The sequence below is a fragment of the Sarcophilus harrisii genome, chromosome 5 (assembly GCF_902635505.1).
Source record: "Sarcophilus harrisii chromosome 5, mSarHar1.11, whole genome shotgun sequence".
Taxonomy (NCBI): Eukaryota; Metazoa; Chordata; class Mammalia; order Dasyuromorphia; family Dasyuridae; genus Sarcophilus; species Sarcophilus harrisii.
The window spans coordinates 279,874,567-279,946,655 of NC_045430.1; the positions used below are offsets into that span (position 1 = coordinate 279,874,567).

The 72,089-nt window shown below is 40.2% G+C and overlaps 1 long non-coding RNA gene across 1 annotated transcript; it reads left to right on the forward strand.

The window, feature by feature from the left end:
* The first annotated feature begins 14,996 nt into the window (after positions 1-14,996).
* On the forward strand, positions 14,997-50,788 carry LOC116419626. Its single transcript, XR_004229883.1, has 4 exons — positions 14,997-15,322; positions 41,067-41,153; positions 45,098-45,167; positions 49,835-50,788. It is a non-coding gene; the product is annotated as an uncharacterized LOC116419626 (long non-coding RNA).
* The last annotated feature ends 21,301 nt before the right edge of the window (positions 50,789-72,089 follow it).

Here is a 72,089-nt window from a genome sequence, read left to right on the forward strand (position 1 = left end):
GGTCACATGCACATTCATTTCTCTCATATTTTCTATATCTGCTAGAATTAGCAATTCTCAACATCTCCATCTAACGCTTATAAGGAGGGGGCTTTCACAGGACAGACGTTACACTATGCTTCATTCTTTACCAGGAGACATTTCCTTCTGGACCAATCAGGTGGACTCATTGTTGACTAAAACACCCGCTCTTAGATGTGTTGTCTACTGGGATTAAAGGGAAAAAGAGATAGCTGTGTGATTTATTCATTTTTGTTTTTGTAAACTCTAAAGATGAACCTCAAACTTCCTAGTTCTAGAAAAAATTGATATTTTGAAAGGAAACTATGTACTTGTACTCACACATCATACTCAAGAAGATCCTGTAATTGACTGGGCACATCTGTGCACAGGGAGCTTCTCTGACTTTGGGATTGTTTATTCACTTTTTTCCTGAGGATTTCAGAATATTTAATGTATTTTAAAACTTGCATACACATAGGCACACATGAAAATGCATGCAATCTGTCCTAGGAACAAAATTGTACAAATGTAACATGATTCATCAGAGGCCTTGAAAGTTGTCTGTATCTGAATTGGGCAAATATGGACCGAAATGGAAGCCTGAAACCAAGGTATGGAGTCACCACCTTGCTTCTCGTCACTAGTGTGATGGATCATTAGTGTGAGGAACTCCTCACTAGGATTATAGAAGCTATCAATTAAATAAAAATATCCCTCACAGGCTAGAGGGCATGTGTATGTATAGATATAACAAATTTCAGGTATACTTCAAGTGCAAATTATTTTATCACATACACACACATATACACATAAGAATATATGCAATCTATCTTAGGAACAAGATTGTACAAATGTAACACAATTCATCAGTTCTTCACACTATGCCTGTAGAAACTACTCAATTAAATAAAAAATATTCCCCATAGTCTAGAGGGCATGTATATGTATAGATATAACAAATCTCAGGTATACAATTATTTTACTGTATACACACATATACACACGAGAATATATGTAATCTGTCTTAGGAACAAAATTGAACAAATATAACATGATTCATCATTTCCTCACACTAGGGTTGTAGAAGCTATCAATTAAATAAAAATATTCCCCATAGTCTAGAGGAAATGTATATGTATAGATATAACAAGTTTCAGGTATATTTCAAGTGCAAATTATTTTACCATATACACACACATACACACATGAGAATACATGCAATCTATCTTAGGAACAAAATTGTAACACAATTCATCAGTTCTTCACACTATGCCTGTAGAAACTATCAATTAAATAAAAAATATTCCCCATAGTCTAGAGGGCATGTATATGTATAGATATAACAAATCTCAGGTATACAATTATTTTACTGTATACACACATATACACACGAGAATATATGTAATCTGTCATAGGAACAAAATTGTACAAATGTAACACGATTATCAGTTCTTCACACTATGGCTGTAGAAGCAATCAATTAAATAAAAATATTCCCCATAGTCTAGAGGGCACGTATATGTATAGATATAACAAATTTCAGGTATACTTCAAGTGCAAATTATTTTACTGTACTGAAGTAATTCATCCTTTCCCAGAACTTGCATATATTAATTTATTAAGAGGGGAAATATGGGGTAGATCTCCTTAGATAGATTTAGATTAAATTTTTTCTTCTTATACTTACTATATGTGATTCTTGGAAAGGCACTTAACTTTATTCATCCATAAAATAAAGCTAAGAATATTAATGAGATATATGTGTGAAGAGGCTAACTTTATGATTCTAGATAACTATATTAATAAAACTGGATAAATTTATTCTATCAATTTTTAATTAGATCAGTAGAATATATATATGTATATGTATATATGTATCACAGATATGTATGTATGTATGTTTATATGTATATGTGAATAATTTTCTATCTTGAGTTTTTTTCTTCTCTCCCTAATCTATCTTCTCCAAAGCTGCCAAAGTATATGCATGTACATGTATGTGGGTGAATTTGGTATGTATGTATCTGTATGTGTATATATTTGAATTGTGTATGTGAAGAAGGGAGACACCCAGAAAGGCAGAGACACAGAGAGTACGCCGGATTGAAGAGTTTCTATTTTATCTTAAGGTCACATGGAAAATGTTTATATTATGGGGGACATGATTAAATGTGCTTTTCTGATATGAGCTTAGCAGCTTTCCAGTGGATTGAATGAGGGAAGGGAAAGTCCCAAGATAGAGAAAGTGATTAAGAAGCTCTTATAATATTTCAGGCAAGTGTCTGGAATAGGATTGGGTCTCAGACTCAATAGAAGGAAGGACATGAAGATGAAAGATTAAAGACCTATTGGAGGAGAGGAGTGGAGAGAAGAAGAGGGGAGCAAATAGAAATTGTTTCTGTTTAGCCAGAAACTCTGAAGCTCTTCCCCTCCTATATCGATTTTTTAAAAACTAGCTAAAAGAGGCCAATCAATGAGAGCCAGAATGATTAGGGTTTAAGGTTTGGTCCTACTCCCAAGATTGGGATGAAAGAATGCTGGGTCAAGTGAATAGGACTACCATCTGTAAAGGAAAACCCTCTGAAGGACTTCCTTGGTCTGCCTACCCTACACTATGATTCACCATGTCCTTGGGCACTGGAGAGTAAAGCAGGCAGAGAAGTGAGGGACCAGGATGGGACTGGGGAGGTCAGAGAGCCTATGAGAAACTGTGCTCATTTGTCACAAGGGAAGGCTTTTCATTTTGCCAGGAGGAGTCCTGGGGGAAGAGAAGGTGGGCAGAGACAACATGGAAAAAAGAAAAAAAAGGAGTTGTGATGGAAGACATAAAAAAGTAGAGCAAAGGATGTGCAGATAAAGGGAGGGTCCTGCTGGCATTGTCATGCTAAAGTGAATCTACATAATCAAGATTCATGGTTTCATAGACTTCCCCCCTTTTTACATATTAAAAAATTCATGTTTAATGAAATGTTTGAGGTTCATAATTTTTAAAATCATTTAAAAAAGTATTTTTGGCATTTAATTAGACTATAAAAAGTGAAGAAATATAAAGAGTGTGAAAGTCAGTTAGACTGGAAAAGATGAAACTAGAAACCTTAGGTTTAGCTCATTCAGGAAGATCTGGAAGACTGGATCTGACTGGTCAGAACTGTGTCCATCCTGCTCTTTCATCCCCTTTAGAAATGAGAGGAACTGGGTTCTTCCCCTTTACCTGTCTTCTGGAGAAGGAGGTCTCATTCTCTGATATTTATGCAGTTTATATCATGTCAAAGTTTTTTAATAAAAATCAGAATAGTTCAAAGCCATCCATTTGAAAGGAATGAATGCTTAGTTTAAAGAGAAATGTATGTAACATGCTTGTTTCTAAATGGAGACTGGACAATGAGCAGAATTTCCCTCCTACCTTGAAGGCTTAAAGTCAGCAGCTTTGGTAAGGATCCTTTGTTCCAGATGCCCACAGGGACCATCATGATGATCTGCCTCAATCTCCCATTTTCTACTTTGCTTGAAGCTCTCCATGAAAGGGGAGCTCATTGCTACCATAGGAAGCTCAGGCTTCCTTGTACAGCTCTCCTTGTTAGGAAAGTTTTGGAATGGAGCCTAAAGACACCCATCTACCATCTATCCGTCACGTCTGGTTCTGCCCAGTGGGGCCAAATAAACACAATCCACTTTCCATGTAATTGCCCTTTAAATATATGAAGATAATAATGGTTCCTTCCCTGGGCTTTTCCCAAACTGAACAGTTCTCCTTTCTGTACTGATCTCCAAGTGCCTTTACCTTGGCTCTCCCTTGAATATGAAGAGAAGGGAAAGGGAAAAGAACCCAAAAAGCTTCGTAGAGGTTCTTTTTGTGGTGCCAAAGAATTGGAAAATGAGGAGATGTCCATCAGTTGGGGAATGGCTGAATAAGTCATGGTATACAAGAGCAATGGAATGCTACTGTTCTATAAAAAGGAGTAACAAGCTGATTTTAAAAAGGCCTGGAAAGCTTTACACAAACTGACACACAGCGAAACAAGCAGAACCAGGAAAACATCAGACACAGTTACTGCAAGAACAGTAAGATCCAGTTCTTCTCAGTGGTTCAGTGATTCAAGGCAATCCCTATGGACTTTGGGTGGAAAGAGAACCATGGAGATTGACTATAAATCAGCATGTTATGTTTACTTTTTATTGTTTTGTTTTTCTTGTTTTTTCTCTTTCATGGTTTTTCCCTTTTGTTCCAATTTTTCTCTCCCAACAAGATTCATGAATAAATGTATATTTAAAAAGTTAATATAAATGTATAACCAGAAAAATGAAATAATTAATTTAAAAAAGAAGAGATGGGAAAATCTAGGAGTGTAAGTGAGGAAAAGAAAGCCCCTGCTGGATGTGCCGCAGGCTTCGGGCAAGGAGGTGAGATTTCATCTGAGATGTGACACGGATCTGAAGAGATGAAGAGGGGAGATAATCAGTGAGTTCTCACCAACACTGATTTTCATCTAAACAGAGCAATGAGGTATGGACTGAGCCCTGGGCAACGACATCTTCAGCCTGGCGCTATTTAAGCACTGAAATGGAGGCACCAGGAAAGAGAGAGGAGAGACATAACATTTGATCAATTTTCTTGAATAGAAGGTCTTTGAGGGAAGGTCTCCTTGAAGCATTTGGCCTGAGTCGTACAATGGACAGGGGGCTGGACCTGGAATCCAATCCAGCTCAGACACTGATGGGCAATGTAACTCTAGGAAAGTCACTCAATCTGTGTTATAATTACAATATCAATGATAATATCTTAGGGTTGTTGTAAGGATCAAATGAGATAAAATCTGTAAAGCGCTTAGCATGGTACATAGTACACCTACTATGTGCTATGTAACTAATTATTATTTCCTGTTTATCCCCAGCACCTACCACAGGGCATTGCATATAGCAGGTGCATAATAAATGTTGGTTGAATTGACTTGTTTTGATTGGAATATAATTGGATTTTTGAAGCCCACAACCTTGAACAATGATTGGAAAATACCTGCAATTTACAGGAGATCATGTTGATGACAGTTTTGGTTCCTCCTTCCCACCGTCTTGCAACCCCTAGTTCTAATTTCCTTTACAGTTCATTGCCAATGCCATCTTTTGCATGAGCCCACCTCCATCTGCTCATACCTCACCTCCAAGTTTATCTCTCTTTATTCTAACCTGACATGTATTTTATATGCCTTTGGTAAATTTTCTTGTTGTGTCCCTCTGCTGCATGTAAACTCCTTAAAAGGAATGAATTTGTTTCTGTCTTCGTATTCCCAGTCCTAAGTTCAGTGCCTGGCACATAGTAGGTGCTTGTTGACTTACTGTTAATTGACCGTTTGAGCAAACACTTAGGACGATGAGCCAAGGGTTTGGGCTCCTTTGTGAATAAGATCTGCAAGCAGTCACCCAAGGGAAACCTTGCCACGGAAGAAGAGAAGGCACTGCCGCCATCACTTTGTCTTTTTGGTCATCGCTCAGTAGTTCCATGACGATGATCGCCGAAGTCCCAGCAGCTCCAAAATGAATCTTAGCAACAGAATTAACACAGACAAGAAAACAGAGCTGCTCTCAAGCTAGTCGTTCCTCGTAGACGGAATTTCCATCCATCACGAGAACATGTGGTGCTGACCACTTTCATTTTCTAAAGGGCTGTCTGGTGCACACTGGGACGCGGCTACCTCCGGAGTTCTCCTAAGAAACAGAGTGAAGACAGGGGTCAGCAAAAAAAAAAAAAAAAAAAGGCTGAAGTATTGTGTAATGGAAGAGGTTGGGTGGGAGAAATCATCTAAACATTAGATGAGCAAGAGAGAAAAATATGAGGAAGTGTCCAAGTGAAGGAAGTCATGGACATATTAACTCCCAGCCAGTCATTTCCTGAGATGCTACAACAATTTCTCCCTCCAGGTTTTGCTGACCGTGACAACAGGAGGCAAGGATGGCAATGATCTTTTATACGGACTTGCCCTGACCATGACCTTCCACCTGAACAGTGGGTCAGCTGGGCTTTGACAGTGACCGAGTGATGGAGGAAATCATATTTTAATTTTGACCTTCAGCTGCACCTTGCTTGTCTCTCCTGTAATTTAAGGAAGCAAAAACATGTTTTTGCATAACAGAAATCAGTTCTTTGAGTTCTTAGAGAATCAGATTTCCCAATGGACCACTTCCCCTCCTCCATCCGCTGGGGAGGATACTTTTCTGCTAACAAAGAAAAGGCAGATATAATCATGCTCATCTGCTCAGATTTAGCTTATCGCCTCCTAAGAATGTTCATTTTGGACGGGCTGTGTTCCATCCCTGCTTTGTATCAATGGGATGTCAGTCACTTTAGAAACTTTCACCTTCCATTAAAATTCCTTTTTTTGTGTATTTTTGCTGAGGCAGTTGGGTTAAGTGACTTGCCCAGGGTCACACAACCTGGAAGTGTTAAGTGTCTGAGACCAGATTTGAACTCAGGTCCTCCTGACTTCAGGGCTGGTGCTCTACCCACTGCACTACCTAGCTGCCCCTAAAATTCCTTTTGAAAACACTTATTTGTTGTCATTTTTTCCTTCTAATCATTAAGTGTTTTGGAATATATTATTTTCTGAGATCGTTTTTTAAAAGCTAACCCACAACTTGCAAAGCAGAATATCTATAGAACATGGAGCCATTATCAATCAGCCTGCCGTTATGGGAGCCAGCCAGCCGTAAATAATTCCCATGGTGACTTATGTTCTGAACTTCCAGCAGAAGGTGTCAACTGGGCCACCCACAAGACTCCCCAGGCTGAACCAGATTTAACAAAATAAATAAAAATACAATAAAACACAGAGAACGTTAAGATTTTAAGTCAATATATGTGGCTCCTGGTTTCTATTTGAGTTTGACACTGGCTGCTAAAGGGAATGCACCAGGAAGATCTGTCTCCTCTGCAACAAGAAGGTGTCCAGGCTGAGGGAAAGAGAGTGGCCAGCCCGCGGGGATCCCACCATGTGGAAAATAACCGGGACATTTGGGTTCCACGAGGAACGCTGAAGGGAAGGGAAGGCCGACTCTAATGAGAAAGCAAAAGCTCCAGATCTTCTCCAACCTTTGAATCCCATGCTGCTTGGCCAAATTTAGTTAAATTTTAATTAAAGTGTAAATATTATTTCTCTTCAGTTGAAAAGGAGAATTAATCTAAACCTTTTAAAGCTGCCCCAGAGCTTTCTGAGCAATGTTTTTGTTAGATAGATATCTGTCGGGAACGTAAGGGAAGCCCTGCCAAATCACTTTCTATAATTCCTGCCTCTCGGTTGAAGTTCGCCTTCCTCAGGCAATGCTCAGATCTGCCATTTTTAAGGGAAGGTGAGGGCGAGGTCACCAGAGTAAGAAGCTTAGAAGGAGCTGAAGCCAAATGGTCTCCATAATCACAGGCTAAAAATGGAAGCAGCAGCTTTCTGGGGCCTGCCCTGAGAAACCAGCAGCCTTTGGCCCCCGGGAAGCCGTTCGGCCAGAGATGGGTTGGTGGGAGCGTGACCCTCACCAGACGTGGTCTGTGAACGGGACCCGAGCTGGGGAGCTGGGGTGAGAAAGGGTGGGAGCTTCCACTCACAAAGGCACCAAGTTACCAGGAAAAGCGGAAGGAGGAGGAGGAGGCTAAAAAGCAGAGACAGAATGCCATGGAATGTATTAATAGGACTCTCGTCTGTAGGATTCGGCAGCCCCTCGGGCAAGGCAGGTTTGATCTCTTTTGTGCAATAAAAGAAAATTAAGATGTACAATCATTGAGAAGAAGCTGGGATTTCATCAGGACTGTGAGTTTTCATCTGTGACTTAGGAGATAATACTAGGGACTTACTTGGGGCACTCAGAAACAGTGATTTCTCCAGTTAATAAGAAGTAAAGGCAGGAACTGAACCCAGTCTTTCTTCCTCAGAGTTCATCACTCTTTTCACTAGGCTATAAGTACCTAGACTTAGAATTGAAAGGAACTTCAGAGATCATCTAGATTATTTTACACTTAGGTAAACAAACTGAGGCTGGAAGAGTTTGGAGGTTTGCCCCAAGGTCACTCAAAGAAGTGGAAGAGTTGGTTTATGACCTAAATCTGCTGACTCCAAATCAAGGGCATAATGCATCATCCATAGAGGAAGAAGAAAAGGGGAAAATGACTAAACTTGACATTTGCAGTCCCTAGGAATGGGGAGAAGGAGGAGGATTTATAGGAATTAAAAGATGGGCCGGCTATTGATGATTCCTGTTAAAAGGATGAACAAAACCCAAAGATGCTGGGTAATTAAGACACAAGATCTTGTTTCCTTGTTTTTCACATATGCCTTCTTAATGAGGAGTACAGGTGAGAAGGATGGGAGAGAATCTAGAACTCAAAGTTTTAAAAACCAATGTCTTGACAAGTAAATGGGGGAAAATATTAAATGTCAAAGACACAAGCTCCTTTTCACAATTCAATTTTTAGCCCATAGTTGTAAGACAATTTTTCTCACTCTGTTTTTCAGTCAAATGAAAAATTAAAATGAAATCGGAAACATCACCCATGCTGAAGGGTAACTGTGTTTCAGAATATTTAAAATGAAACAGACAGACTGTGTTTGTCACATTGAGTTGTTAAAACCACAGATTCTCAAGCTTATGGTGTGACTCAGATTCCTCCCCATCATGCTCAGCATTGAGAGGAAAGGAGGCCAGAATCTGGCTACCCATTGTTCAAAGTCCCTGATGCCGATGATTTAACAGTGAACAAAACCCATAAGATCATCAGCCTCGGTTTGAAGTGTCACGTTCCTCGGTGTGGCTGCATAAATCATGGACACTAATCCGTTGGCTGCTTGTGTTATTTAAGTGTATCCGAGCCAAATTTGTTTCTAGGAATCTCCGAGAGGAGCATCCCTACTAGGTCACTGGAGTTAGCCCCTTTGGGGAATAGGTTTGAGAAAACAGCCTTCCCCAAAGTAAATATACAAACAAACCCACTTGGTGAGCATTTTTAGATCTACCATGAAGTTGTTTTTAACTCTGGTTTGACCTTCCATTTCCAATCTTGGCTTTGCTAAGAATCGGCCCATTAATGACCAATGTTCATGGCCTTCAAAAGCATATGACATGCTTGGTAATTGCTCTGAAAAGCCCACTCTTGACTTTTGACTTTTCCGTGGCGTTTCTCTGCTCTCTCTTTCCTCATGACGTATCAGAGTCCAAGCCAGAATCTTTTATATCCAGAAATTGCATCTGAAGCAAATGGGGCGGTCGGAAGCAGAAACAGTCTCATGAGAAAGAGACAGAGGATGGAGACCCCGGGGCCTCGGGGCAAGACCACCAATGGGGAGACGCCGCACAGTTGTGCTGAGAGAAGGCACAGTAGAGTAAGAGAGGAGCTGGGGCGCCTATTGCCGCTCAGAGCCAAAGTCCCAAGGTCCCCTTATGGCTTTGCACAGTTTCACACTTGACAGGATCACGGGACTTCTGAGCTGTGAGGAACCTCAGAGGCCATCTGGTACAACTCATCTTTGACAAAGAGCCTCTTCTGTAGAATTCCTAACAATTAGTCATTAATCATTTGTCAGAAAACCTCCTTTTAAATGCCTCAATAGTCAGCACTGTCCACTTTGGGATAATTCTAATTCTGAAAAAAATTGTCTCCTCTTGAACTTAATTCTGCCATTCTGAAACTTCTCACACTCTTGTTTTTACCTCCTGGGGTCAACATGTACAAAGAGATGTGATCCAGCCTTCTGTGACCTTTAAAGATCACATAGATCTACTAATACAAGTGCATTCCGTAAGTATCCCTGAACACAGACAGCATTTATTTTGATCTCATTATAGACATTCCACCTCTCCTGTGGAAGGGCAGGCTTTAGGGATGCTTTGGCTCTCCCCTAGGATTATGTCCATTAAACGTGGCCGTTTCATGAACAACCTTTGAAATTAGAAAATGACTATCAGCCTGAACTTTCACCCATATCTTGACCTGAACAGACTCTGAAAATGAAAAAAATATTTTTTTTCCCTAAAAGATTTGAATCATCTTGTTTTCACAACATTTAAAAATTTTGCATACAAATGCATTTCTGACTGCGACTGACATGGAAGTGAAAGTATTGAAATCCGGTGGGAAAGGATATTCTTGCCCAGTTTCCAAGCGAATTCTGCCAACTAAAGAGGTCTGGGGAGTTTGTGTGAAAATAGGAGAGCACTTTCAGGGCTAAAGTAATGGACGGCCTAAAACTGTCTCACACAGGAGAAATTCTTCTGGGAGACACTTTCTGAAGCTTCCCAGGTGTCCCCAAGTAAGCAGGGATGTAGGCTATGTTAATGCTATGTAAGTGTAGATCCTGAGTCTCCAGAAAGGGACCTCTACTAGCAATCAGACAAAATTAGAAACTCCCATCGATGTGTTTACTTTGACAGAGTCCATCAGAAAATACAGGTCGGTACGAAGCACACGACGCTCATCAGAGAGCGTCAAACCTAAGTGATAAGGAAAGCATTCCTCCCAATCATACACATATAAGACAGACCTCTCTATGGAAGAGGGGGTAGAGAAACACGAGAGAAGTTATCTGGCCTGGGCCCAGAAGGAGAGGATGTGAACACATGGGGCTAGTGGACAGACATGCAATTTGAGGTGATGGGGACCTTCGGTCCCTAACACTGATGGCTTTGATGATGATGAAAACCAACATTTATATGGCACTTTAATAACTAATATGTCTATAGTACTTTGACATTTGTAAAATATATGTCATGATCACTACTTTACAAATGAGAAAATTTAAGTCTGATGTTAATATAATCCTATCTCCTTCTTTAGTTCTATCTGGGGAGCAGCCGGGTAGTGCAGTGGATAGAGGGCCAAGCCTGGAGTCAGGAGGATTCCTCTTCATGAGTTCAAATGGCCTCAGACACTTATTGTGTCACCCTGGACAAGTCACTTAACCCTATTTAACTTGGTTTCCTCAATTGTATCATGAGCTGGAGAAGGAAATGGCAAATCCTTCCTGTATCTTTGCCAAGAAAACCTTAGATGGGATCACAAAGAGTTGGACACACCGAAATAACCGAACAACACAATGACAAGCTCTCTCACGGAATCACAGCTTTGTGGCATGTCTCTACTGGTCTCTGGCTGTGGTGTCCTTTGAACAGGGCTTTGCTAGCACATGTTGCTTTCACCTGTTGAGACTTTTGAGTAATTTGCCTTTTCATTTCCACTATTTGTCAGGGTGCAATGACTAGTAAGCCTCTCCCTTGCCAAGGAGGGCTACCTATCTTTTAGCCAGCTTGTCATAATTGCACCTAGCCATTAACTGGGAAAAGTACTTTTGACTAATTTGGCCAAGCTTATTTAAAGTCCCAGACTTAATCAATGATGTGACTTGGACTAGAAAAGTCCTTCTTAACTCTTGACAGATCCATGCTTATTAGTTTCTATTCCCTTGAGCCATTTCAAGGATTCCATCCCAATCAGATCACAAAAAAGCATAAGATCATGAGGCTTTCTACTATTCCTTGTAATGCCCTTGGTTTCCATGCAAGTAAAATTGGAAAAAGAACAGAATGACTGGGATTAGTGAGCAGGACTAACCACCTCTCATTTCTATATCCTTTCTTTTAAATCCCTGAGCTTTGTTAATATTTCTTGCCAAGAATAAATTGCTGATCTTTAGGTAGCTTCCCTGTAAATTAAAATTATCCTATTCTTCTTGGAGAAGAAATGACCAATATATTTGTGATGCTTGAGAATTGTTGGTCTGATGGTAGATCCTATGTTACCAGAAGATTCAATAATGATTTGCCATGAATCATTTTCACAGAGGCATGAGTAGCACTTTTCTCCCTTCCTTCCTCTCTTCCTCCTTGCCTCCCTCCTTACCTTCCCCTCTCTCCTCTCCCTTCTCTCTCTCTCCCTTCTCTCTCTCCCTCCCTCCTTACCTTCCTTCCTTCCTTCCTTTCTTCCTTCCTTTTTTCCTTCCCCTTTTCTCTCTCATTCTCTCATATTTTGCATAACTTCACATAGTATGATCAATATCAAATCATTTGGGGAAGGGAGGGAGACAGGAGAGAGAAGGGGGATTTGGAGCTCAAAATTTAAAAAAAAATAGTTGTTAATTTTTATACAGATAATTGGGAAATATTTAATGAGATAAAAATCATTTACATTTCTTTTGAAGATCTTGACTCATAAACATGAGACAAAGTGCTCAAGGGTTCAGAATTAGAAATTCCCCAACCTTTCTCCTCCCTTACAATTTTGATTAATTGTACAATTAATAATAATAATAATAAAACAATGAGAGTAAACTCCTGACTTTCCTGACTGTATTTGTCTTCCTGGCAGTTTGGGACTTTGTCCTCGATTGGGAATGCCAAGGTAGCAGAAATGAGAATTGGATCAGGAGTTCTCATACTACAGGGAGAATCTCTGGGTGGTAGGGGGAATCTGGAGGAGAGAGGGAAGATGTCAGGGAGAAAAGATGCTTGCCATGTGTAATCTTGAACTCAGTGATGGAAACTGAGAAGTGTTAAGATCAGATTTTTCCTAAGATCTTGCTTTACTGTTTTTCCAAATCCCTTTTGTAAAATTGTCTCTTTCTTCCTCAATATCTGGGAGTGAAAAGGAACCCCCTTCTCTATATGTTCTTAGGACTGTATAATTCATGATAATTATCAAAGATTTTTCCTCTCAATCCCTTTAGTCTTTAAAAAAAATTTATTAAAAAAACGGAATAAGAAAAAAGAAAAACAAAAGAAATACAAAACGAAATAAAACAACCATTATCATGTGCCCAGCAGAACATTAGGGAGGATTCAAAATATATAACAAGAAATTAGGATCATGAAAGTATATGTAAATATTAGTAGAAGATATAATATTCAGGAGTGTCTATCTTTTCTTTACTTCCTTGTAAATTGTTCTTTTGTTCTCTGTTGTGTATCTTATTTACTTTATTCTTTTCCCCTTTTATCCCTCCCATCCCCAAGCAGTTAAGAAAAGATATGTTTATGCATACATATGTATATATATATATGTGTATATGTACGTACATATATACACACACATGCGTACACAAGCACACATACACATCTTTCCTATCCCCGCTGACTCTGCTTTAATTCTGCTCCATAACTTGCCTTGCTATTTAACCTCCCCCCACCCATGGATCCCTCCCTTGTCTTCTTTCCCTGCCCTTTGCTTCCTCCTGCCCATCCCTCCCCCCTTATTTCTTTTTATAGGTTTTGGAGGGTGCTAGAGCCTTCATGGTGTAGATGAAGTGTTGCCTATTGAACCCATTCCTGATGTGGGCAGGTATTCAGAACTATGAGGCCTCCTTCCACCTCTAATGCCTCTGTGGCTATTCTCTCTGTACCTCATTTTGTAAAACACAATTACTGTCTTTACCTTAACTCTGCCCCAATCTTTCTTTTGAGCTGCCCTATTGTTGATTTCAATCTTAAACATATGGAATACATTTCCCATGTTAAAAAAAACCATAAATAATCCATGCTGAGCTCCTTGAAATTGATCTTTGATATTGACTCTTATTTGTTAAATATTCTATTAAGTTAGGGCTTGATGGGTAGAAAGTCCTGAAAATCTACAAGTTCTTTGAATATCCATTTTTTCTCATTCAACATTATAGATAATTTTGATGGATGTGATATTTTTGGCCACAGGCCTAGTTCTTTTGATTGTTGGTAGATATGATTCCAGGACCTGTGGTCTTTTACTGTGGCTGCTGATAAGTCCTGTACAATTCTAATTTTAGCTCCAGCATATCTGAATTTTTTTTCTTGTTTTTAGCAAAATTTTCTCATTGATCTGAGGGTTTCAAAATTTGATGATAATATTCTTACATATTTTACATAAAAGATATCATTGAAATGGTGATTGGTGAATTTTTTTCTATTTCTACTTTCTCTTCATGCTCTGTCACTCCAGGACAATTGTTTTTGGATTATTTCCTGCATTATTGTGTCAACGTTCTCTTTTTGGTCACAGTGTTCAGGCAGTCCCATTACATTTTCTCTTCTTGATCTGTTTCACAGATCTGTTGTTTTTCTTGCATTTCACATTCTGTTCCATTTTTTCATTCTTTGTCATCTGTTTTGTTATTTCTTGGACTCTCATAGATTCACTGACTTCCCCTTGCCCAATTCTAGTTTTCAAAGAATAATTTTCATTTTGAGATTCTATCTCCTTTTTTATAATCTTGTTTTTCTTGGATGGTTTTAATTTAATTTTTAGTTTTTCCTCATAGTCTCTCATTGGATTTTAAAATTCTTTTTTGAGTTCTTCTATAAATTCTCTTTGGGCAGGAGCCATTTTCCATTATTCTTTGAGTTAGAAGCTTTTTTTTTTTTTACTTCACTGCCCTCTTCTGAAGATGAACCCTGATCTTCCCTGTTCCAAGTTTCTATGTTGGGGTTCTTTCTTTACTGGATTATTTTTTAAAAATAAGGGCTATTAGTGCAAGCATCTTTAATGGTGGGGAGGGAGGGTGCCTCAAGCTTCACTTCAGCTCTGTCTTCTGACCCAGAACAACAATTTTTTGAGAGGCAAAGTGCATGAGGGAAAGGAAAAGTGCCTCAGAGTTGGGAAGAAAGACCGGGTTTCATGAGGCGATGGGCCCAGAGGGACCTGTGACCCTAAAAACGTCACTGAGACTTCTGTGCCCCGGCAGCTAAAGCTCGCATTGCAGAGAGGGGCTGGGAGTCTTCTTGGAGGGTTTCTCATGGAGGGCCACTGCTACCAGGTACAGAATTAGTCTAGTTTAAAGAACCAAACCAAACTGTACTTGCAGTGTGGAGCTTTCTGCTGAGAGAGACCCAGAAGCAGCACAAGAGGCAGACGCCGGCTCCGGGCGCTTTGTGCCCAATCAAGGAGCCCAAGAAAATGCATGGGAGTCACCATGGGAACAAAGGAAAGATGCACTGGACCAGGTGGGACCTGCTCCTGCTGGGGCCCCGGGGTCTATGGGACCAGGGAAGCAGAGGCGTCTTAAGTAAGGTCCTGGAGATGAAAAGGGCTCAAACAGGGGAGGCCGTTACCAAGGAAACCACAGCTCTGACAGCAAGAGTCCGTTGAGAGCCGTCCCATAACTAGGCTTGGCCTTGGGCTGGCCACATGGCCTTGATTCTTTAATAAAAAGAGGCTGTTTCACTCAGTATTTTCTGGGCCCCTTCACTTCTCATGTCCTGGGCCTTCTGTTCCTGAGCCACGAGTCAAAGCCTAAACAACGTGGCTTATTGGTGACCCCAATTGGGGCAGCGAGGGGGGTCTTCTCACAGGGAAAGAACTGTGAGTGAAGAATCAAAGGGAAAGGTGAGAGCAATGGCGGGGGCTGGGGTGGTCATGGTCGTTGTCGTTGTCTTCTCCTCCTCCTCCTCCTCCTCCTCCTCCTTCTTCTTCTTCCTTTTTATTTACAAGATATATGTATGGGTAAGTTTACAGCATTGACAATTGCCAAACCTCTTGTTCCAATTTTTCCCCTCTTACCCCCCACCCCCTCCCCCAGATGGCAGGATGACCAGTAGATGTTAAATATATTCAAATATAAATTAGATACACAATAAGTATACATGACCAAAACGTTATTTTGCTGTACAAAAAGAATCAGACTCTGAATTATTGTACAATTAGCTTGTGAAGGAAATCAAAAATGCAGGTGGGCAAAAATATAGGGATGGGGAATTCAATGTAATGGTTTTTAGTCATCTCCCCAAGTTCTTTCCCTGGGCGTAGCTGGTTCAGTTCATTCCTGCTCCATTGGAAATGATTTGGTTGATCTCATCGCTGAGGATGGCCTGGTCCATCAGAACTGGTCATCATATAGTATTGTTGTTGCCGTGTACAATGATCTCTTGGCCCTGCTTGTTTCACTCAGGATGAGTTCGTGTAAGTCTCTCCAGGCCTTTCTGAAACCATCCTGCTCGTCATTTCTTACAGAACAATAATATTCCATAACATTCATATACCACAATTTATTCAGCCATTCTCCAATGGATGGGCATCCACTCAGTTTCCAGCTTCTAGCCACTACAAAGAGGGCTGCCACAAACATTCGTGCACATACAGGTTCCTTTCCCTTCTTTATGATCTCTTTGGGATATAAGCCCAGTAGTAACACTGCTGGGTCAAAGGGGATGCACAGTTTGATAACTTTTTGAGCATAGTTCCAAATTACTCTCCAGAATGGCTGGATGTATTCACAATTCCACCAACAGTGTATCAGTGTCCCAGTTTTCCCACATCCCCTCCAGCATTCCACATTGTCTTTCCCTGTCATTCTAGCCAATCTGACAGGTGTGTGGTGGTATCTCAGAGTTGTCTTAATTTGCATTTCTCTGATTAATAATGACTTGGAGCATCTTTTCATATGGCTAGAAATAGTTTCAATTTCTTCATCTGAGAATCGTCTGTTCATATCCTTTGACCATTTATCAACTGGAAAATGGCTTAATTTCTTATAAATTAGAGTCAATTCTCTATATATTTTGGAAATGAGGTCTTTAGCAGAACCTTTGGCCGTAAAAATATTTTCCCAGTTTATTGCTAAGGAAGCCCCTTCTTGACGGTGGCTCCCGGTGACCAGCATCTGCCTGGGACCCAACGGTCGGCCAGAGCTTTGCTGTCTCCCAGCCCTGCCAGGCGGGTATCACTGATGACCCCCCACTGCACACGGAGGCATGGAGGGCTAGCCCATGGTCACAGCAGGTGACGCCAGAGGGCCTGCCTTGCTGCCTGTGGCCCCAGAGGCCTGGCTGCCTCCTGTATAATTCCCTGAAGCATCTTACTTGGGAACCCTGGCTTTTCTGCAGAAAGGGGACTTTCCTATTCCCCGGCCTGGGCCAAAATGTCCCGGGCAGCGTGTGGTCGGCCAGGGACGGGCGCCCTGCGGCTCTTTGCAGGCCAGGGCCGGTGCCTTTGGGCCTTGTGGCTGAGAGTGTGAGCTGAGCCCGCTCCGCTTGGGCTCAGAGACAGTCAGGCAAAATCCCAGCACCTCGTGTGTAGAAAATAATAATAATCATACCAATAACCCAGCAAACGCCCACCCTCAGCCCAAGGACTGAAAACAGAAACCGTCTTATGATTCAATGATGATTCAGATACTGGGCCCGGCCCGGCCTCTACTTGTTGTCAAGGGAACTTGGGGCCTACTTCCTACCACAGGTTGGCTATAAAAAGCAAAGGCTCAACCCACAGGGAGCCACTTCTGTGCTCCTTAACCGAAGGTGGCCACCCGGGCCCGCAGCCCTTAGGAGAGGAGTTATCTGGGAAAGAGCATCCCGGCCGGCAGCCCTGGGCAGCTGGAGGTTTCCACGGGCAGCGGGCAGTGGCTCTCACTCTCTGACCTCCCATGGGCAGCGGGCCTGGCTCTCGCTCTCTACCCTCCCACGGGCAATGGCAGCTTGGCCACGAGCTAGGCCCCAGCCTGTGTTTGCGAAGGCAGCCCCAGCTCTGCCTGACTCTAAAGCAAACAAGGGATTGACCTTGGCCTGGACCTTTGGGGTCAACTTCAAAGCCGGCCTTTGGGCTCTTCAGCCAACCACGGGGAGGCTTCTCCGGGGGCCTCTGGGCAATTCCCTCCCTGTTGGGGCCCGGGTGTCAGGGGACGTGGAGGACCCCGAATGGCCCCTCTGGGGAGCTGCATCCGCCGTGGCTGTGGAGGCGGCCTGGGGAACGGCCGGCTCACTCACCTTGGCTGGATGACTACCCAGGAAGCCCCAGACTGCCCAGGACTCTGTTCACAAAGCACTGGTTTCAAAGGCACACAAGCCAATTCTGAACATGTTAATGCCAAAGTCTAATGAGCACAGACGTCTGCTCCCCCTGCAATCCCACAACTGTCCCCAATGTTCAGATCATGGCTCCCAGTCAGTCTCTCAGTGGCCATGAACCTTTGAAATCATCCTAAAGCACTGTCTGACTCTCTCCCCCGCTCACTAAGGGCCCCCAAATAAAACGCCACTTAAAGCCCTCTTAGTCTGGCTGGGGACTCACTTTAATTCTCTGTGTGACCTCTCTGTACCACGCTGGCCCAGCTGTGGCTCTCACTTGCCCTGCCTACTTCCTCACCGCCGCCTCAGAGAATCCCTGCTCTCTGTGAGAGGGATGCACGCATTTCTTCCCTCTTCCCTGGCTCACCAGCTTGGCTCCTCTCTCTCCTCCAAAGGACGACTTTATCACTCTGAGCTCATCGGTGGGTGCACTGGAAGCCCTGGCAGAGGGAGGGCGGCTTCCTTGCCATCCGTCCGCCCGAATCTCCAGCCACACTCGGCACCCTGTCGACGCACTCCTCCACTCTGCACTCTGGCACCCGAGCCCCCCTTCTCAAAGTGAGCCTCTTGTCCTCGGGCCGCTCGTCATCACGCCTGGCTCTTTGGGGCCCTTTGCTGGGTTTTCTTGGCAGGATGGTTTGCCGTTTCCTTCTCCAGCTCATTTTACAGATGAGAAAACTGAGGCAAACAGGGTTAAGTGACTTGCCCAGAGTCACACAGTCATGAGCATCTGAGGTCAGGTCTGAATTCAGGAAGAGCGGCGTTCTTGGCTCCAGGCGGGGAACACTGGCTGCCCATCCCTCCGCTGCCCCTTTACAGATGAGACAAGTGAGATCCCAGTAATGCTCATCAAAGCTACGGGGACACACACAAAGCCCCGGGGAGGGGGGGCAGGAGCCAGGATGGAGCCCGAGGGAACACCCCCCTTGGAGGGGGACTCAGCTAGTATGATGGGTGAGCACAAAGAGCAAAAAAGAAATTAAAAAAGAAGCAGCACAAGTCAAGCAAGATAAGAAAGGGGTTCTGGCCCCTCTGAAGGGCAGATTGGAGGGGGAGGGCATCCGGCTCTGGGGGAGGGTCTGTGCCGGGCTCCTGGCAGGAGGAAAGGTGACATGAGAGAGGTGGGACCCCAGCCAACCGGCAGTGAGCAGCAGGGTCAGTGGACTTAAGGGAGGATGTTATTTACATGTCCGGAGGCCCTTCTCTGCATCTTAGTTTTCAAAATCCATCAAATGGGGAGATTTCACCCCTGCACCACCTACCCCACTTACTTCATGGAGTCGTTCTGAGGAGCAAATGAGATCATTCGATGCTTTTAAACTTTGGAGTGTCCTATAAAGCTTATTGTTACTATTGGGAGTAAGGAAAGGGAGCCAGCACTTATTAGCTACCTATTGTGTACCTGGCCCTGTTCTGAGTACTTGAAAAATATGATCTGGTTTGCCCTGACTGGCAGATCTGGTGGTGAGTAGAAGGAAAGCCTTGGAGGATTCTGGAATGGAGGACCGGGAGGAAGGCAGCGCCTATCGCGGAAACAGGGAAGGAGCTAGAGAGGACGTCTCCAGGGGGAAGGTGAGGAGGAGGCTTTCGGACCCCGCAGGTCTGAGAGAGCCCTGGGTCTCCCCGAGGCAGAAGTGGGCTGAGAGCTGGACACAGGCAGGGCTCAATAAATACTCCGAAAACTTGAATCCAATTAAGTGGGAATTTTGAGCCCATCAGGAAGCAAATTATCTTAAAGGATGGAAATGTCTCCACAAGAGGGAGGAGAGAGGGCAGTGTAGGCTGCTGAGGAGGCCATGGTTGTAGCACTTTTACTGGACAAACAATGATGCACTGCTTGGACCCAGGGAACAGGGTGCTGGCCATGGGAGTCAAGAGATCCCAAGTTCAGATTCTTCCTCTGCTGCTTTCTCCCCGTGTAACATGGCCACTCATTGCCCCTCCCTGGACCTCAGCTTGCTCATCTGTAAAATGGGGGAACTAAATCCCTCCGCCCCCTAAATCCATGAACCAAGGACTTCCTGAGGTTGTCCACATAGGGGCTCATCATGGCCAGCTCCCCTATCTCCAAAGGTGGCAGCCTGGATTGTTTTACCCAGAATTCCTCTGTGCTTCAGATTAACTCTCACTTCTCCGTAGGGATGGAGGGGAAGCCGGGATCAGATGAAATGACAAAGAGGCAAAATGCGTTTATACTTGGTGTGGGGATGTGTTTTTGTGTTTGAGACTCTGGGTGTGCCTGAGAGGGCTGGGAATCCATCTCCATCCAAATATTAAGAGAAAACCCCCAGGAGGAGCCCTCTGCCCCAGCCAGGCCCCCTACCCGGCCTCTGCTTTACTATTGCCCACCCCTAACTGCCAGCTCTGCCCACCATGGCCTGTTCATGAAGGCCATCAGCCTGAGCAGGAGGAAGTAGGTGGCCGGTCTGGTGTCCGGCGGTCAGCGGTCCGTGGCCCCCGAGCACTGGCAACGTGGAGAAGACTGGCAAGGGGCACGATCCTGTCTAATCACTGAGAAGAAGAATCACCCTTGTCCAGCTCAGAGCACAGGAGCAGCGAGGAGCAATCTGGGGAATTCTTGAAGTTCCCATGCAAGCGTGAGCATCACAAAACCGTTCGTCCCCATGAGAGGGATCCCAGCAGGGGGTGAGCTGCCCCTGAGGGAACAGGACCCCCTCACTGGCCAGTCTGGGGGGAACCTTCAGCCGGGCAAATTCTCACTTAGGTTTCTAGGGTCCCTCCAGCTCCCAGAGACTGTGATAAAATGGACATGGATGCAGGGTCCTGGATGGTGTCAAACCTCTGCCTGGGGTCCATTAGAAGGCTCTTCCTTTGGGTGACCTCTGTCCCCAAAGAGTAAACCTTTCTGTAGGGCTGGTAACCACTTTATTATCCCAAGGTTTAGCCCTGAAAGAAAGGGGCCAAGCCCTTGACAGGTGGCTGGGGTCTGGGTGCGAACCTGCTGGGACTTCCACTCCCCCAGATTCAGAACTAAGCACCTCTCAAGTGCTACGGCCACATGTGCAGCAGCTCAGTCTTCTCGGACTCTTGGTCAGCAGCGTTTCTTCCAACAGTTCCATGCGCCCCGGGGCAAATGCCAAGGGACGGCCTGGGTTACGTTTTGCATCATTGTTGGGGACTTGGGATTTCTTCGATGGGTGGGACTCCTTCTCTTTGACAGACCACACGTCTTTCACTTAGAGTCTGAGTCAGCTAAGTGAGGTTTAGAAAAGGCAAGAGACCTGCCTCCTCTCCCACTTCAGAAAGCCTCAGAGACAGCATCTGGGCAGAGATCGGACGGCAATTCCTGTTCTAACCACTTGGCCAAACTCTCTGTTTTCTGTTTTCTTTTAATCATGTTGAAAAGGAAGCAGCAACATGAGGAGGAAAGGATAAATGCTTCATTAAAAAGAGATGAGGTTCAAATGGGAAAGTCTAAATAACCGAGCAAGAGATTGATCGGCCCAGCTCAGAAGACTTAAGCTATAAAATGCTGTCCACCGGCACTGATAGACTCACTGGGCACAAGCATTAGAACCGTTCTTTAAATGTTTCATAGAATTCACGTGTGAATACATCTAGTTATTAGAAAACTCTGTCTCCCCCCCTCACCTTCATCAAGCTCATTTAATTTCTTTCTCTATCATTTGAGTGTTTAAATTCTCCATTTCTTATCCTGTTAGTTTGGGTTTTATTTTGTAAATGTTCATATATTACTCTTAAGTTATTGGTTTTATTGTCACATAACTAGGCAAAATAGTTTCTTAATTTGTAGCGAATTCTCCATTTTTCATTTTTGATACTAGTAATTTTGTTTTTATTTTCTTTCTACTTTTTAATCAAATGAGCTAATAAATTAACTATTTTATTTGCTTTTAATAACCCTCCTATTTTATCAATTATTATAAATTATTATTTAGCCATCCAATTTTTGGTTTATCATTTCATTAATTTGTTCTCTGATTTTCAGGATCCCTGTTTTTGTGTATGATTGAAATGAATTTTGTTTTTTCTACCATTTTTAATTACATTCACTATTTATTGCTCATTTCTTTGTTTCTCCTTTCTTCTTCTTCACATTTTTTTTCTCTCCTTCCTTTTCTCCCCTTCCCAAGATAGCAAGGACTCTGTTATAGATTTAATATGAGCAGTTCTTCTAAACAGATCTCCATATTTGTTATGCTGTGCAAAAAAACAAAAACAAAAAACAAAACAAAACACAAAAAAAAACTAAGAGAAAGGGAAAAAACAAACAACAATAACAAAAGGTGGAAATAATAAGTTTTGATCCACATTCAGTCTCCATAGTTCTCTCTTTGCATGCAGATGGCTCTTTCCATCACAAGTCTACTGGAATCACAGCATTGTCAGTAAGAACCAAGTCCATCATAATTGATCATCACATAATCTTGTTGCTGCTTTTTACGATGTTCCCTTGGTTCCACTCACTTCATTCAGCATCAATTCATACATGTCTTCCCAGGACTTTCTGAAATCAATCTGCTCATCATTTCTTATAAAACAACAATATTCCATTACATTCATCTATCGTTACTTATCCAGCCATTCTCCAGCTGATGGGCATCCATTCAGTTTCCAGTTTCTTGCCATTACAAAAAGGGCTGCCACACATATTTTTTCACATGTGGATCCTTTTTCCTCTTTTATGATCTCTTTGGGATACAGACACAGTAGAGACTTAATTGAGTTTACTACTCTTTTCAATTATCCTTCATTTAATCTAGTTTTTATTGTAATGTGGTCAGTTAAGGATGTTTATATTATGTCTATTTTTAAAATTTCTTTGTCATGCTTTTATAATCTAATATGTAATCAATTTTTATAAAGACAACTTGTACATCTAAGGAATATTAATACATATTTCTATTCAATAATTGTCAAAGATTTATCTTTTTGTAACATTTGATTCATATGCATAATTTTTAAATTTTTACTAGCATTATTTATGGTTAATAAAGTGATTTTTGGGACCCCCACCATTATAGTTCTGTTGTCTGTTTCTCCTTGTAATACATTTGTTTGTTTTTGTTAAGCATTTTGAAGCTATATCATTTGGTTGACCACTGAATCAATTCACTGCCTGTTATTTTTCAACAAAATGTAACTTCCCTCTTCATTTCTTTTAATAGAATTTATTCTTATTGTTGTCTTATCTAGAATCCTAATTTCTACCCCTGCTTTTTTGGGGTGTTCAGTTGTTTGCAATTTCTTTTACCAGGTCCTTTTACAGATAATGAAACTGAGGTAAACAGGGTGAAGAGACTTGCCTAGGATCCCACAGCTAGGAAAAGTCTAGGGCTGGATTGGAATTCAGGTCTTCCTGACTCCAGACCTGCAAATCCATCCACTGTGCCACTGGTTTATTTACCTTTATCAAATGCTCTACAATAATAAAATCATGAATCTGACTCCTCTCCCCTCTCACCCAAAAAAAAATAATCAAAATGTTTTTCATGACTTTTGGAGACATTTTTTTCTCATTTTGGGAACATGTTTTTGTTATGCTTGATATATGAACGATAGCTTTCCAAAACAAATAATTTTCTTCAAAGAATCTTGTCTTTCTTTGTTATTTGGTCCAGAAACTTAAGCCTTCCAAAATAGTGGACATTTGTGTGAGCAGGAAAAATATTTTCTGGTGGCTCATATGAGGGCGTTCTCTGATGGAACAGCTCACTCTGTCATGACTTGGTTTATTTTCTTTGAGGCATTAAATGTTCAGAATGGCTAAAGACAAATTACAAGTCATTCCCCTAATCCTGCACTGCTTTCACTTCCATTTTAACCACTCGTTTACCTTTGAATTGCTTTGATCACTCAATATTAGGGAGTCCTCTGAAGGACCTCTCCATAATCATCCTCTTTGAAATGGGTTTGGGTCTCTTCCTGTGGCTTATGCTGGAGAGTGTCCTACCTGAAGCCATTCCCTCAAAGTACTGCCTCAAAGGAGCTGATGCTCCCAGCCAAATGGAGAAGGGGTCTTGGTTGAAAGCATCATGTCTTTTGTACATGTCTCCTATATTAATTTCTCATTTGCTTTGTCCATTTCCATCTCCCCCCCCCAAAAAAAAAGAGAGTTGAAGGAGCTAGTCAAGCACTGAAGTACTCTAATGAGTGTCTGTTCAAGGGAGGGAGATGATGGCCTACAGAAGTGCAAAAACCTCAGGTCCCTGAGAGGGGAGGGCATATCCCATTCTTCTGCACTTTACTTTTTCTTCTGGGGGAAAATCCTTTTCCATAGTAAAAGAAAAAAATCAATTCCTCTTGGCTTCTTTGAGGGTAAACTGAGTTTTGAGGAGATACCCTCAGTAGAACTTGGGGGACAGTTAAATTATCAGCTAGAATGCTCAGGAGTAACACAACTGGAGGCTGGGGGGAGTGGACAATTTGCTGCAACTATCTTTAAAGTGGTGGGCCTAAGGACACAGAACATCTTTTACTGGGTTGCCTTGTTAAAGGTTGCAGGCTGTCCATTCTCTAATTGTCCAGAATACCTTGGGAAGCAAAAAGCATTTCTACAGAAACATCAAAAGTAGCACCAGGAGCATGAAAGGCAATCCTGGCTCAGCTTCTGCCCTGCCTCATTTTGTTCCCATCCTGTATAGATCTGGGCTGGGATTGACTCAGGCCAGCCCTTGATAGTTTATCTTTATTACTGGTACCTAAGGAGACATCCATAAGTTATCAAAATAAGATTTACTTAATCACAGAAAAAAGGTGTTAAACAAGGGTAGCATTGAAGAAATTTCAAATGCACTGAAGCTTTCTTGGCCAGAGTTGCCCAAAGTAGTTTAGCCAAGATTCAGAAACTGCCTTGACTTAGGTCACCAGGAAATACCCTTACAATTGCTGTGTCAATAGATCTCAAGGATGTTTAGGCAGTCTTAGGCTGACTCAGATTGGGAAAAGGGGTGAGAAGAATGCTCCCACTATTGGGTTCAAGAACAAGAAGCCAAGTGTATATTGGCAAAAACTTGTTTCTGAACTCTTTTTATCTTCTCACTGTTGTGTCATCAAAAAGTCTCCAAGAAACGTTGATATTCCCAATCAATGTCTGTACTTTTGATCATTTTTCATCTTTCATAGTCGGGAGGTTGTGATTTCATGTAGCATCTTTCCAGTTCTATCCTGTCTTCTAACTTGATGTAAATTCTGACCTTTACCCTGAACAATCAATGAGCTGATTGATCAGCAAGGATGACTTTGAGATGCTCCCATATCAGTTGCCAGAAGTGTCTTTACCAAGGCAGCGGTTATTTTTTTTTTTTTGGGTAATGCTATTGCTTACTTGCCATGTCTAACACCTTTACACAGACATGTATGGGCATAGATAAAATTTGGCAGCAATGAGTATCTTAGAGGCAAAAGTATCGGTTCCGAACCCAGGAAGACTCATCTTCCCGAGTCCAAATCTGGTTTCAGATACTTACTAGCTGTGTGACTCTAGTGAAGTCACTTTACCTTTTTTGCCTCAGTGTCTCATCTGAAAGTAAATTGAAGAAGGAAGTAGTAAACCGCGCCAGTGTCTTTGCCAAGAAAACCCCCAAAAGGGTCACAAAGAGTCATACCTGGCTGAACCGACTGAACAGCAACATAGACAAAAATCACATAAGAATGATTCATTACTGTAAATTGTTTGTATTCATTTCCTGGGTAATTCTAAACTCATCCACACCCTTGTAACAACAGTTTCCATTTCAATAATTTGTACTTTCTGGAAACAAAAGGCTTACTTTTATTTGAAGTTTTCTGTTGATGCTTAATAAAAATGAATTATGTTAACCATTTTGCAATTACATAAATTTTATGGTATTGTCTGAAAACAATCAGAAGTAAGGAATAGACATCAAATAAATTGTGTTAAAACCTAATATGGCAGGCTGCCTGAGGGGGAACTGTGATGACAGGGACATTTTATGTAACCAGCAGACTTTTCTTGGGGTACCATTCCAGTAACCTCAAACTAGGGAACATTAGAGCCCCTAGATTTTATATTTGATAAAACAGACACCCAGAAAAGAGAGCATGATTTCTTCAAACCCTTCAGGCATTCTACATGATCCAACTGATGTAGAAGCTCAATCCATCAGTACCTCTGCCTTTCAGCCAGCCTCAGTTTTGCCTACGTCTTTTCATAAAGATTCCCTAAAGAAGAATCCATCAAATCCCCTGGAAACCTACTTTTTATTCTTTCATTGTTTTTTGAATCCATCTTTACTCTATGTCAAGTCCACTTCATTTTCTGGGGAAAAATGGCTAATTTTTTAAATTTAAAAGTTACATAAAAATATACATTTATATGTATTTATTAAATTTATTTTTAAAGAATTGATTAAATCCCCGAATAATGCACTTTATAACATGCCAGAGTAATAGATTTTTGTTAATAATATATGATAGTCTATATATAGGTATCACAAGTCTTTCCATTGTCTTTGGGGGTCACCCAGTTATCATTGTGATCCTTCTAAGAAAAATGGGATATTATGGGGTTTTGTGGCAGTGAGAATCCTGGCATCTTTCAATTTAATTAAGCAACTAAACAATTTATTAGCCATAAAATACTATCCCTTTCCTCAAGAAGCTTAAATTCTAATAGCAGATACAACATGGATAAATACATGAAAGACAATTTGGGGGGGAGAAGGAGCAATTCAATTCAATGAACAAGTATTTATGAAGTGCCTACTATATTCCAGGACCCCTACTGAATTCTGGAAATACAAATATATAACTAAAAGGCTCCTTTCCCTCAAGAAACTCCCTTAAAAACTTCCTTCAAGAAAATGTGGTGACATAACATACATATACAAATAAGTAAAGACAAACCGGTTTCACAGAGGACACTAGAACTGCGGGATTCAGGAAAGGTCCTCAGCAGGAGGTCCCCTGAGATGGTGTTGAAAAGGGCTGGAGGTTTCAAGAAGTGACATAAGAGGCATTGCTCTCTTAGCCTTGCCCATTTCATAGATAACTGTTCAGAGCTAACAAGAGCATTGGGCTGACTTTATTTTCAAGAGTTAAATATTTTGGTAAAGCATTTACTTTCATGCAAGAATCATTTGGTTCCTAAAAAGAGTAAAAGTTTAATTATTGGGCTGACTTTACTTTTAAGAGTTAAATATTTTGGTAAAGCATTTATTTAAAGATTAAATATTTTTATTATTAAATAATTAATTATTTATAATATTTAAAATTATTTTAAAAATTATCAGATGAGGGTTGAGTAGTTTGGGGTGAAAAATGAACTATGGTATACATATAAAAATTTGACAGTATTTAAAGCCTATTGGAAAATGTTTACTTTGTGTTTGAAAAATCTGATGGCAAAAAGAACAAAAATAATAATGGCTAACATTTATATAGAATTTCAGATACATCAGATACTCTGCCAAGCACTGCATAATGATTACTTCGATCCTCATAATTACCTGGGGGTATATGCTTTTATTGTCCCCATTTGACAGATGACACATTGAAGCAAAGAGAGGTTAAGTGACTTGCTGTCATTCAGAAGGTTTGGGTTTGTGCTTAGAGGAGAGGGGTAGGAAGTAAGGAATCATATTTTCTGTTCATTACTCAGGGCTATTGTTTCCAGGTTAGACCACAGAAGGGACTGAGCTTGGGTCCCACTGTTGTGGTCTCTCCTTAGAGAGAGGACCACATGAAGTCAAGTCCAGCCAGTATCAAAGACCAGTCAGACCTCCAGCTGCCCTGGAAACCTCTTTGTGTTGACATGGGATGAGTCTGATTAAAGAGGGTATCTCTGTGCAAACCCAACGAAAGATTCTTTAATCAAGGCTCATTCTCTTCTTCTCTGAATGCCCTGAACTATAGTTTAGAACATGTGTGTCTGTCAGAGCTGATGGGCCCTGGAAGAGCTGTCATCCTTGGGGGTGGGGTGGGGGAAGGAAGGGTGGGAATGGCAAGCTCATCTTTAAACAGAGAAAGAACTATCCGAGAAAATCGGGGATTACACACACAGAATCTGACTTAAGTCCACCACTTTGGAGGCCTGCAGACTCTTGGATTCTTCTCTTTCTTCCGCCCCCCTTTTTAGGAGACTTGTCTGCTCTGAGTTAGAGCGGATGAATCTGCCAAGCTATCAGTGGGAAAGTCTTCTGGAATATCATCCATCCTCCACTCAGTTACCATGACAATAGAGAAACAGTAATGGTCCTGGGAGCTACAGATCCAGGTAGTCCCTGGTGCACGTGGAAAGGGAAACTCTTTTCATTGTGCTTTTCTATGAAAGAAAATCCCAACCCTAACCCTAACCCTAATCCTAACCCTAAATTCGCATTATAATAGTGGCAGACATTGAAAGAACAAGATGCACTGGATTTGGGGACTTGGAGTCAGGAGGATTAAATTTGAATCCCACTTTTGACACTTAATAGTTGTGACCTTAGATCAACCACTTAACCTTTGTGTTTGTAAATGGTTGTTGACAAGCTTCTCCATGAGCGCTCCATTAAGCTCCTTGAGAGTAAAAGATTGTGAGTTGTGTCTGTCTGTCTGTGTGTGTGTGTGTGTGTGTGTGTGAGAGAGAGAGTTTTGGAATATTCTTAGCATTTAACACAGTGTCTGGCACATAGTAGGTAGTTAATAAATGATTGTTGAATGGCTAATATGGAAACATATTTTGTATGATTTTACACGTGTAATTGATAAAATATAGCTTGTTTTCTCAAATGGATAGAGGAAGGGCTTAGGGGAAGGAGAGAATTTGTAACTCAAATTTTAAAATAATAATGTTAAATAAAATAGAACTATTTTTAAAGTGCTTGATGAATTCATTTTATGAACCTCTATTTCCTCTCCTATAAAATGAGTGTGTATGTATATATATATATATATATATATATATATATCAGAATAAATCATAATAAAGTGTACTGGATTTGGAGGAAGAAGATGCCTGGGATTTGAAAATCCTGGCTCTGTTGGTCATTCAGTACCTGTGTGATCTTGAACCAGTCACCTCTTGGCTTAAACTTGTTTCCTTTTCTGGAACATGAAAAAGTGAAAGTAGATGACCTGAAAGGTCCCTTCCAATTCTAAATCTAGGATCCTCAGATCCATTTAAAGATGTTTGAGAAATAGAAGCTGGTCTCAAAAGATAGGTCATGTGCTTGAAATGGTTCATAAACTTAAAGTCTATGTAAGTAGTAGCCAGCATTTTTAAATAGCAAAATGCTTTATAAACATGACCTCTTTGTAGCTCCTAAAAATCCTGTATGATAAATACTGTTTTGCAGATGAAGAAACTGAGCCTTAGACTAAAAGCCCAATCCGATGTGACATCACTAATAGGCGTTGACATAATTACTGAAATACCTTCTCTTCCTCTACACACTCTCTCGCTTTTCAGAACATTGTTCCCTCCTCATCAGTAGCAGGAAGACTTGAGTTAAACTCTTCTGTTTTCCTTTTTGTCTTTTTATAAGCTTTTTTTTTCATGCTTCTTAGTCTCAACTCTCTTTTCTCCTGCCCCACTATTAGTTGTATCTACACTCTCCTACTTCCTGGTTCCTCTGCTGCAAGAACTAATACTCTTTTGCTTTTCAATTGGCCACCTCACGTGAGCAGTCCAGGGAGGTACTGGAGGTGGATTAGTTCCTAAATCAAAGCTGAGTATTAAAGAATAAGGATTCCTTGAAGACGCCAAAGATGTCAGAAGTTTGTTCTTGAATAGTCTAGAGAGAAAAAAGGGAGAACAGCCTGATGGGGTTGGATCCCCCATCAAGAAGCCCTCCCATGTCTTGGGTTATGGCTGGAATCCCAACTCCCCATTCATCACGGATCATCCCAGTGGGTGTTGATGAAAGGACCCGAACTGAATGCACTGGAGGGAACTTGAGGAAGCCAGGTCTCTTGGAAGCTTAGCCTGTTTGACACTGGCAAAGGACGAAATCCCCTGTTAAAAAAAGATGTGACAGCTGTTTACACAAGCAGATTCCAGCCATTTTAATTATTGCTTTTGGCAGGGTACAAGGAGTTTAATCTTTTCTAAATCCCACTGTAATGTCTGCTAGCTGCAGGGCTCACTTACCCTGACAAAGATCTTCATCAACTCCCCATGTTGGGGGGGAGGCAACTGTGGGCGATGATACTTGAGCTCTTTTCCCTGGTGGAAATGGTAAGATTGTTCTCATTTGCTAATTCAATTACAGACCAAAGCAATATGAGACCCATGCAAATCAAATTTCTTAAGCAGAGTGGTTTCTTATTCAAGGGACTTTGAATTTTTGTCATGAAAATTCTCATTCATATTTCCTGATGTAGGTCAGTGATTTCATCTTCCTTTCCCCACACAACCTTTTTAGATTTGGAGATACAAGAGCCAAGAGCTTAATGTAAGCAAGGAAACCTCATCTAACCACAGAGAAAAGACCTGACATTGGCCGGTCCCACCCAGAAATGGTACCATCATCTCTGATGACTTTCTAAAGTCAGGGAAGTCAGCAAAAGTCACATCCTTTCCAAAGTTCTCAAAATGAAGACAAAGAGAAAATGCTTGACTTGTAAAAAGGAAGTTCTCTCCCCATCTTGGCGCTCATGTGTAATAAAACTTAACTTGTCTCCCTGTCCTTGAGGATCATCTGACTTAATGTCTGTGTCTCAGAAGAAGGATGCTTTTTTCAGAGAAGACTGAAAACCTAAAGGAAAGAGACAGGAAAAAACCTCAGTCAATTATATAATTTGCATTTTGAGAGACTTCTTTAGAAGACCTAAGTAAAAAATGAGCCTTAGATTAGATTAGCCTAATATTTATTTAAAGGCAGAAAACCAGAACTTTCTTATTTTCCAAACGTTAAATGCTTGCCCAAAGCTCAGCTGAATGTCTTTCTCTATCCCCAATTATTATGTGGCTGTGTTTCTGTGTATGTTATCTGTGCACACATACATCTCTGTGGCACAATGGAATCTGGCTAGATTTTAGATCTCAGGATCACTGGGATGACAAAAAAATAAGTCCTGGGAGGGAAAGAACTCTTTTTTTAAGTAGGAGTAGAGTTGGATGAGGATGAGGAGGCTTAAGAAAAAGAGGAAGAGGAACAGTGGTGGAATAACATTTATACAGCATGTTAAAATTTACAAAATGATTTACAAATTCTATCCCACTTGATCTTCACAACAATGCTGGGGCTATTATTATGCCCAGTTTTACAAATGAGAGACCGAGGCTGATGCTATTTCTTTAGATGTCCTGAATGGGCAAATCTTCCTTCCATCAGAGTTATTTCTCCCATACCCTCCAAATTTCCTTCTTGAGGACTTTTCCTCACGCTGGGACTGACTTCCCTGGGAGAATTTGAGGGCTGATATTCTGTATAGTGATGGCACCAAAGAACACTCAAAGGATTTCAAAGGAAAATCCGGGATAAGTTGGAACCATTGGTCACTTTCTAGGAGTGGGAGGAGGGAGTCGCTACAGCCCATCAGATTTCCAGCTCTGGGTTCCTGGATCTGCAGGAACTTTGCTGGCCTGCTTTGTGACAGGGATGGGCTCCAGATGCCAGCCATGGCACCACTCAGCTGATGTGACCGGTTCAGCTGGGGTTGATTAAATAGCTCCTACACACATGGTACCAAGCTAGGAGCCAGGAACATAAGGACAGATTACATCATTCTTGTCCTCCGAGAGTTAACAGTCTGGGGGTGACAGGGAAACAGGATGGGCTCACGGATGACAGGTTTGGAAATTAGAATTTAACAAGTGAATGGGAGTGAGATGCAGGAAACTAAGTCAGATCAGAGAAGGGAACAGTTAACTTTCATTGAGAACGATCCCCGGAGACTTCTCAGAGGAGGTGACATCTGAATAGATAACCCAAAGATGGAATCACATCATCATGAAACAATTATGGTGGGGGAAAGGAGCTATTGGCCATGGCACAGAGGTAGCCACAGTGACAGGACTGTCTTTTCCCCCAAAGGCTTACGTCTCCCAGATTTCCCTTCTTCTGTCCAAGGTATCATCAGCTTTCTAGTCACCCAGATCTGTAACACTGGCATTAGTGTTGACTTCCCACATAGCCAATCAAATGGCAAATCTTGTCATTTCTACCTTCACAACATCTCACACTTGTTTCCTTCTCTCCATTCACAGAACTATCAGCTTATTTTAGGTCTTCATCATTTTGGGTATAGAGAGATGGAATGACCTCCTTTTTGTGGTCTTGCTCCAGATTATCCTATATTTTTCTTCAAAGAAATTTTCCTTCAGTGTAGATCTTCAACCAATCCAAGTGGCTTCTTATTGGCTTTGGGATAGAAAACACCTTCTTTGATTACTTTTCAAGCCCTCACAAGCTGGCCACAAATTTCCTTTGTGTATCCTCTTTGACCCCTTTTTGCTCTGTGATCCTGGCAGACCAGAGCTCTGCTCCTCCCAAAGGACCTTTCAGCTCTGCCTCTATCCCCTGGTTCCGGTCATCCTCTCTGTCTCAGATGAATTCCCTCCTTATCTTTGCTCCTCCCTTCCTTTGACACAATTCAAGCATTATTTTCTGCATAAAGCCTTTCCTGTCCCCCCAAATGCTGGCAGCCTCCCTTCCAAACCACCTTCTAGTGAACTACTTTGTTGATATTTGGATCTCTTCGTTTTAGATTTATACTGTCTATATTTCTATATGTTGTGGTGGTCTTCCAATGGAGTTTAGCTCTTGAGTAAGCAGTTGTTCCATTCTTTATATATGTATCCCTAGAATTTAGTTCAGTTCCTAGTACATAGTAGGTCTTAGTAAATACTTGCTGATTAATTAATTGATTAGGAAATTTGGTGGATAGGGGGTAATCTGGCTAGGCAGTGAAGAGTTCAAAATATGTCAGGAAAGATAGATTGAAGCCAGGAAGTAAAGATCTTGGAATTCTGGGATAAAGCAGTGGGACTTTTTTCTTTTATAAGAAGGAGTCAGTGAAGATTTTTGAGCAGAAAGTGGTGCAGTCAGAACTCTGCATTAGATCGGGTTCTCTGATTGCACAGCCTGAGTTGGCTTGTATCTGAAAGGGAGGGAGAGAGTATACTCTTGGATCTCTAGTTATCAATAGCTCCACTAAGAGAGCATCAGCAAGAACTGAAAGGAGAGAAGGAATAGTTATCTCAGGGGCAGCAAGGATTTTCAGGATTAAAAGACAAGAGGCATTAAGGCAGACAGAGAAGGACAAGAATCAATTTGTTTTGTGAAAAATCATCATAGTAATCTTATGTTTATGGAGACATTTTAAAAAACTTATTAAGCTTTTCTTTTGTTTTTGGCTGAAATTTTCAGGTTGTTTTGACATCCTGGAAACAATTTGAGACTGAGCCAAGTAAAAGAATAGAAATTGTGCTGGGAATAATTGTCTTTACAATTTCAATTTCAATCTCAGTTCTCCTAGGTTCTACTCACTCTATCTCCTCTCCTCAATCACTTTTTCACTTTCATTTTTTATCTGTGAACAGCCAATGTTCTATATGTCTAAGACTCTTGATGATTTTTTTTCCAAGCATTATACCGACAGACCCGCTTTGCTGCCCTAGTTAATTTATGAATGTCATAAGATAGTATGACCAGCCAGGGGGGAAAGTATTTTAACCACAAGACATTTTTAGATGGAAATAAGATTAGATCAGTGGGCAAATGCCTCTGAAATCCCATTTGATAATTGCAGATGGCTTGGCATCCTTTACAGGAAAGCTGAATTGTTGGGTTCTCTTCATTTACTTAGAAATAAAGAAAGTTTTGCATTATTCATAATGGCTCAGTTTCTCCTTTCCTATTTAAGATATGGAGTGGATCCAAGAATTCTTCATCAGAGGGTGAATCGTGCTTGGATCAGCTTTTCAAAGTGAACTTTAAAAGACACATACATGTGTAGCTGTGAGCATTAAGAAGACCCACACCATTATCCTCTTGAGCAAATGTGAAGACGTCACTATCTCTGGAGAATTAAAATTGCCAGTGACCCAATGGGCAATGGAGATGCACCTGGTCATTGAAGGGGCTACGATGCATTTCCAATGATGTTTGAGCACATGACATGAAATAAAAACTATCATCAAGGGTGTGTTTAATTAGAAAAAGGCTCTAAGGCCCTAATGTATTAAGAGTTGTACTGTAGGAATGCTCCTGAAATGTTGGGCTGATCTTTTATGGGGGATGCTTAAAAGGAGATAAGAATTTAGGAAAAGTAAAGTGTGTGATGTAATGAGAAAAACACCATATTTATAAGTCTGGAGATTTGGTTTGGAACCATGCAACTCTGTTATGTCTTAACTGCTTGCTCTTAGGAGAGACAATTTGTTCCTCCAAGCCTCAGTTTCCTTTATCTGTAAAATCAGGATCTAGGTCAGATGATTGAAGAAAAATAGACTTTGAGAGTTGGGAGGGATCTCAGCAAGCACATGTGGTCTTCCAATCTCTGACTTCCAAGGAAGGAGAACCCAGAACCTCAGTCCTCTGGGGCCAACACAAATGTGATCCCTTTTCCCTGTGGCAGTCCTCCAGATACCTAAAGACAGCTGTCATTTCCCCACTGAATCTTCTCTTCTCCCTAAGAAACTTCCATCACTCTTTCAACAAGTCCTCATAGTTCATGGACAGAAGGCCCCTGACCATTCCGGTTATCCTCGTCTGATCCTGCAGATTTCTTCCAACTATAACACTGTGATTCCGTATGGCCTTGAGCAAATTACTGAGCTTGCCAGGGGCCTTGGATTCCCATCTGTGAATGTCACTAATAACATCTATATTTCCTGCCTTGTAGGGTAATTGCAAAACAAGCCTTTTGTCAACCTTAAAAAAAAAAAAACATGGAAATGGAGGTGGGTATGAATATAGCGTAGAAAGAAGAGAGAAGGGATGGACTTTAAATACCAGAAGAAATGGATTTGCCATTGGAAGCCCCGGGATCTGGTCCTTCCTAACTGTGCGATGCTGGGTAAGCCGCTTCTGCCCCATGTATGCAATAGAACCCACAATGCTCTAGGTTTTGTCCCTGTGTCTTTGCCAGATGTCCCCGTGCTTGGGATGCTCCTCCTTCTTCCACTTGGAATTCCTGGTATAGTTCAACCCTCAACTCAAGGGCCCAGTTCTTCTTGAAACCTTTCTAACACCTTCCCCATTTCTACAGGTGCCGGCTCCCGATTTGTGGGTTCCTTTGTGACTTTGTAGCTCTGGGACCCAGCATAGTTCCTGACACATTATAGGCACCTTACAAATGCCTGTGGTTTGATTGATTGACTTAATCCCATGTTTCCCCCGGAAATTTAAACTAATGAGGCCCTACAATGAAGAGGAAACCATTACTTCCTGAGGTCCCCCATTTCCCTTCTGAATGGCTTGAATTGTGAGGGAGGTGCTCGTCACTTTGACATTCATTCTAAACTTATCTCAGGGCTGCTTCTACCTGCTGCTCCTACTTCTGCCATCTGGGGTCAAATAGAAAAACTCAGATTCCCTTCTCAATGACAGGCTTTGATGCTTGAAGTCAGCTATAATGTTCCTCAATTTTCTCCATCCCTATGATTGATCTTCAGTCACCATGAAAGGATGACCCTTCTCTATCCTGACTGCCTTCCACCAGACCCCCTTGGTGTGCTGCTCACCAGGGGCTCCTCAGGACTGCCCACACTACACTACTTGAGATGCTGTTTGACGAAGGCCCAGTCCGTGGAGATGCTTACCTGTTTATTCTTACAGGTTGGAGCTCCTAAGTAGTCCTACTCCACCCATTCGTGGCAGTTGCCATAAAGTTAAAGTATTTCCCAGATGTCTGAACAGTGAGACTGTGCAGAGGCAATATCTTCTACAACCAAGAGCCTCCCTTCAGATCCCCCAGGGGAGCTTGAAAAAAGGGCATATCTTTCCATACTTGAACCCTGTTTCTTAAAAGTCCACCCCACGTAAGGAGTTGTTTGCCCTGATCGTTATTGATTAACTTCAGGCACACCACCTGTTCCATAATTGGCAAATGTGTTTGGGCAGAGAGTCGGTCTGAGTTACAAATCAGCGCTGACAGAGGCAGCAGATCTCTGTTCTGAGTCCAAGATCACAGTCAGGATGAATTCGTCAACGTAACCTTAAGTGCATTTAAAGTCAACAGAGTTTGCTTGGATCTGGATCTGCTTGGCTATACTTCAATATCCTCAAATTACTTTTGGTTGTGATGACACAAGGGATAACTCTCATTTATACAGAGTCCCCTCAAAGATTGGGGCCCTAGATCTCTATGAGGTAGGCAGTACACATTGTATTGTACCTGTTTTATAGATGTAGAAAGAAAGATTTTGAGTTAGTTACCTTCTCATTCCTCATGAACTTTTCTCTTGAGGATGTTAATACATTGGAGAGAGCCAGCCACACCCAGAAAGCACATTATGGGGGCTGAATGTGTATCCCAACATAGTATTTTCACATTTGCTTGTTTGTTTGTTATTTTCTCTCTCATTTTTCCCTTTTTGATCTGATTATTTTTCTTGTACAGCCGAGAAATGTGGAAATATATTTAGAAGAATTATACATGTTTAACCTACATTGGATTACTTGCTGTCTGGGGAGGGGGTATAGGGGAAGGGAAAGAGAAAAATATGGAACATATTTTTTGCAAGGGTGAATGAAGAAGAAATGAGAAGTCATTTGACCTGCCTATTATACACCAACAATAGATAGATACTTGAGGTAGAATTCAAACTTTGGGTTTCCTGACAAAAAGGATATCGTTTTATCCATTGCTCCAGGCTGCTTCTAACACAAAATGACAGAATGCTCATGGGAGTCACCCGATGGTCAGCTAGGGCAATCCCTTCATTTTAGAGATGCAGAAACTGATGTCCAGAGATGACCAGTGACCTGCCTAAGTCACAGAGCAAGTAAGTGGTCGAGCCAGTCTAGAATCCAGCTTTCCTGATGCCTGTCAAATGCCTTTTGCCATTCAGCCTAACACTGTTCCTAAGCCTAGAAGAGAAAGTTAAAAATAGTTCCAGAAGGAAAAAATTACCATATATCAATTTGCTTTTTCACCCTTAGAGAATGATGATGATGATGATGATGATGATTTCCCACTGGCTGAGAATTCTAATTATTTGGCATTCAGTTGATTAAAATTTTACTACTTTTCAGCTTAGTTTTAAAAAGATGAGCATGGTTGCCTTTTGGAAGGATAAGTAGAGATTTTTGTATCTGAAGATGCCAACATAATTTTGAATAATTTTAAAAATGGGAACTTAGTTACAAGAGAAATAAGATAAACACCAATTACTTCTGCATATTATCATCAGATTAATTTTTTTAAATACACTCCCTCATTCACAAGTTATTATGTTATAGCTCCCTATTGTCCATTATATCAAGTCTAAACTCCTCTATCTGGCCTCCAGGGCTCTTTGTAAATCTAGGCCCCTCTTATCTTACCCACCCTTACTTTATATTACTTCAGAATGCGTGTCCTTGTCATCACCTGCCACATCACCAGATTTCCCACCTCTGTGTTTTTGTTCATGCTGTGCTCCAGGCCCCAAATGACTTCCCTTTCTCTGGATTTCTCCAAAGTCTTCCCCAGGAGGCCATCCTAGGTCATCCCAGTTTATGTCATTTTTTTAATTAACAGAATTTTGCAGAAAAGGACTGGCAAACATGGACATATTTCCCCGTCCTCATTTTTATTTTCTCAGAAGGCAGCTCTGCTTTGCTTTCTTTCTTTCTTTCTTTTTTTTGGCTGTATTTTGAGGGCCACTGTCCATTGGCTTTTCACTTTTTCAGATAGTCTGACTGTGAACCTTTCTGGCAGGGATGTAGGGTATGGGTCAGCTTCCTGAAAGGACAGTCTTAGTTGGCCAGCCTGTCACTGACTTGGGGAAGGACTCCCTAGCTTTAGGAAGGAAGACATTTTTCAAAATGTAGAAACATGAGAAAGGGCAGGATTCCAAAGCAATGGAAAGAAGATTTGGGCTTGGTTTACATTTTGGCACCTGGGTGACATACAAACTGACACTGGTCTCTTAGTCTTCAGTGACCTGAGGCTCTGTATGATTTCTGAAGGAAGGAAATGCTCAGCTCGGTGGATCCAGAATAAGCCGACCTTGAAATGACATTGAAACGGATATTCTCCCTCCCCATTTTTTTTTTTTTTCAGTAAACAGCAGAGGGTTTGTGAAAAAGAGGAAGTTAGTGGGGAAGGTTGAGCATCACTCTTGTATATCTTGCAAATGACCAATGTGAAAATGTAGCCAATGGGAAGAATAGACTTAGTGAATTTTGGAGCCAGAAAGGACCTTATTGATCATCTACCATAACCTTGTTATGAATATATTTGTGTGTATATATATATATATATATATATATGCACGTACATGTATGTATGCATGAATACGCAAATATATGTATAGACAGATTGTGCAAATATCCATGTATGTTTATACACATTTATACAAAACAGGTCTGCATGTATATATGTAAATATATGAGTTTATGGCATAGATACATGTGTATAAATTGTACAGTCTATACATAAATGTATACCTATCTGCCTCTCTATGTCACATATCCATATATTATGCATATAAATATTTGTCTATAAATGCATGTAAATTTATATGTTTCCTTCCTCCCACATGCTAACCATCTCTTAGAACAAAAAATTAAAAACAGAAAAGGTAAAACAAAACCAATTGTGCAAAACTAACCAATACATCACCAGAGAATGTTCTCTACTCAAAGTTCTCCAAGTCTGGGAAGAAAAAAGGAAGTTATATTTTCTCACCACTTTAGGCCAAACTTCTTTGACCAGCATCCTCATCAACTTATTAATCAATCAAAAAGGATTTATCAAAGGATTACAAATATATGCATATATATGTATGTATAGATTTAGATATACAAATAGGTATCTTTGTAAGTATCCATGGATATGTAACCCATTAGCAAAGAATTCTCTCTTTGGTGCAGATAAATGATTGTTGGGGGTGAGAAAGCTCTATCCTTCTTCAGTCTTATTCAAGTTCTCTTCAAGCATCAAGTCCATTTGGACATTTATGATTTCCAGGTTCAAGATAGAAGATGGAAACAGTTAATCTCAGTTGCTAAAGTTGCTAAAGGAAAGACTCTGGGAAGACATGAGACAAGTCAACAATCTCTATTACATCCCTATCCTCATTTTGCTACTGAGAAGAGACTTTGGAGGTGTAACAGTAGCCAGTAGAAATTGGCTACTGTAGAGAATTTCCCTTTGAGTGAGATCTGGGACTTTTTCTCCTGGTTGAGCTGAACTCTCTCCTAATGGGAGAGTTCCTTTACTCTGTGTTGTCTGACTTGTGTTCTCTTATTGATGCCTTCTCTGATTTCTGTTTTGCTACCAAGTTGGGTGGATGGATTGTCTTTGAAAAATGCTACATGTGTGTACATTATGAAACAGGTAATGTGTGGAAAGGTGGTCAAAGCCTTGGGTAAAAAGCTTAGGGATCTTCCTCCAATAAGGATGGTGACCCAAAGTTAAATTAAACCTGATCATATCCCCTAGACTATCAGTTTTTAAGGGAGTAGGTAGTCCACACTGATGAACTTTGGAGCAGGGGTTATATATGCATTGATAGTTCCATAGACACCTATCTATAAATCTAAATCTATGCATTCATACATGTGCATATGTGTGTGTGTATATCCTTGTATGTATATATATATATATATATATATAGATGTATGTGTATATATGTATATATCCATGAATATATAGATATGGATATGTGTGTGTATATATCCATGTATATATATAGATATGTGTGGTTTATATATGTATATATATCCATGTATATAGAGATAGAGATATAGTTGTGTGTGTATATCCGTATATATATATATGTATATATACACATCCATGTATATATAGTGATATAGATATGTGTATGTATATATATCCATGTAGATATAGATATAGGTAAAGATATAGATATAGATATAGATATAGGTAAAGATATAGATATAAATATATAGATATAGATGTAGATATAGATATAGATGATATAGATATAGATATAGATGTGTGTGTATGTGTATCCTAACTGGGTAAAGAACAGTGTGCTCCTGAAATTCTGCCTGCAGTCAGAGCTCCCTCCAGCACAGTGTGTGGGTCTGCAGTCCGCTGCTTTAGGTGGCCATGTTTAGGGCTGGTGGCAGGGAGTCACTGCTACAACAGGAAGCATATGAAGAGCTTGTGTCTGAGGTGGGCTTTGCCCCACAATTCTCCATAGTTTACCAGAGGTCTCTCTTTGGGGCTGATTATCTGACGGGGACCTCCCTTGCTGTCAGGTTCCTGTGTGTTTCCTGGCTCGAAGTGTGCCTTAGCCTTACTCCTGACTTAGACTTTAGTCTTCCTAACCCTCCACTCGCCCCCCCCCCCCCCATGGCCTGGTCTGATGGGACAGATAACTTCCTCCAATGGAGGCTATGGCGTCTTCCATAGCCAATGGAGGCTATGACGTCTTCCATAGCCAATGGAGGCTATGATGTCTTCAGTTAATTACAGGCCCGGATGGAAGATTCTGGGACATACCTGTGCTTTTTAGGCCATTCCTAGAGCCCTATAGTCATGTCAAGCAAGGGTTGGGAAACTTGACCAGAATGTTCTGCTCCCACACAGGGAAAGGAAACTCTCCTCAAGTCCTTTCACAGCTTAAGAAATGACACTGATAAAACCAACAAGATTCAGAAGGCACCTTAGTGATTATTCACCCCAACTTCCCAACGTCACAGAGAAAGAAACTCTCAGGGGGTTGTGTCTCACTAAGGACTTCAAAGGAGCAGAGTTGAACCCAGAGCCTTTTGCACCAGATGCAGCATTCTTTTCATTCTGCCCCACTGCATCTAGAACACAGTGGCGCCACGTCTTAACTTCCTAACTTGGTTATACCCTCATGATGTCCTTCAAGGATAATTGGGGTTGTACTTGTTTATGATGATGAAAAATTTCTATTTGATTTTTGAGTCATTCTGTTTTAATAAACAACTTTGGAACTTGTCTAATACTTCTGAGGCTTTCTGTTTTTCCATAAATCATATACATCTGGCACCGAAACACTGCCAGTTTCCAGGGTTGGAGGCCTTTATGTTTGCCAGACATATGGGAGTTGGAAACAGAAGAGGGCATTTGGGGTTAAGTTGTTCTTGCTTGATTTTGTGTTATGTTTGCTAAAAATACGGGAGTTTGAGATTGGATTTCAAGTTGGATTCTCCTGACTTATAAGTTATAATTTGCTACAAATTGCATACCTGCTCCATCTCTTTCAGGAAGATGGGATCGCAGAATAACGAATTCAAGAGGCTGGAAAGATCTCAAAGGCCAGTTAGTCCCAGATTCTCTCTCCATCACCCCCGGTAAGTGGTCACTTGGCCTTCCCTTACAGATCTGTGATGATGGGGTATCCCCACTCCTGGAGGCAGCCCATCCCATTTTTGGATGGCTCACATTGTTAGAAAGTCTTTTTCTGGCATTAAGCAGAAACTGATCGCTTTTTAATTTCTACCCACTTTTCCTTCTCCATCTATAATGAAGCTAAGCAATCCCCATGGCAATATTTCAAGCATTTCTGATCAAAGGATTTTAGATGTGAAGCTGGAAAGGGCTTTGGAAGCATTTAGTCCAAAGTCAACCTCAAACAATGTCTTCAGAGATTAATTTACAATGTTCACACTATAGGTTCATGGCTGGAATACTCAAGAAAGGAATTGAATTGCAAAATAATTAATTGTGATCTTGGCAAGATTGTGACTTAAAAATAGAAACACGTCTCCCTTCAAAATAAATGTGATGAAAACTCTCACATTCTCATGTCAATATTGAGGAAGAAAATTGTTTGACCAAAGATATTTGAGGAAGGACAGAATCTTGATATGAAAATTAATAGAATCACAAAGTCAGTGTGCCATAACAAATGGAGGGCCGGCCTTTTAGTCAGAAAGATATGTATTTGAGACAAATCGCTAACAAGTATCCACAACAATCGCCGGATCTTAATATATTTCCTTGTGATCTTAACAAGGTCATTCCACAATTTGCCTTGTATTTCATCATGACTGATTGCGACTCACTTCTGATTGGTGTTGATTTAAATAAGCTCATTAGCTTGGAGAAACAGGATTCCCAGAGAATGAGTGAGTGGTTTGTGCTCAACACAAATTAAAGCATTACCCCAAACTCAGGCAAATGGTTCCATTCTTGAATAAAAGAAAAGCAATGATTCACTCAATATATCACTTAAGAGATTCTGGTTGCAGAATATAAATGTGTTTGGAAAGCATCATCCTGGAGAGTTCATCAGATGTTGAAAATAAAGATGTTACTTTAGCCCCACTGGCAGGGGAAAAACAAACATCAAATGACCAAAAAAAAAAAAAAAAAGAACAAACAAAAAATGTTGGGAGAAATAGTTACATTCATTTTTTCCTTATTCTTCCTATTAAAGTAGACCTGGTTTTTGTTGGCCTATGACCTCTTCCTGAGCCAAGTTCTGGGAATTCGGTGATGGCTCTTTGAAAGTTTGTTTGTTAACTCTCATTCTGAATTTACTCTAAGCACACTCATCCCAAAGGCCTCTGGGTACACAGAAAAAAATAAAACACAGTCCTAGAAGATCTTTCGCCAAGGAGTCTATCTTCCCTGGAGATTGTTCCTGCCAATCAAAGCAAGAACATGGCAGTAATTGTACTCAAAGATAACCCCAGTCTTTCTCACTTAAGGGAAATAAAGGGAGTTTCCAAGATCTAGAGCCTTTTTTGGAAGATGGCCCACCTCTGTCTCATGCATCTGAATCCTAGGATAATGAAGCAACCTCACTGCACATCATTTCCCAATGGTTACTGAACAAACATACTGTTCTCTTGCTCAGACAATTTCTTTCCCATATTGGGCTTAGTGACCTTGTGTTTCTCAGTTATTGTCATAAAATTGTTTTTTTCCTCCACTTAAAAATTGATTTTTTTCCAGTCAAAGCTATTTCCAGAGAATTTCCCTGGAAAATCACTCTTTCATTAGAATGTCCTCAATCTATTATTCCTTGTTGTCCCTCAGATTCTATTGACCCGGTCTTAAACTCTGGTACTCTAACCAAAATGGAATTCCTTCAGACAGGCTTGGTAGTGTCTAGGTTTAAACTCAGCTCTGTATCCCAGAGAACCCTTTCAAGATTCTCAACCATGTCATGAATAGATTGGAAGATTCTCTTTGTTTGATTGGACAGCATCCGAAGAAGCCAGAAATTCAACACATTTTAAAATAAATCAATAGTAGTGATATTGTAGATTTAATTTGGTGAAGTTACTTTGAATTCTAAGATTCTTTCCAGCTCTGGCTTTAAGATGCAATGATACTTTTGAAAGAGTAGTCAAATAAAAAAAATGGGCAGTGAATGATGGTACTTAGAATAGGCATACTTATAATCTGAGTTTCCTTCCTTTCTTCTTTCTCTACTGCTTTCCTTTTCTTTCTTCCTCCCTCCCTTGCTCCCTTCTTTCTTCTTCTCTCCTTTTTTCCTTCCTTCCTTCCTTCCCTCTTTCCTTCTTTCCTTCCTTCCTTCCTTCCTTTCTTCCTTCCTTCCTTCCTTCCTTCCTTCCTTCCTTCCTTCCTTCTAAAGTATTTATGCTCATTACTAAGAGAGGAAACAAGACAGACAATGGAATAATCAATACCTCCATTCATTAGTATTTTATGGCTCCTGGTGTATGTACTGTGAGTCTACCTTTCAATGGCCTGATTCCCAATGCCATCATTTCTCCTGATACAGTGCAGTTCTTGTCTACATCCTCCAGCATATCCTTCATAAAAAATATTTTTAACATGCTGAAGGCCTTTCTTTAGTGCAGAGATTCTCAACCTCTATCAAGTTTAAAAGAAAACTATTTCGATAACTTTCAATGTAATTGTATATTTTATTTTATTCATTTGAAAATAAAATTCTGAAAAGAGGTCCATACTCTAGCCAAACCATACACTGCCAAAATGATCCATGACATAAAAAGGTTGAGACCCCCTGCTCTGTTTCATTTAGCATTTTCTGGAGAGCCATGTAGTACTTGGACTGTCCATGTATCATCCCTTACTATCACTCCAAGATGCATCCACATAGCTTTCAACTTATACTCCTCTGCTTTCATATAAGCCACTTCTTCATTATTTAAAAAAATGAAGAAAAGAACAGAAAGAAGACAAGAAAGACAGATGGACAAGCAGGATAGCTTTCAAAATTTCATGTTGAATTTATTTTGTACTTAAAAGAGAAAGGAAACTGTACATAATAGAGATTCCTTGATTCACATGCAATATACTTTTTCTTTTCTACTCTTTATGGAAATACTCATTTTGTTTGTTTGCTTGTTGTTAAGTCCAAAATAAAACAAGTTACAAAGTTTTCATTGTATAAGCTTGTTTGCTCACGTAAGTCCCCCTGGGTCTGTGTCACTGTGCTGACCCCACCCCATAACCCAAACGGGCAAGTACAATAATAGCAGGTTGTGGAACGATCTGAAGCTGACGAGATCGAGACTTCTGTCTTGTGTTTCTTTGGTATTTCCCACAGCCCTGCAGACAAGGAAAACCCTCAGTGTGCACTTGTTATTGTTTGAGGAGTTATTCAAGGACTGTTTAGATCAAAGAATGAGTAGGGCTGAAATGGGGAAACTTCCTGGATGAAGCTGAGCTTGACCTGCAATCCTTCACATTGGGATCTGGCAGCCGTTCCCTCATGTGCTGCCAAGTGCGTAGGTACTGTCAGGAGCCTGGTGAGAGACACTTTAGCATAAAGTTCTAGAGAATCATCCCTATGCTCACAAGTATCTTCTCCTATAACACTGATCAATTAGAGAGTTAGGGGTTGATTTATCTGCTTCCAAAAATATGGAAATATCTCCGAGAGAGAGCAAATTCATGCTCCCCCTCTCCTAAATCTAATTATTTATTATCTATGTATATCCTCTATATCTGTATATTTATAATAATCGGGGGGGGGCATGCTAACAACTGGGGATCAGAAAGGGTTTCTGGCAGAAAATGGGATATGAGGCAACCATGAGGGAGGTTCTGTGAGGTGGGATGGGGATAGCATTAGAGTTGGCATTCAAGCTTGGAACACATAGAAATAGGAGATGGAATATTAGGTATCGGAACAGCAAGTAAGGACACATGGGTAAAAACCCTTGACAGGTGGATTGAAGACAATTTGTGAAGGGTTTCAAAGGCCAGAGAACTTGGTGCTGGATCCTTGGGACAATAGAGAGCCAATTAAGTTTCTTCAAAATGGTGATTTCCTATCTGATCTGTGCTTTAGAAAAACCCATTTGGCAAGTGTGGCTGAGGAGGAAGATGGAGAACAATGACCAGATGTTTGCATAATTCAGGTAAGAGGTGATTGGAGTGAAGGGAACAGAGGAAAGCAATGTCATGGAGGTAAAACAATCAGGTTGCTGCCTTACTGAATGGACCTTAATGCACAGTTGCGTAGAACTGCATGGGTAATGCCATGACCCCTGCAACCTACCCAGTGATGAGCTCAGCCAAGCCGTATTCAGACATCAGATATCCCTGAGCCTGGGGGCGGAGGTCTGCCTGCTTGTCAGGATGGATCCATAACCTGAAAAAGAGTCTGTACAGGTAACTGAGAGGAGCCACGAAGGCCTCGGATCCCGTGCCAGCCCACCTACTCCTGCAGCCCCCTAGAGAGCGCAGAACAGCCCGGTGTCAAAAAAGAGACAGTGCCCTAGCAATCAGGGCTTTGGGGGTTTTGAGTGCTAACAAGGGATACTTTGATCACCTAACAGAGATCTTTGTCTCCAGCCAAGAGCATTTGCCAAAAACAATTAGGGAAGAATCTCAGATTGTCTGCTCTTTCTGAGAAAACCTAAAGGTGAACTCTTGGGGTGTAGTCTCTCCTCCTCCCCCATACCCACGGTTCCATGTTGACTCTCAATTAAGTAATCACTTACCACTGTCTGACTCCAGCAAAGTAACTTACCTGAAGGCCCTCCTTAAGCAGGGCTCTTTACCAGTTAACCAGTTCTGGAAAGTGGGTAACAATTCAGTTGTTTGTTCTCTCCAGAGAAGAAAGATTTTTCTTAGTTGTGAACATCTGTTTAATGTGAGCATTATTGTTTCTCACTAGGCCTCTCGGCCTTGACAGTGCAAAATAGAACATTTTAAATATTCTATTGAATGAGACAGACTCAGGATAACTTAGAAACACAGGGTCACATTCTGGGCAGACGGACACTGAATATAATCTTGGAGGATGACAGAAAACCCACAGACAGAACAGGCAGCAGGCAAAAGGACTCTGTAAATGGTCATGAATTTAACTTCTCAAAAGCTTTTAGTACAATGGCTTCTGAAAGAACCCTTGTCTGAAGCTGACATTTTCTGCTTCTCAAATGAGAGAATCATTTATTTGTGAAGTTTCAGATTGGGATCGTGTAGCAGTGCTGACCAGCATCCATCCCTATGTACCCGTGCACAAACAGGCACACGTACACATATATATGCTTACTTTGCAAGAAGAACAATTCTACCAAATGTTTTTTTTCAATGTTTCTTTAAAAATTAAACAAGCAAACAAAATGAGAACTCTAGGGGCTCTAAGGCAGGATCTATGAATTTAGAGCAAGGTGAATATCTTCCCTCCCCTCATCTCAGCAAAATGGAAGAAAATTGAAAGGGAAGGAAAGCAGATTGTTTATTTCCATTGTGCCTGGAAAAGAATTCGAATTTGGGATTCCAAATACCAAGGGAAAGGACTTCCTCAGAGGTATGACTAAAGGGAAGAAGATGCTGAAACGGCCAAAAAGAAAATCCTATTGTCAGGTGCGTGACAGCAAACAATGAAAGGATTAAAAATGACATTAGAAAAAAGAAATCCTGATTCCCCGTCCAAGGCACTGGATAAGAAGCCCCATCTGTGAATTTTGAGGCTCCAAGGCCACAGGAATTGCCAGAGTGGTGACTCATGAAAGCATTTTTAATGGGCGCTATCTCGTGGACTTCAGAATGAGCCGACTTTAATTTCTAGGTGCTCAGGAGATATTCCTTCACTTACAAATAGCCCAAAGTTAGTAGCATCCATGCATTGCTATCATCTCCTCTTGGAAGAGTTCCTGCTGTTTTGCAGTCTGGTGCTGATTTTCATAGGAGCTGGAGGATACAAGATGGCTGCCCCATCGCTCATGGAACCCTGTCTTTTTCTCTTATCCTGCCCACCTGGGATCAGCTCTGGCACAAAGCTTATTTTACTATGAACAAGTTTTAATTAAAGAGGAATGGGCCATTGAGTAGATTTTAATGATTCACTGCCATTCTAGGGGAGTCTTACTCCTGGTGGCCATAAGCACCCAACCTCTGAAAGTGGGATTGAAGAGATGGGAGAAAAGTCAGTGAAAGAGAAATGATAACTTTGCCATATTAGAATCAGCTTTGATTACTTTTCACAGGGTGGGAATAAATGGAAATTGGTGTTTGGGGTATTTTTTTAACCTCGTGTACAAATCGATGGCTTTTTGGGTGCTTTATGAAGTTTGAGGTAATCGCTACTGTTGTTTAAATGTCTTCTACAGCTTTATCTAAAGAGACTTCACTTCTTAAAAATGGCTTAATCAGATTGTTGTGTTAGGATATATCCTCCTGATGGTCTTCTTGATGCCCACATCACTGTACCCCCAGAATGTATAATTATCCTTCCCCCCATTCCTGTAAACAGACTCTATTTCAACCAGTGCTGTCTATAAGCCCAAGCTCCACAGAGATCAGCAGTTTGACATCCAAAGGTGTCTACTTCAGCATGGAGCACTGCTTTGAACTGGGTGAGATCCAGTCTTCCAGGCTTTGGGGACCTACCCTTGAGTTCCAGGTCCACAGAGACTGGGAGCCTGTCCTGTGATTTTTGCATCTCCTGATTTCAGGTTCACTGATTTCAGGGAATTAGATTTCTGACAATTATCATGTTATCATCTGAATGTCACCTGATGATTCCATTTCCTTTGGCTATTTTTGAGGTACAGGGCACAATGTTGAGGTCAGGTATTCACCCCTCTGGCTGGAGCTGCCCCCAACAAACATATTATTACAATAAGAAGCATCTGGATATACGAGTCATCAGTTTGGTTTATTTTTGCTTTTGTGTATGACAGCATAGTAGCAATGTGATCAAAGTACGAAATTAAATAGAACCTCCTTCTTCTCCTTTTCCTCTTTTCCCTCCTCTCCTCTTCCTCCTCTTCCTCTTTCTCTTCTCCCTCTTCCTCCTCCTCCTGCCATCCCCACCAAGCAGCCTCTCAGGAAGTGCTGGTCTTAGTTTCTTATTACCTGCACTCCTTCTCTTTGGCACGGTAATCTACATCATTGAAGAGAGTGTTGGGGCTTCTCCTTGGCCCCAGAAGCAGATATTGGAGAGGACATTATGGCTGTTTTAAGGACAGAACAAGATGCTCCCAAGTGCTTAAACATTTAGACACTCAGGTAGCCGACATGATCTATACCATCCCCAACCCATTTCTGAGCTATAAGAATCTTCCAAGATCCAGTGCAGACAGGAGCCATTGGACTCCTCCAGCCCAGGTTCTCTGCTTCCTCTTCAAGCCCTTGTTCCATGTTTTCTGAGACTTCCTCCAGTGCCTCCTAGAACACACGATGCTCTGAGAACTGGAATTTCCAAAGAGTCTGATCTGCACCAACCTGAACTGAGGCTCTGGATCTTGGGCAAAGGGCTCGACCTCCGTCACCCACCTCGAGGATTCACCTGCCCTCTCCCCAGTCTCTGGATCTGGATGCTTTTTCCTACTTGCCCATACTCATGACTGTATTATCCATGAGAGTTCTCTGGCTTCCAGGGACATCTTTTAGCCTCCTGTTCCCGACCTTTCTTGGGCAGAAGCAGTTTTCCATTCCATATCAGTCAGTCAATCAATGACGCCCACTCCGGCAAGGGCCAGGCACTTACTTGCCTATTTCTAGCCCAGTGTTTACAACCCAGGAATCCAAGCTTCATATTTTCATTTTTGTTTCTTTGCCTTTTCTTCTTGAGGTTTCATGTCCCCCAATCAAACCTGTACAGGAAGGATGAAGCCCTTCAATGGGCTTGGACTGACACCATCTTATTTTGTTGGCTAAGGGCTTGGTTTCTACCCTTGTTGCTGTGGTTTTCCAGAGTAAAAGGACAATCCTCTTCATTAACCATAGGATTACTTCAAAGGTTTAAGCCAAAGCTCCAGATCAGCTGCCAACAGCGCAATCTCGCAGCCTTGCTGGGAAAACCCATCTACAGGAGAAGGCAGTGAACACACTGAACCGGGCGCAGTGAAGGATGTAAACAGTTGCCTTAATGAACTCCCAGCCAGAGTCTTGGAGATAAAAAAAAAAAACAAAACTATTTCATAAGAACAAGATTAATGAGGTGTGGCTAGACTGGAGTTTGTCAGTGAATGATCTGGGATTTTATCGGCCTGTAAGCTAAATGTGAGTTAATGGGGTGTCTCGGAAGCCAAGAAAGCTAACATAGACTTGGGCTGCAGTAAAAAAAGGGATGATGTCCAAAACCCTGGATGTGATTGCTTGGTGAGAATCTCCCTTACTCAGATCCCCTAATAATAATGGCCCTTCTTAGGTGCCAGACACCACTGTGAGCACTTTACAAACTATTATCTCCTTTGATCTTACTCTGGGAGAAGGATCTTATCAGGTGCTATTGTTATTCCCATTTTCCAGATGAGAAACTAAAGCAGACATAAATGAATGGCCAGACCAGAAACCTGGGGATCCCCCCAGATCCAGTGCTCTCAGCCCACTGTGGCACCTTTCAGCTGCCCACATTGATTACTGGGTTTAATTTAAGGGGTCACAGTTTAGAGAGAGTATTAACAAGTTGGAGGACCTCTGGAGGAGGTGAACCAAACTGATTTAATTTGGAGGAGAGACACTGGCAAGGGGGTCAAGATAGAATTTTTAAATCTGTGGGGTAAAGGTTCTCACATGAAAGATGAGCTAAATTTTTTCTGTTCTCATTTTAACACTAGTTTTCTTCTAGGGATTTTCTATACTGGGAGTCATGAAATGCTACAATCTCTGAAGAAAAGAAAGGCGACCCCAAAGGCAATGCATATGAAAATGTGAGCAAACCGGAGCCCATCACCAGGGGAATTGGGCACCCGAGATGATGTTAAAGAGGTGTTCATTTAGGGAAGGAGAGTCAAGAGCCATCGATCAACGGGGTAATCCATGGATTTCATTGTTACCCATATAATGTCCAGAGATCTGCAGGACAACCAGAAACTTGAGTGAATCCACATTGAAGATTTATGGGAAGACATAGACTAGAGAGTGCAAATGATGAGGTGCCAATGAACTAGGATATGTGTCCTTGGGCAGAATTCCCACATTAATGAGATTCAATTCAATAAACAGTTGGTAAACACCTACTACATGCAAAACCCTGGAGCTCATACAGCTCTCCCACTCTCTTTATTCATTACTATGACCAAAATCTGTCATTTAGGTCACTGACCCAGGTCACCCATTACCTATCCTGGCCATCAGGACATTTAATTTGCTGCTAGACTAGAATTCTGTGGATATACCAATGGGGCAATCTCTGTTGCTCATTCCTTCCTTGCCATCCCCAAATATAAGGACCATTCTTCCATCTCTAGAAAGTCAGAGTAAGGAACTTTTCTGTTCCCCTCATCAGACTGGCCTTTGAGCACATGGTCCCCTAGGAATTCCTGTCTGGGATGGGGCCATCTCTTACTTGTTTATGAGATCCCACAAAAAGACATCATCATTCCCCTCCTACCCTCCCCCAACCCCTACCCAGAATTACTACCCAGTAGTAATGGCAGCCACTTGCAGCAGCGGCAGTCAATGACATCGACAGACACAAAGTTGCCTTGAATATTCTCTTCTCAGAAGATTGCCATCATTTTATAATTCTTTCTTGCTAAGCATTTTCCTTTCTATGCTGGAATAAAACTGCCTATTTCAAACTTGATTCATGTTTGTATTATGTGGACCTTTTTTCTCCCCCTCCCCAAAGGTGAGAAACCCAAAATAAAATTGCTTTTCAGTAATCTAAGGTCTGATTGGAATTAGAACACTGGGTAGATCATTCCCCTATCCATAGAGGGAATCTCAGAGCAATGGACCTGGGGCAAATCAGGTTAAAAACAGGGAATGATGACATTTTACCAATTATCATATATATAATTTTACCTTGAGACTCCCTGAAGCCATATTGCCTCCAGGAACAAGCCACGGTCTTTGGTCTTCTCATTTTCCTTTCCCATTCTACATGAAGACACAGAAGCTACAGGAATCCAGGAGTCAGAACACAGACTTAGTTTGTAAGCAGTGCACCAAAAATGACCCAAAGAAGAAGCGGTAATGTTTGGGACCCCAATCTAAGAGAAAGAGTCCTAAAGGAATTATTCTCCATTTGGACATGAACTTGCAATGCTGCAAAACCAAGTTTTAAGCTTATGCACTAAATGACTCATATGGCATAGGGGAAAATATGCCTTCCATATATTAGGGAAAATATTGGAACTTTGTTTTTATATTATCTTTGGAATAAATACCTCTTTGTAAAAGCTAATCAATTCTAAGTTCCTTTAATTAGGGCACTACTCATAGTGCCTTAACACAGTCAGTAGGACTCAATGGACTCAATAGAATATGCGATAGAGAAAGGCCACCCTGATCTCTTAGGGAATTTCCTCTCCTCTAAGGGGCCAATGGAGGAAATGTGCCCTGGAAGAGAGGATTACAGTGTACATGTTATCTTAGAATCTCAAAATAACTTTGTGAAGTAGGTAATGTAGGTATTATTATCCCTCTTTTATGGATGGGGAAACTGAAGCTTGGAGAGCTTTTTAGTGCCTTGTCCAAAGGCACCTGGCTAGTAGGAATCTGAGATAGGATTCAAACCCATGTCTTCTGCAGTTCAATTTCAGAATCTATCCATATTACCATTCTGCCTTTTCACCATGGAAAGTAAAACTCAGTGTACCTTCTTTTTATCTTTTAGTCGAGCTTCTAGTAGTCCCCCCCCACACACACACACCTGCCCAGACCTCTATGGATTGATCCCAAAGAGTCAGCATATTGATTAAAATGTCTTATTAGGCCTAAGGTTTCCATGTGTTCATAATCCAGCTGGTTTCTATCAGAGATGGTTGCAAAACTTGGCCATTAAGAGATATAATGGAACCCTCCTTCTTTCAGAAGCCTTGGGTTTCAAAATTTAACCAGAAAAAGAAAGGAAAAACAGTAATGGAATCCAAAGAATCTTTTGGATCTAACTTTCATTCCTTCATGGTATTTAATTTAGGGTAAATGTGTTTTACTGGAGTTTTCCAGTAAGAGTTACTTTGTCTGCTCAAATGACAGATGCTGCTATTTTCCTAATTAATATTAAGGAAATACACTATTCTTGAATGAAAATTTAGCTCATAGAAATTGGAAAATTTTGAAATAATTATTAAGAAACTTACAGATTCTGTCCCGTGAAAGTATTAAACATTTGTATTAAGAATTTTGTTATAGGGTTATGATGTTTCTACTATCCTTACCTAGACTAGAGGGAAGGAAAAAAAATCAAGATGGAGGCAATATCAAGGCAGATTATATTATGAAGCAGTGGCAATGGCCATTAGAATAATTCAGCTGAATCATAGTCCCATAGACCCCACGTGAGTGTTCCTAATAATTCAGAGATTGAAAACTTATTGAATAGCAGGCTAGAGAGGCAGGGGAGAGGGGAGGGCATCTGTTTTATTTCTCAACAGGATACTGATATCTAAGCCAACTTTCTGAAACCATCAGGAAGCTGGCATATTTCAACAATCTGATGGGACTAGTTAGTGTTAATTTATTTAAAACCTCATAGTGTTGTTCAGATTCATCTTTTCATGAAAGAAAGAATGAGTGAGGGAGGGAGAGAAGTGATTAATAATACCTCTAATATAACAAAGTTTTAAAGCTTTCATAGCCTTGATCATACTGTCTAACATCCAAGTTTGTATAATTCTAATTACAACTTTATGCAAATACAGTCAGCCATCAACTTTCTTGAGGGTAAGTTTTTAGAAAATGGCCCAAAAGTAAAAAATGCAAATATTGAAAGATTGAACTTAAGGGAAATAGGAGGTTATGTTCCTATGTCCACTAAAAATTATAATAATTTCACTAAAATTACTAAAAATATACTTTTCTGCATATAATTCTTCATAACATTCTGATAATGTGTCCTTAAAAAAAGCACAGTAATTATGAAATGATCCATAAAATGCAGCACCAAAAATACAATTGGTAGGATGGAGGATGTTTTTCCTCACTAATACTTTGCTAGAATTCTGTGATCTTTGGCCGTAATATTTCAGAAAGAAAAAAAAATCCACATTGATTTCAGACAATGTTCACTTTGTACAACATAAATTCTATAGGGCCATAAATAATTTGACAATTCATTAACACCAAACTTGTAACTGATGGTGATATTCTGGCACAAGGTTTATATAACACTTTTATTTTCTTGCTAATCTGCATCACTTAGCCCACTGCACATTGGGGCTTAGAATCCAAAGAGCTTGTATTATACTTTAGAACATAATTGTGATGCAGAAATTGAGTTGTAAAGGCAAACTATGGAAATATTCAATGGATGCATGGGAAGCTCTTTCCAACAGTGAGATGAACAAGACTAGTGACCTAGTAGGATGCCAGCTGCTCCACAAATTTGCATGTATGACACCTTTCATTTTTTTTTCTCCATGAATGTGTGATTGCCAAAGTGAAAGTGAAGACGAGGTTACTATAGAAATCATGCCAGTGCTTAAAGTTGTGAAAGTTAAATTGTAACAGTTGAGGATTGACTATATATACATACATATATATATATATATATATTACATGCATACATTTCTTTATACAGGATCTATCCAAAATTCTGAGTGAAAATTTAAGCGATTAAAATTTAAATTTGTGTGAAGGACTTTAGGACACCTTGTGTAGTGTATATGTAAATGTATTCATGTTGTATGTGTATTCATGTGTGTTGTATGCATAGATATGACTGTGTATGTGTATTACATGTATATACCTTGTGACTATTATAAATCTAGTTGGGATTTACAAGTATCAGCAAACTGCAGCATGTTTGCAAAGGTGATAGAAAAAGATTTCCACTGGCAAATGGAAAATGGCTATCACTGGAGAAAAAGATGAAAAAAATAGACTTTATCTTCACTATTTTTTCTCCTCACTTGTCCCTTTCTCCTATGACAGGGGACTCTCTCTCCATTGTTCACTCTTCTCTGTCTACATTCTTTGATCACAGTGTTCCACCCTTTGTGTCAGATCATCTTTAGGCACAAAGGAAAATATTTTATTGTGATTTGATTATAATTTTTGACAGAATGTAGAAGACATAACTGACAAAACGGAGATCTGACCTTCAGAGATTACCATGAAGATGTAAGTCAATAAAGTAAGAGCCTTTGGTTATAAAATATCCCTTCAGTATTATAGAAAACATGAATTGCCTGTGAAAGTTTAGGTGAATGCTTCATAGAGAAAACCAGAAAGAAAATCAACTCCCTTTCTTAACCTTTCCTTTTTGGTAGGGAAAAAAAGGCTTTAGCTATATATATGGAAATATTCTCTCTTTGTCCTTTTTATATCTAACTTCAAAATAAATAAGGTTTTAAAAAATGAACTACTTGACCAGACAACACATGTGTTATTGAGGTGCTGCATATTTGAAATTTATTAAAATAATTTTTAAACTATGCACAAATGCAAAGGATGATGCATCCCTTTGCATCTTGAGAGGAAGGCACCATTTGGAGCCTGTGGTCAAAGACAAACAGAGAAATAAATACAAGGATGAAATCTTGAACAAACAATAATGGGTTGTTTTGATAAGGGTGCCTTACTCTGCTTGCTTCCTAGAAGTAAAGCATTAAGTAAAAATAGATAAGGCTAATGAAGACATTGAGAAATGTTATAAATACAACAAAGTCAACCATGTAAGTAGGGCAAATCCCCTCCATGGTTGTTGCAATCCATTGGTAAATTATTGGGTAATAATTCAAGGGAAAAGAGGGAAAAAACTGGTGAGCAGTGACCTCAATGACTTGAAAAATGGCTCAAAATGTCAACCAAATATACATATATTGAGTATCCCATCATGCATGTTTTATTATGTATAAATCTGAACAATGGATAAGAGATGTGACTTGTTGGGTTTGTTATGTCACACAGATCTAGCAGACAAATCTAACCTATCCTCTAATTGCATTTGTTCTTGAACAACTATCCTGTCTAAACAAGGTGCTTTGTTATTCAAATGTTTCCTTCGGCAAAGCAAAAAGACCACAGTTGAGGAGATAGGGTCACCTTGAACTGATATTTCTTATCATGAATTCCATTTTTCTTAAAGAAGATAATATAATAACATTTTTATAAAGATGCAGTGTGGCCTAGCAGCGAGAGTACTATTCCCAGAGTCAGAAAAAACAAAAGACAAAAACAAAACAAAACAAACAAAAACACAGGGTTCAGATCCTAACTCTAGTGCTTATTTAGCTAGATAACCATGGGCAAATTATTGAATGGCACTGAGCTTGAGTTGCCTCATTTGTAACCTTTTAGTGCCCCACAGTGACTATAAATTATGAATTGGTTGATTGATTGATCAATTCTAAAATTGAGTAACTAGTTTCCACTGCAAGTTACCTAAAGTAATAAAATGTGAGTCTAGACAAGTAAGTAAACAATCAAATAGGTAAGCAAGTAAAATAAATACATACATACATAAGTGAGTAAAATAGAAAGGGAAATATAAATGAGAAAAGTAATCCATTAGGTTTAAAGTATAAGCTACTTTCAAAAAGTAAAATGCTAACAAATATTAATATTAGAATTTTAATGCAAATCTCTCAACCAGTTCCTTGCTGTGTTACTGTGTCAAATACTTTCAGCATTCGATAATCATTGAATGAAATGTCAAATGAATGAAAAAGAGTCTATTTTTACCAGGTGTTTCAAGAAAGATCTCCTAGATCTAGGACTAGTGCAAATACCACGAATAACTAGTTGTCTGGCAATTCTATATTTCAATCATATACTGGATCTGATAAGCAATTGGTCAAATCTTTTGGTCTTCTAGTTTTGCCTTTCACCCACCCTACAACGTCCAGCTGAAAAGGCATATTTTTTCTCCTGTAACTTTTGGGTCTTACTAGGGAGTTTTCAAAAAGGCTTCCATAATCAAGGAGGCACTATAGTATAATGTATAATTCCAGATTTGGATTAAAAAAATCTTAAGTTTGAATCCTTAGACATTTATAATTTATATGACCCTTGCCAAATCATTTAACTTCTCTTAGTCTATTTTGTAAAATAGAGATAATAAAAACCTCCAATTGGTTTGTTATGAAGATCAAATGAGATATTTATAAAGCTCTTTGTGAAACTTAATGCATTGTCCAAATATTAATTACTATTCTCATCATTACTGTTAATGTTTTATATGGCTGCAGAAGTTTGATGTCTAAAAGAAGCATGGTGAGATCTATATGGCAATGAATTAATCAACAATTGTTTGTTAATAAACAATTTATAATCTTTTATTGATCTTCTATTTGCCAATCATTATCACAGGTACTATGGATACAAAACCAAAAAATACAATGGTTCCTGCTCTCAGAAAATTTGTAATCTTGTGAATGAGGCATAAAGTTAATAAAATTTGGAAGGAAAGTCAAGGAATATTGAAATATAATATGATGTATTGAAGGGATTCCAAAAAAGTTTTTTTTTTCCTTTTCCCTTTTATCCATCTAATTGTTTTCATGGGAGAGTAAAAAAAATGTTTTTGAAGCAGTGGCAACAGATTAGACAGACTTTGGACTCTTTTTCAATGCAAGTCTTATTTCACTTTTTGATAATTTGCAAACATCAATTTCCTCTTCCTTCCACCTTCTCCACATGCTCATTGATAAAAAAAAAAAAAGAAGGGGGAAAAACTCTTGTGATACATATGCATAATCGACAAAAAACAGATTCTCACATTGATCATGTTCAAAAATGTCTGTCTGATTCTGCATCCTGAGTCAATCATCACTGTCAGGATATGGGTTACATGCTTCATCATTGCACATCTAAAATGGCAGATGATCATTGAATTGATTTGAGTTCTAAAGTCTTTACTTCAACTGAAATTCCTTAATTTAAAGCACTTTGAATTATTATATTATAGTATATTTCTTAAAAATGACATATTGTTGGTTTCTTCTTTCTAATCTGTTCTACCATGTTTCTTTTTCCATTTTGTTGGTGAGTTAATGCCATTCACATTTACAATTATGATCATTAATTGTGTGCTTATCTCTACTCTTTTCTCATACTTTTCTTCTATTTATTTCTTGCCTCATCTTTATTAAAAAGAGGATGATAAGAGAGAAATGATAACAAAAAAGGAGCATGCTCAACACCAGTGCTCTAGATTTGGTGTAATCTGTTTTCCCCAGTTGCTATGAGAAAAGCTATTCTTGGAAGCTATACTTTGTTTGTCATTAATGTTAGTAGAGTCATTTCAATGACCCATGATATAAATGTTGATAAGCCATAACCACAAAAATCTGATCGGGTAGAAAGTCAATTAAATGATCTCTCCAAATTTTCTATGTCTGCCATGAGCAGGACACCAGAATTTAAGAGTTCCTGTTCATAGACAGATTGATGTTTTCCAAATAAACAAACAGGCATGTTTATAGGGAGGATTGATGATAATTTGGTTTATCTGTTGAGTTTCTGAAACTTGTTTATTTTGTAAATCTTTGGTTACTCTTTTGCCTCCATCTGTTCCATGAACTTCGACATCACAGTGACTCTGAGCCAATGAGATGCATTGTTTCTGGCACTGTGAAGCCAAAATAAATAGTATCAGATTAAGGGGTCATGGGAAGTGTGGTAGGTAAATGAAGTTGGGCTAGACCAAAGGCTTGGCAAGATTCATTCTGGTGTGTCATCATTTACATAGTAAAAAATGAAGAATCTGAGCCATACAGAACAAGTAGGTTAACAGTCAAGAGAGAGTCTTCTAAAATCCATTTGGCATGGCATAGAAATGTGGGGACACATATACCCAGATATGAGACATACATTTTTTCTTGTTTCCGTGTAGACTCTTTCAAGGGAAAATAAGCTTTTTCGTTTGGACTGACAAAAACTTAGCAGATCCAAGATCCTGAGCTAAGGAGTGCATCCATCATAGGACAATGGCAGCATGGGATGGGGAAGAGGGCTGGACTTAGAGCAAGAAGAATGGGGTTCTGGTTCTCCTTCTGAAACATGCAAATTTTATGAGTAGAAATAAGTCACTTAACTTCCCATAACCTCCAATTCTCTCTAATAATAAATAACAGATAAGCTGCTGGCCCATAACCATTCAGGAGGTTTCCACACCAGTAGTTCTCTTCACAATGAAAGATTTCCTTCATTGCATCTATTTCCTCATCAGAAATAATGTACACATACACACACACACTGAAACACCCTCATATAAACCACTCATATAGAGACTTAAAATCACACACACACATACATACTGAACACTAAAAACAATCATTTCAGTGAAAGATGCTGAAGATGTGGCTTTTTAATAAATTAACATCATCTTTTTTTTTTAATTTACATTTAGTTTTAATTTCATCCAATAATGAGTGATCAATTTAAACTGCCTTCAATATTGAAGATTAAAAGCTGAGATCTTATACAGTCTTCCTTTTTCTAAATAGAATCCATGAATGGTAATGTCAGAGAGGACTTGAAGTCAGTTCTTCTAGAGATTTTTGAATTTACAAAGTTTATTGACTCAGACAGTAATTCATTTTCCAGATCCCAATCTTTGGCCTTGAGAACTTTTCAGCCATGGAACATTATGTGTGAGGCAACAGTCCTTCTTATCAAAATGTGATTTTGTTGTCCAACTATATCAGACTCCATAAATACTTTGATGTAGGCTAAGGATAATAACAAGGTCCTTCTTTAAAGTCATTAGAAATCCAGATCCTGGTGAATAAAGAATTCAGTTCATCTAAGGAGAAAATCAGGACCACAAAATGTTGCAGGTTCCCAGAACATAACAAAATCACTTGGAATGCACCAATACCTACCCTAACTTCATTCCTTCTGTTATATTTTCAATCTTATTATGGAGAGACATTTCCCAAAAGGAATAAATCTCAATTTAATCATACAAGTCAGTGAGAAAATGAGATACAGTCAATGTGTATTTATTTTATAATGAGATTCTGTATATACCCACCCATGTAATTATAGAACTCTCAAATCTCTGGGTCACAAAACACAGAGCAATACTCTCTCTCCCAAGTCTATTTCTTGACTTATTTTGAGAGCGATGAAGAATGGACCCGATATTTTTGCAGGGGGTTATTGGATTACTGAGTGCCCATTTTGAAGGATTATGTAAGCCGTTATGATGAGCTAAGAGTGGAAACCACTTGAGAGCAAGGCTCTACTTCATTATTGCCTAGCTCTCACTTGTTGGTTGATTGGCGTGCCACAGAATAGACATATGTATTTATAAAACCCAGCCCGTTGCCCACCGAAGCAAAGGGATCATTCCCCACAGAGGCGTTCTTTACCCAGGCATCGGTTGGGTCACTGACTAGCGAGATGCAGAGTCCCAGAGGGTCCGTTCTCTTTACCTGATGATGTTAAAGAACTATGACTTTAAAAGAAATCTTGCCTGGGCCCTGCCCTTCAGCTGTGCCTCTGAGAAAACAAATTGAATTTCCTGACTCCAAATGGCAAACTGGGCTATTACATACTTTGTAATTTCAAAGAGCATCTGTCATCGCACAAAGACAAATATATTTCTCAAAGAAACATCTGGTGCTTTTTGAAACAAGCCTCAGGCCTCTGCGCAATGAATGAAAAATGTGCTATAGATAGAGTGTTATTTCATGTTGCCTTTCATTTAATCAACCGAGTGTGGAATGTTTGTATTGAATTAACCATCACAAAAATACTGGCCTTCTCCAAGGGGTTGGAGAACCTGCAGTTTTCCTGAGGGAAGGGGGCAAGCAGGGAGGAGCTGGAGACGGCGCAAGAATAAATAATGGCCAGTGGAATGTGCCAGTTTTCAGTTTTCTGCTGAACTGGTTTTTTATCTTGATGATATTTTGGGGGGAGTTGATAGGTAGCCCTTCCACCACTGGTGGCGGCTAGTGATTTACTCTGGGAACATTTTTATTAAAAGGGGTTCGATACTAATTCCCATTTCCAAAGTGTTTTAAAGTTTCCAGGACATTTCTCTCACAGTAGTCTTGAATGATGGATAGCATCTGTTTTATCATCTCACTTTCCAAAGCACAAAACTTTTAGGTGCAGGTGTTATCGGGTCCAAGGAGGATGTTCCTGCAGGGATTCTCTCAAGGGAAGACAAACAAACCCAGAAAGCCAACAACTAATTATTTGGCCTTCTGAGAGTTTGTGAATTTAAGCCATTTTACAAATGAGGAAACTGAGATTCAGAAAAGTTAAATTGCCCCAAATTGTATAGGTAGGAAATGGAAGCCATCCTCACTCATACTACTTTTTATATTCTCCCAGATAATTCAGGAACTGTTTTCAATCAGCACATACATGCCTTGAAAGGCAAAATCTGGATTTGTAGTATTGTCCATAGAGACACTTCGGATCGTTTCGTGGAATTGAAAAAGAACTGAGCCAAATGGTAAATAAGAGGTAAAGATTGAGGAAGGCTTCATTGAAAGAACATCCAGTACCTTGATGGATCTCCCCAGCTACTCTCTGACACCAAGATCAGACCCTACCAGAGAGAAAATCATCCTTTCTGAAGGAGGGAAATTGTAATGGAGCAATGGAGAGGAAGAGGAAGAGTGCGTAAAAGCAGGCAGTGACTTTTCATAGCCGCAAAAAGCCTAAAACTGGAAAGGAGGGTGTGGTCACCTATTGGGGAATGACTAAACCAATTGAAAGAAATTAATTTAATGGAATATTATGGTGGCATAAGAAATGATGCAATGGACAGCGGCAGAGGAAGCTGGGAGGACTTCTATAAATTATTGTGAACCAAAGCGAGCAGAATTTGAAGACCAATGTCTATGACAACATTTTAGAGGGGGAAAATGAAACTTTGAAAGAACTTATAACTCTGATTAATCTATTGATAAACCACAAGTGCAGAAGACTGGAGATGAATCATACGTCCCACCTCCTGCCAGAGGGTAGGAATTTAGGGTTAAAAATAAAAGGATAACAAGGATGACAAACAAGAATAATAGTATTTACATAACGTTTTCCAAAACTCTTTACAGATATTATATCATTTTATCCCCAGAATTCTTTTTGGGGAGTGCTTAATAATTGTGTACAGTGCTGAAGTGATTCGTGTATGAGGGCTGGAATTAAGAATGGGGCAGGGAGGACTGGAAAAGAATGTTTGATGGCCACAGAGAAAGAGGGAAGGGGAAGAGATAGGCAGCTTGCAAGCTAATGCTGCTCCTGGGACCCATGCAATGGCCTAGAATTTTCTGTTAAAACAAAACAGCAACAAAAACCACCTCCCTCCCCTAAAAGCATGAAACCCTAACTCCTTGTCTAGCCCAGTCACTGCCCTGAGAGAGAAGGCTCCGCCCCTTAAATTGCTCCAAGAAGCCTTTAATTACTTATTTCCTCTCTCTATTTTTCTAGCTCCAAACCCCATTTGCCTTATGTGTATAATTTTTTTTTCATATGCTGTTGTTACTTTTACATCCTTGGGTACTCCTTAAGCTATTTTCATTACCTTTACATTCTGTTCTTTATGGGTCTTAACCAATTTTATCATCCTATGTGCATTTAGGAAACTTCACATAAGGAGCGATGCTGCCCTTGGCAATGGCAGATGTCCAATGGACCTTCACAGTCCCTTTGAGCCGTAGAATGAATATCTGAATCCCTTTGAACATCTCATAAACACAGTTGCCAAAAGGTGCTCCATCTCCAGCTAAGACCGAGGGGTGTACAGGCTAACCTAGACATCCTGGAACCCTTTTGGAACACCTCGCTTGGGACAGTCTACCAAGTCCCATCATTTTCTCTAAAGTTCTTTCTTTGGGATCCTGAAACACCTTTGGTGTAAACATCCTTGCAGCAACAGTGCTTTGCCCATGGCAAGAACTGATAAATATTCATTGACCTGGAAAGGCAGTTTTATTGTGTTACCTAGGGTTGGACCTATACATAGGTGAAATAGGGAGTTTGCTAATTAAGGAGCATTGAAAGACCCACCCAGGGAACCATAATCCCTGGATGGTTTGCTCGCCTGGGGGCCAAAAATAATTCTCAGCGATATTGCTGGGGAAGGGATATATGTAGGAAAGTTTGAAAGTGAGTAAGTAGGAGGCAGCATAAAGGAACGGGGACAAAGATGTTTCTAACTATGGAGTTCTGCTAAGCGGGGAGCTCAGAGAAGGCTTAATGCTTTTTCCCTTGGAGAAATGCGTCTTAGAGGAGAGGCAAGGGATGATCAGGACTTAGGGGACTGGGATGGAGGAGCTCCCAAATTGGGGACAAAGGGAGAACAAAGCCAGACTTGGAGCGTTCTTTCTTCTGTCTTAGGCTAGATTGTATAGACATCAATCATATTTCTCCTCCATTAGACTAAAAGTTCCTCGAGGACAGGGACCATGTTTTGCTTCTTTTTGTATACTCATTGCTTAGTACAGTACCTGGCACACAGTAGGTGATTCATACATGTTTATTGACTGATGATCATTTAATTGCTATCTTTGGCCACAAAGCTGTTCCTTTGAGAACATCTATTTCTTTCTTTCTTTCTTTCTTTCTTTTTTTTTTCATAGCTTTTTATTTACAAGTTATATGCCTGGGTAATTTTCAGCATTGACAATTGCCAAACCTTTTGTTCCAACTTTTCCCCTCCTTCGCCTCATCCCCTCCCCCAGATGGCAGGTTGACCAATATATGTTAAATATGCTACAGTATAAGTTAAATACAATCTATGTATACATGTCCAGTTATTTTGCTGTACAAGAAGAATCGGACTTTGAAATAGTGTACAATTAGCTTGTGAAGGAAATCAAAAATGCAGGACAAAAATTGAGGGATTGGGAATTCTTTGTAGTGGTTCATAGTCATCTCCCAGAGTTCTTTCACTGGGTGTAGTTGGTCCAATTCATTACTGCTCTATTGGAACTGGTTTGGTTCATTTCATTGTTGAAGAGGGCCAGGTCCATCAGAATTGGTTATCATATAGTATTGTTGGAAAAGATCTATTTCTATGAACAGTTTCTGGGGATGCATCTGGATGCCAAATGGCACAGGTGGGCCAAAATCTCAAATGGAAATTCAGCTTCTCCTCTAAAGGTTACACAGGATTGTGCCTATACCCTAGAGCTCTGCTTTTTAAATAGTCTGAATTGAAGATAGCTGAGTAGCAAGTTGAAGCATAGCTAAGTTTCCCCTCAAACTCCTCCAAACAGATCAAGAAAATGCACCAGGCTGAATCTTGATGTAACAATCCAAGCAAAAATAGAAGTAAGTCACATGTAGATGCAATAGGTGGTAGTCCCTCCCTCAGTCTGGCTAGTGCCCACTCCCTGTTTGAGATCACAATTTCTCAATAGGTCCGGTACCTCTTTTTGTTTATTTATTTTTATAAAGCTTTTTATTTTCAAAACACATGCATAGATAGTTTTCAGCATTCACCCGTGCAAAACCTTGTGTTCCATTTTTAAAACCTTCCTTTACCTTCACCCCCTACTCTAGACAGCAAGCAATCCAATTTATGTAAAATTTGTGCACTTCTTCAATACATACCTCCATAATTATCATGCTGCACACACATACACAAATCAGATCAGAAAGGGAAAAAAAAAGAAAGAAAATGAAAACTACAATAAAAAAGAGAATACTATGATTTACTCATCCCCCCCTGTTCTCTCTCTGGGTGAAGATGGCTCCCTCCATCACAAATCTATTGGAATTGTCCTGAATCATCTGGTAGATGTTTTTGACAATAAATAGCCTCTTCATTGGATAAGTGTATTCCACAAAACCAACCCCAGATTAAATCCCAATGTCCACAGACTTCTCTGACTTTGCCCATAAACTGACGAGGGCTGAAAAAATGACTTATTGGTGGTGTAGTTGTGTTCCCCAAATACTGTTTTGTCTAATGCCAATTTATTTTTCTCCCCGATAATAATTCCTCCAAAATAACATTTTGTCCTGATCCCTTATACACAATCTGATATTAAAAACCTCACTTGAAGAAGAATACTGTAGAGAATATCTCCACCCCCAAAAAAACACCCAACAGATATGCTCCTTTCCATCAGAACACATCCTTTCCGCACTAGGAGCACACCTTCCTGCCAGAGCATCCCCTTTCTGCTTGTGTCTCTGAACGACCCAATGAAGTGTTGCTCTTAGATGACTTATACTCTGTGACAATGTGTACAGTTGTGTTGTACATCAGGCCCCCCTTTCATCTCTCTCTTTGCCCCTCTTTCTCATTGCTTGTAAGAAGCTCTGCATTGAATGATTCCTATTGTTTTGCATAGTCTCAGCATTCAAACTCATCAGGGAGTTGCTTTTCTTTTGACACATATAACTTTCCTGAAACATAAACTGAGCACCTGGACTGAGCATCTTAAAATTAGGCAGAACATTGACAAACATTGAATTATACAAAGGACTTAACCTACTGACAGTCACACGTGCACTGGGAGAACTTGAGCCTGTGAAGCCCATTGTAGAAATCAAGAGTCAATGAGTGAGCCCTTTGTCCTCTCAAAAGAGACTCCTTTGTGTCAAAGGACTCTCAAAAAGTCTGTCTGTCTGTAAACATCTACATGTATGGATGTTGTGGTTATGTACATCTCTTCCTTTGGATGTAACAAATGCAGAAATTTCTTTTGCTTCATGATACCTATTTGTGACAGGGGGTTTGTGTTTCTTTCTTCTTCAACTGGAGGAGAACAAAAGGAAAAGAAGGTATATTTTTGTTAATTTTAAAAATGAAAAAGAATGGGTTTGTTTGCTTTGAGAAGGTCCAAACCTGTTCATCATAGAAAACTGTCTCTGTGGTCCAGTCCAAGTAACTCACTGGGAATTATCCAAATCAAGAGTTCCTGACCTTATTTATCATAGAAAGTCAGTTTCTCAATCCTTGATTTCTCGGGAAGCTCTCCTGCTTCAGATTCTAGGGAAGAGTGAAAAAAAAGGGTGGTTCCCTCCTCCCCACAGAGAAACAACCAGAAGATATTAATTGCTGTCCATGAGCTCTCCAAGCAATGATGGCCCTGATTACTCTCTCCAAAAAATTCATCTCCAGGGTTAAAGGAGTTTATGTAGTTAATCCTAGCATGTGTCTAGGTCAGTAATATTTTTTTCTTTGTCTCTTCTTCATAAGTTTAAATTCAAGTTCAAATGTAGTTCAGAAAATCAAATTATGTAAACAAGTTAGCAAAGTAACTTAATTTCCTTCGTATCATCTCCATGATGTAAACCTATCAAAATGAGATGAGCCATAGGTGGAATAAGCCAAGCTAATCAAATTGACTGAGGAATGTCTTCCTCAAATTGATGAAAACAAACTACGGAAAAATGGCAATGGTAATCCTGCTGGATTTTACTCTTGACCCAGGTGCTAGGAAGGGTTGCCTCTGGAGACATGCACTCACACTTCTCTGAGCAGAGCACAGAACATGAAATCAATGCCTTGGTGGCTTTGGTTATACGATAAAAAGAAACCACTAGGACTTTTCTCTGTTAAACCAAAGGATTGGTCATTTGTCACTTGCTTGTCCCACTCAGCAGAGAAAATGAAGGAGCTATGGATTAGATGATCCTGGGTTTCCTGTGGTATAGAACCTCTTCCCCTTTCCAGCATCAGTCTCCTCATCTGCTACATGCAATGGTTCGATACCACATGATTTCTGAGATCCTCCTGGCTCTGACACTGTTTAGCAATGAAAATAAACATAATTTTAAAAAAAGATTCTAAAATATGATTTAACAGTCAGTAGTACGTAAAAAATCTGTCGTTAGCTTGAAAAATATTTAAGGGGCAATAAAAATCAATCATGTTTCCCATTCTTTAAAATTAGGCAGAACATTGACAAACATTGAATTGTACAAAATATTTATATAGAATATTGGATATTGATTTTATGGACATATTTATGAACACTAACATATAACTTAATAGTCAATAATTAATAAAGATTTATTAAGTACCTACTGTGTGTCAGTGTTGGGGACACAAAAAGAGGCAAAAAACCCCAAACAAACAGTTCCTGCTTTCAAGGAACCTACAATCTACTAGGAGATGTAACATGCAATCAAATATATACCAAAAAAATTATATACAGGACTATAGGAGATGGTTAACAGAGAGAAGGCACTTGTAAAGAGGAAGGCTTCCAGTACATGATGATATTTTACTTTGTGTTAAAGGAAGCCAGGAAGAAGAATAGTTAGACAGCAAGAGGGTTAGTGCTCCAGGCTTGGGGGACAGCTAAAGAAAATGACCAGAGCAGAGATGGAGTATCCTGGTGGTGGGAATTCAGAACATTGGACTGAATAGTAGAAGATAGGAAGTAAGGTGTGAGAAGGTTGGAAAGGGCTAGGTTAGGGGGATTTGTATTTTTGAATGTAGGTATCATCATGTGCTTCTCTCTGTGTCTCTCTCTGTTTCTGTCTCTCTGTGTCTCTGTCTCTGTGTGTGTGTGTCTCTATCTGTTTGTCTGTCTCACACATTCAAACACACTCACTAAAATCCAGTAGTTCCCTGTAACCTCCACAGCATCTGTATCCAAAGGATACAGAATCCTCCATGGGTGTTCAAAGTCCTGCAAACCTATTCCTCCCCCAACTTTCTAGCCTTCTTAGAATTTACACTCTTCTACTTATTCTTCAGTCAGTGAACTGAGCCTCTTCTAACAAGACACTCCATCTCCCAGTTCTGGCATTCACTGCTCCCTGGAATGCTCTCCCTCCGCATCCCTATCCCCTGGCTTGCCTAGCCTCCTGTGAGTCCCCCCTAAAATCTCAACTTCCACAAGATGTCTTTCCCCAAACCTTTTAATCACATCACCTTCCCTTTATTGATTATATCCAATTAGTCTTATACATAGTTTGTTTATATGTAACTAATTACATATCATTTTCCTTATTTGAGAGTGAGCTCCTTGAGGGCAGGATCTGTCTTTACCCATACTTAGCACAGTCCCTGGAACACAGTGGGCACTTAATAAGTGTTCAAAGATGGGCTATCAGTGCTCCAGACAACTCTCTAAGATTTGGTTGTAGAGAATATGCTGACTTGCATTAGCAGACGGAACCTGATCATCTGGAATTCTAAGGAATTCCTTAGAATGATCATGGGTTCAAGCCCTAACCCTTTCCCTAACAACGTGTTAACTTTAGCAACATAATTTATTGAGTCCATGGAATGTAAAACTGGAAAAAAAAATCAAATGTTAAGAGAAAATAATCTTTGAAATAATCCAGACATTTATTGCTTAAGACAACTAATTCCTTTTGATGAGATCATCCATTCTGATCTGGAAGGACACTAGAGTCCATCTGAATAACAGCTAGACTGACTGACTCCTGAGACCAACTCAGATGCTTCCAAATCTAATCAGATCCCAATTCCAGCCCACTCAGATCCTTCTTCACTTGACAACTGGAAAGCCAGGTCCATCCAAAGTCAAGTTTTGTATCCAATTGTTCAGCATATTAAAAATAAATCCCAAGAGGAACAATGGCTCCTGGAAGACTAACACCCCTGCTCCCCCCCAACCCCAGTGACTGAGAAAAGAAGAGCTTCAAAAAAGTAGAAATTCAAGAGCATGCTGATGTGGGGAATATAGTGTTAGCTGGTCAACTAGGCAGCAGCTGTCTTCTTGGGGTGGGGAGGTGTTGTGGTCTCCAGTAAGAGTTTATACTTCTAGAGAATGAGGAAAGTCTCTTTTCACAAATTTGAGGTGAACCCAATCTTTGGCCATACTATCCCTTTCATACTTTCCCTACTTTGTAAGGAGAGAATTAGACATCCTGATGCAAATACACTTATTGAACTTGCCCAGATGGGTTTGGAAAAGATAATATATTTATGTGATGGAAAAACTGAAAAATCAGATTGATGTGTGTAGGTACCCACGTGGGAGAAGTTTGGGAAACTTAATAAGTACACAAAGAACCAAAATGCTGCCCTCCCTGAGGATTTATTGACTTTTCTAAGGTCATAGAGAATCATAAAGGACTTTAAAAGCTACACAGAAACATAGAATGGGACCATAGAGCATTGTTAAACACCCATTATATCTGAGGCACTGTGCTAGATCTTGGTTATACAAAGACAAAAAGTCAGCAGTTCTTATCCTGAAGTATCCTTCGTGGTGGCTGTCTGGGATGAGGTGGGGGTGGGAGTTAATAAAGAAAGGAGAGAAATGTCTTCATGAAGGTAAGAGGCCTTACAAAATGTATACCAGGAAATCTTGGGAGGGGAAATAAGTGACTCAATTCATAATGTAGATGGTCATGCTTGAACTAAGTCTTGAAGGAGGTCTTTTAAGAAGGGAATCTATGGAGGGAATATATTCTTGGCATGTGGCCCAGCAAGTACAAAGTCACAGGGATAGAAGATGGAATGATATATGTGAAGAACACTTAGAAGACCAGTTTGTTTGGACCTCTGGACACAGGAAAGGGAGTGATGTGTAAATGAGGCTGGTGCCAAGTTGTGATGAGCTTTAAATGTCACACTGTGGTTCTTATATTTGATCACAAAAGTAATAGAAAGCACTGGAGCTTATAAACTGGGGCAGTGATGTGATCAGATTTGCCCTTTAAGAAAGCTCTTTTCACAATTATGTGGTGGACAAGTTGAAGAAGGAAGTAATTTGAAGCAGGAAGATTAATCAGGAGCTTGTTAAAAGACTATGAGTGAGAGATGATGAAGGTTTAAACTAATATGGTAGCTCTGTGATTAAAAACTATAAGTGGTATAGAAGGAATGGTATTAAAGTTAAAAAAGAAAGATTGGGTAATCCCACAGTTGTATGAGATGGGGAAGAATGAGTCAACAATAATAATACTATTATAAACCTAAGAGACTGGAAGAATACTGGTGCCTTGGGCAAAATAAGTGAACGTTACTTTGAGATGTCTATGGGACCTCCATTTTGAAATCCCCAATGGGCAATTCATGATGGGGGACCAGCATTCAGGAAAGACACTGGGGGTAGGTAGATGGATACATAGAGATATATAGTTATAAAGTTACAACTAGATATACATACATACATGAATATATGCCTATACACACACACACACACACACACACACACACACACACACATATATATATATATACATATATGTAGATAAAATTGTGTCTGTCTATATATACCTACACATCCATGGGACTTCATGAAATCACCAAAAGAAAGTATACAAAGAGAAAAGTGGTCCCATTGCAGAGTTATGGAGATTATCCACAATTAGGGGGCATAATGTCAATATTATGTCAGCAAAGGAGAGTAAGAAGGAGCAGTCAGAAAGGCAGGAGACAGAAATACAAGAAAACTTAAGAGAAAAGAGAATACCTAGGAGGAGAGGGTGATCCTAGAGAAGTCATGAAAGATGATTGAGACAAGGTCATCAGATCTGATAGTTATAAGATCACCACTTATTTTGGGTAGAGCAGTTTCAGTTCAGTTGATGGGTTTGGAATCCAGATGCCTGAGGACTGAAGAATGAGAAAAAGAGAAGAGGAGATCATGAGTTAGATGCTTTTTCAAAGGCATTTGGCAGAGAAAAGGGGACTATTTTGCATGTTTTTTAGGAATAAGGGAGATTTTATTTTAGAGACTCCTATTTGAGATGAGAAAATTGAGTCCGCTAAGAGTTAAACAATTTGCCTAAGGTCACAAAGCTAAAAATCAGAAGAGTCAGGTTTTGAAACCAGATCCTCTCACTCCCAATTCAGCTTTCTGAAAGAAAAAATGTTGCAAAGGGTCATCCATCTTGAAACTGAACCCTAGTCTCCCATGCAAATGCGCAACTCAGCAAGAGCAGATCTTTCTCAACTGAACCCTTGTCTTCCTCTTTCTTGTAGTTCCCCTCCATAGAACAATCTTGCCTTGAACTTGTTTGAATTGAATGCTGGGCCAGTTGAAATCCCAGCATCCTCTTGGGGTGGCTAAGGTGGAAAACCTCAGCTCAGGTTTTCCATCTGTTCTTTGTCTTTGGAGCTCATGAGCTAAGGAAAGTCCTTATTTCTCTCAATATCTCCCCCAGAATGAACTGCACTGTGTCTGTATCTGTCTATCATTCTCAGGAGCTCCTTGGGAATCCATTCTTGTTCTTGAGCACTGTCTCTGCTCAGGTTGGGGAGCTGAAGTGGATTCATCACCTGGTTGTTAAGACTGATCCTACCTTTTGGGGAAGCTCCCACTCTTTGTCTCATGTTCCAGCTTCTTGGTGAAGGGGTTCATGTGACTTGGGGCCACAACCCTTGATGGCACCCACCGTTCTTGGCACAAACTCACACCAAGACCCTCCTCTCTCTCCCTGTTCATTCAAAGAGCAACCTAAGCTTGGCAAATGGTCACATCTCAGTTAGCCAATTTTACTCATGTCCCCACTACACTCATTATCCTTAGGATACGTCCACATGCTGGGGAGTGATTCTCTCTAAGATCCAGGTGCCATTTTATACATTTTATCTTAGTGATGAGGTGCCCACTGACCATGTGGAAAACATCAGTCTCTAGACTCTATTTCCTAACTCTGTAACTCCCCTTGGGGCTCTCTTTAGTTTTTGCTATCTCAGGTTTTCAACTATAGATGCCCAAGGTGGAGTTTAGAATGGTTTATGAATTAGTGCAAGTGAAAAAAAATAATTTCCTAAAGTGGAGAATTTTCTGGCCATGTCACTCAGTGTCAAATTTACCCTTGACTCCTAGTGAGCTGCTGCTCTCAATCAGCCCCATCTCTGCTTTTGCCCCTTGCTTCTGTTTAATTCCCACGCCACCTATAAACTCACTTCCATTTGTGCTTTTGTAATATGTGATTCTTGATAAGAATTTCCCCCCCAATCTCAAAGTGTATTCAATGTTCCCTATTCTTAGTCAATCACCTCTTAAAAGAAACAAGGAAGGCATTTTCTTATTTATCTTATTGAACATCAAGATTGACTTATCTCTAATTTGATATATTTTATTTTCTCCCAGTTACATGTTAAAGCAATTTTTAACTTTTTTTTAAAACGTTTTGAGTTCAAAATTCTTTCTTTCTTTCTCTTTCTCTAGACCTCTCTAAGCTGGTAACCTATATCTCTAGGTTAAATATATAGAATCATTTCCATATTATTTATTACATATTATTTAGAATCCATAAAATCCCATATTTCATCTTGTTTGTATAAGAAAACTTGAATAAAAGGAAGAAAAAAGGAAGGAAAGAAGGAAAGATATAAGGAAGGGAGGAAGGAAAGAAGGAAGAAAGAAGGAAGGGAGAGAGGAAGGGAGGGAAGGAGAGAGGGAAAGAGGGAGGAAGGGAGGAAGGGAAAAAGAAAGGGAGGAAAGGAGAGGAGAGAGGGAAGGAGGGAGGGAAGAAGGGAAGAAGGGAAGAAGGGAGGAAAGGAGAAAGGGAGGAAGGGAGAGAAGAAGGAAGGAAGGAAGGAAGGAAGGAAGGAAGGAAGGAAGGAAGGAAGGAAGGAAGGAAGGAAGGAAGGAAGGAAGGAAAGGGAAAATAGCATGCTTCAGTTTGTATTCAAACAATTTGATGAGAATTTTTCTAACTAGTTGGAGAAATTTCCAATCTGATCATTTCAAAAGGCCAGCATCTCCATGAAGTTTTTGAAAATCTGTCAGAGGAAAGGCATTATTTTATTCTGCTTAGACCCAGAAAGCCAAACTAGAGGTAACGAGGGAGAGTTGCAAAAAGAGAAATTTAGTGACTAAGGTAAAGCTTTCTAATGATTAGGGCTGTTCAAAATCAGAATGAGAGGTCTCAGGATTGCAGATTTAGGGTTGGGTTAGACCAGCTAGTCTAACCTCCTCATTTTATAGATGGAGAAACTGAGGCTAAAACACATGAAGCATATGCTCAGTACCTAAGGTCCCACAAAGAGTCAATTACTCAGGCCCTCTGAGTCCATGTGTAGTTCACTTTTTCTCATTGGAGGTGAGAGAGGGCCAGGGCTGGGCTTGGAA